General features: G+C 34.3%; 1 protein-coding gene and 2 long non-coding RNA genes across 3 annotated transcripts; 1 reads left to right on the top strand and 2 right to left on the bottom strand.

The window, feature by feature from the left end:
- Positions 1-228: 228 nt before the first annotated feature.
- On the bottom strand, positions 229-10718 carry LOC18431863 (metal transporter Nramp7.2). Its single transcript, XM_020665749.2, has 13 exons — positions 10258-10718; positions 10087-10165; positions 9932-9972; positions 9746-9824; positions 8725-8829; positions 8432-8541; positions 6113-6294; positions 5757-5826; positions 5271-5444; positions 4863-4967; positions 4624-4755; positions 3475-3570; positions 229-745 (listed from the first exon to the last, which is right to left on the bottom strand). The coding sequence occupies exons 1-13, from the start codon at positions 10387-10389 to the stop codon at positions 416-418; spliced, it is 1635 nt and encodes a 544-aa protein (XP_020521408.1). The 5' UTR covers positions 10390-10718; the 3' UTR covers positions 229-415.
- Positions 10719-38662: 27944 nt separating this feature from the next.
- On the top strand, positions 38663-41417 carry LOC148779917 (uncharacterized). The gene is made up of 2 exons (XR_016044851.1): positions 38663-39089; positions 40831-41417. It is a non-coding gene; the product is annotated as an uncharacterized LOC148779917 (long non-coding RNA).
- Positions 41418-41887: 470 nt separating this feature from the next.
- On the bottom strand, positions 41888-44654 carry LOC148779916 (uncharacterized). The gene is made up of 2 exons (XR_016044850.1): positions 42439-44654; positions 41888-42310 (listed from the first exon to the last, which is right to left on the bottom strand). It is a non-coding gene; the product is annotated as an uncharacterized LOC148779916 (long non-coding RNA).
- Positions 44655-60948: the final 16294 nt, after the last annotated feature.

Raw genomic sequence — 60948 nt, 5'->3', positions numbered from 1 at the left:
TAAAATCCATGGTAAGCAGTAATCATGGCCATTTAACCAAAAAAAAAAAAAGGTAGTAGCCATGGACAATTGTCCTAAAAAATTATTTTTCTTTTTGATGATTTAAATATGGGTTCTATATAAGGAGGTCACCTATCTTGCCCCTCTTCCTAATCGCTCTTAATTTCACCCACCCACACACACATATGGCAAAATACCTAAAAGTTTGATATCTACATAGGTTAAAACTTGAACAATGGCTATGGAAATAAACTTTCACTATTTCCCAATCAAATACTCAAAAACTAAAATTTACATTTCTTGTGCTCATGTGATTGCATCATTCATAGAAGCATTACTACTATTATCTCTTCCTCTTTCCCCCGGTTAGGGCACTTGATTCACGAAATAAAAGACATATTAGAAGAGGTACATGTTACTCAGGCAATGGGATATCTGCAAGGTCCTCTCTATAGGGGATATCTTTCTTTTCTTCTTCTTTGTTGCCTTCTTCGCCTTTCTCCAAATGGGTTTCGTCTAGGGTTTCTTGGGCTTCTACAAAAGTGACCACCCTGTCCTTTCTTAGGGTTAGGTAGATCACTGCTATAATATAGGCAGCCATTAGAGGAAAAACTATGATCCCTATTAAAACTGATGCAAACTTGGGCAACTGGTTGTGGATTAACCAGCCAACAAAGCCAGTGCTTAAGTAATAAATATTAATTCCAATTATGCCAAACCCTAGTACCCATGTCACGATTATGATCTGCAAAATAAAATTTCGACAATTGTGAGTAAGGAAGTAATGCAAAGACAAGTATTCCACTCTGTTTTCAATTGTAAATTGTAAATAATTTACAATATTTTAGTATCAGTGTTGTCATTAAGATTATTACTTGGAATTTTTAATCATTCCATTGTTACCTAGCATAAATTCTAAGGACCCCTTTCTTACAAACGGCAAGTGTTGGACTGTTCAAAAGGAAATGTCTTATCGACCAATATTAATATCGCTTCATGCCAAAGGATCTTGTGTTCGTGTGGGAACAACCTGTTCATTTGATCTCTCAATTAAAACTTAATGAAACCTCATCAATTTACCTAGTGGCCCAAAAAAAAAACACATGGAGTTTCTATAATGCCTACGCTTTATGCAAACAAAATTGAGTCTCACCTTGAATCCTCGTCTGAAAAGCCCTTTGGTGATCGAAAATCTCTATGATAGCTCTAAAATCAATTTCCAACTCTGATTAGAAAAGGAAAATTGTTTCATGCAGGCTGGACCGCATAACTACATATGCGGTCCAAAAAGTGTAAAGCATCCATCTTAAAGATGGATGTAGAGATGTGATCCATCTAAAAACAACGGAAACTAACGGTACAAATGTTTTCTTATTAGAAATATTATTTCTAGTTTTTAAAATTTACTTATTTTTTCATATTCATGATCTCCATGTTAGAGATTACATGTCCTTAAAAATTAAGTCAAAAAATCCATCTCAAAAATAAATTTATTAATAGGCCTGCATTTCTGCATATGCTGTATAGAAACCGAGTCCTCATGAAATTTGAATTTCTTAGATAGTACAGATCTTGCGGATCCCTTAACACTTATTTAAAGGTAGCTGTATAGATAATGTGCTACAATATATACTATTTTTCGGGCTCGAAATCTTCTTTTTTTTTTTTTTTACAATCGTTATAGTCAAGGCCAGATTTGAAGGATTTTCAATTCCAAAACTGCAATTTTAAGTGAATTTTCAGTTAAGGCTTTATTTATTTTGATAGGGGCAGCCCTATCAAACAATTTTCCCAAAAAATTTCCCAAACAGCTCCTTCACCTGAGAGAGTAAGAATTCAGCATGCTCCCACTAACTCATTCTGAGCTCCTTATTATGCATAGTCCACCAATAAGCAAATTCATCTCTCCTCCGTCCCATTATTGACCATCTCTCTCTCACCACATTTATCTGAAATACGTCCGAAACTAAAAACTGCGTATCACATGTGTGCCTTGCGTGTTGAGTATGACTCAATGAACCCCCAATACAAAAAGGTTGTCTAAGAAGACAAAAATTTGAGCACAACTCTCCAACTCTAGCAGGCGAGATAGCGATTGAAGCTGAACGCAATATTTGTCAAATATATACAATGACTCCGTCCTTTGGTGGCAACGGGTCGGGTCACAGCTCCAAATCCTGATTAGACGCAAATTCACTGAACCCAAACTCGAATCTGGACCCTACCCAAAATTTAAAATATTTGTGCATTTAACTACATTTAAATACATTTCATATGGTGGGACCCAAAACATATTACCAGATCGGGACCTGGACGCGAATAGTGTTCGGGATTAAGATTTGAACCCATACCCAGATTTGACCCGCCGGTTCAAATTTTTGAACCCATACCTGGACCTCGATTAGGTCTACCCCTCAGGTCCCGAGTCGGGTCCGGATCCATTGCCACCCCAAGACTCCTGTGAACCTTATGTCTATTTCAACAACGGTGCCTCTTACCTCCTCATCTATGCATTTCTATATAAAGAACACATTAATTTCGTTGTCTTCTATTTGTCATCGTCCTTTATTGCACGGATAATATATAATATCTCGCCAATCGTACAAACACTTTGTCCTCTATTGCACGGATAATATATAATATCTCGCCAATCGTACAAACACGAAGAAGACATTAGAAAACACTTCGTGCTCATTAGATTAGTTCAATCACTCTCAATTATCCTTGCTTTAAATCTTGATATTATCAGATTAACTTGTTTGGTGAGGGAGGGGGAAGAGTCGTTAGAGAGGATTGTTGATTGTTTCCACAGGGTCTTAAACAGAGCTGGTCAATGTGGCACGGCCAACCAATCAAGGCATAAAACAATTAGGGCCTAAGTCACAAAATATGGCAGGGGCAAGGCCAGGTCGTTCTTAGGCCACCGCAAGGGTTGCTCGATAATGTATTTTACATTATCTTTTTTTTTTTTTTTTTTTTTTTCTTTTCTTTGAAACTATTACGCACGGCACTGTACAGCCTAGCATGGCTCTAACCGGACTAGAGCCGAGCCTTGGGCATGGCTCCTTCAATGACCTAGGGGCCATAGCCTGTTGCGGGCCGTAGTTCTATTTTTATGAATGCGTGCGTTTCATTTTCATATTAATAATTTAGTTTAACTCAAAACCTTTTTTATCGTTAGTTTACTTTGTCTTCGCATTTGTTTTTCTTGGTCTAAATTTACTCATTTATTATTTTTTTATGTGATTTTTTTCCTACTTATTGAGAAATAGTTGACATTGGCATGTTTTATGTCAACATATTTAGTGGTTCTGTCAAATATCAACATCCAAAATCCTGTTATCCTGTTCTTGGATATCTTAATCCAAGTCCAACTCTTCATTTTTTTTTAAATTGTATGAGCTCATTTTAATTTAATTATATTATATATCATTAGGTTTCCATCTCTGCTGGAGTAGAAGAGAGTAAACTCACATAGATGGAATTCTTGTAGGGACCCATTTTTGTTCGGCCGCTGCTGAACTTGAGAAGTGGGATGAGGGCAAATGGCAGCTCAAAAGAGAGTATCATCTGTAGATTCCAAAAAAATATATGAAGAGAGTCAACTCTCTCTCTCTGGGTATCATCTGTAAATTCCAAAAAAATATATGAAGAAAGTCAACTCTCTCTCTCTCTCTGGGGTCAGTAGTGGATAACAACAAATGGCACTGGAAAAAAGAGTTAAACACTTTTATATAAGGTGTCCATCTTATATTAATATTGAAAAACCCACCAACTAAACATTTTGCCCTCAATACGTATGGATATGAAAGAAAATAAATTTCAAGTCTTAAAAATAATATATTTTGTAACATTATTTGAACTGCTTATTTTCAAAAAAATTATCGTATTTATAGATGTGCTTGATATGCACTGTTTTTTAAACTTTGAATTTTAATAATTAGGGGTGAACATAAATTTTTAGGCCATTCCAGCACCGGAGCTGCATCTTCAAATAAGATTCGGAGATGCACTCTGCTTGTTTCAGGTTAACACGTTATACTGACCACATCCTCAAAAAATGGAACAATATTTGACAAGAAGGCCAAGGTGCAACAAATCACTATGGCTGGCACAGACTCGCCCTAGCCCTATTCCAGCCCTGGTCACCATTAGGCCGGCCCTGACCAAGCTCTAGCCTTAGCAGGGCCAGACCAAGCTAGGCAGAGCTAGATAAAAAGAAAAATAAATTAAAAAGAATAGCAATGAAAAAGAGGGCCAAACCGGGCCTAATCAGTCCAGTTACGTAGCGTGGCCCCTACTCTTTTAAGGCTAGGACGGGTTGACCTCGAAATGTGGAAATGAAGAAAAAACAGAATTTAAGTTTAAAAAAACTGACTATCTTGTAAAAATTATTTGGACCATCTATTTTCAATATTTTCAAGTGTTATAGATATCTTCGGACAAAATTTAGACGTACATCCTACTTCTACATATAAGGAGGGAAACTTATTCAAACCTCACCCTTTTTTCCAATATTGTAGAGTCTATTTTTCCTTTTTGTCTTTTTTGAGTGCGTTATGATTAAGTGCGACAGGGTTCTAATAGAAGAAAAAAACATAACAAAACATCTATTTAACTCACCGAAGCAATTATAATGAGCCTGCCGGCACCTGAGGATCCTCCAATAATGGCAACCACTAAACTTGGGGTAATGGCAATACACCTTGTCATCAGATTTCTCATCCATTTCTTCATTCGAAGTTCCAAGAACCCCTACAACAATAATAAGTCTGATATGTAATATATTTTTCAAAAAAATAATATATATCTTGCAAAAAACATGTAACCTGCATCTCAATTCTTCATTTTAGTGTAAATACCTGCATGATATACTGACCAGCGTAGGTTCCTGTAATCGTAGAGCTCTGCCCTGAGGCTAATAAAGCTATTGCATACACTGTGGAACTGGAACTACCTAGAACATTCTGTAAGATATGGGGAAAAAATATCACAATTAGAGTTTTGAAAATCAGAAGCGACCGAGTAGGAATGGGTTTGAATTTCGAGGTGACTACATCCAAGTTAGATCATTCTTGGAACATAACAGAAAAAATTTCAAAAAACTGTGGGAATCTGGGGACTTCAGGTTTCTCAAATTGGAATCACACCCCACCAGTATGAGTAAGCACAATGATGTTTTAAACTTTGGTTAGTACTATATTATGGCAACACATAAACATAGGGTGAGAAATTCTCTTTTATACCAAAACATTTTGGGTGAATGATACCTTGAGCAAGAAGGATGCACTGCTCAGATCAAGGTTGTCACATCTAGATTTGTCCTCAAGGGAGATGTTAGACATTGAGCACACGGTACCAGAAACCGACACCACCGCAACATTGATCAGAAAAGCTACGAAAAGTGCAAACCCACTCTCAATCAAGAAGTATCTGCATGCACTCTGCAACACCCCATTCACAAATCTAATTCAAGTTGAAGCATAAATCAATCTAAAGGAGAGAAGAGAGAGAGAGAATCCATTGAACTCAAAACCCAGATGGAAAAAAGACTAAAAGGGCTATGAAAATAATAACGATAAGTGAGACAAAAACAAGTAACAAATCAAAGAGAAAAATAGAAAGTCAAGTGGATTGGGCTTGGGCTTGAATGATTAGCAATTGACATTAGCAATACTACTTCTCAAGTTCGATTCCTATCACTAAACTAAAAAAAACAGAAAAAGAAAGAGAGAGAGAGAGATGCTTATACTAACATTTATCCCATGAACGGACTGGGGGACCTTCCTTGATAAGACAAGCGCCGAGTGCAGAAACAAATTATGCCTGTGAAATATTTCAAATTAAAAAAAATATAAAATCTTAGTTTAAATATAAAACAATTAAAACAGATGCACAAAATTGCCTCCATCATTTTTTAGTATTTGTTTATATTTCATTTTAAATTTTTAAAATTTAAGCTAAACAATTAAAACAGATGCGCAAAATTTTAGCTTAAATTAATTAATAAAAAAATTAAAATTCAAATAGTAACTACTACTCATTTTAGGTGACAGTTTATTGTTAGCTTTTTTTCTATCTATGTAATAAACAGAGCGTGAGAGAGGATTACGGCATAACAAGAGCCCCAATGAGCGCGATGGCAGCACCGGTCGCACCACTACCACTAAGCTTAGGAATGAACATTCCCTTCAATACTTCTGATGCCTTGGGCTGTGCATACGCCATCTCCCCAAAGTAGCAAGCAGCCATTAAAAAAACCAAAGATGCTATCAAAAGCTCCAGCTTTCGAACCTGTTGTACAAATTTTACCCCAATAAAACCATCACAAAATGAATGGCAAACTTTTAGTTTTTTCTCATTTTCTTCTGCCTTTCAAGAAGTATATTTGTAACACTCAAAAGCACTTGGTATAGGTGGTTATGAGGCTGATCACTGCTTAATTAACCTCTTAGTGGGTGATATGCAGGCATGACTTGGTTGGTCCCACTATTGTTGTGTAATCGTTATCCAAGAATTAGATGGACAGTGATAAACCTCATACCCAGATTTGTCATTTGGTCATGGGGATTATGGCATTCTCAGCCGTATTATAATTTAAGACTATATATTAATTAAGGCGAAACAAACCCTTTCTAAAACTCTATCTCATGTGCCGATTTATGACTTCAACCAAATCGCATATCACTCTAGACGTGTTTATGCTTTATATATACGGGTGACAACTTTTAATGGACACAATGTCACAACTTAGCTATAGAGCATGCGATCTTGATCTAATTGTTCCAATGTATTTTTTTATTTTTTATTTTTATTTTATAAATCATTGAAATATGGGGTGTGCACACACCTAACAAGGGTGCACATGATAAAAATAGTCATAAAATACTGTTGATAAGGAAACATGACCAAACTTCCCTAGAACTTGTAGAGGCTTTTTGGTTCTTTAGAATTTGTAGGGGCTTTATTTATTTTTATAAAAAATGTTTTGTTTTTCATTTTTGAAAGGTGTGTCCCAATAAGGTGAGATCATGTCCCAAATTTAATTCCAAAATTTTGTTAAAAAAAATAAATAAATAAAAAATAATAATCAAACAGTACACTAAGGTTGGGACAAGTATTCATACATGCTTTACATGTTTACAACCATTAATGCATATCTGATGAATTTCTAAGAAATAAGAGCAAGCTTTCTATCCTTCCCCTACAGCATAAAATTGATATGCTTCTCCTTATTCAACCGTTCATTATGAATGGAGGGCTAAGATTGCCTCAATCACAATGTCACGTCTCTACACTATTTTATTTTTATTTTATTTTTTTCTATAAACTATTTTGACACCAAATTTTGGATGTCCAATCCTCCAGTAAACTTGCACTAGTGAAAAATATTAAAAAAATATATTTTCAATAAAATAAAATAACCAAAATATCCTTGAAAGTTTCAAGGGGTATTTTCATCATTATATTTTATAGAAAATTCATTTTTAATATTTTTATAAGTGGGCCCTGATGAGAAGATGGCACGTACCAAATTTCATAATCATGCAATTTTTATAAAAAAAACTAAAAATAAAATACTTTGAGACGTCGGATCTAAAATCAAACGGTAAGTGACTCTCTTGATCAAAATTAGACGGCTGGATGGTAGGAAAAACATAGATCTTCTATGTTGTAGGGAAAATATAGAAACCTTTTCCAAGAAATAATAGAAACAATAATAGAGCTTCAAAGACAAAATTGAAAATAGTCTATTTTTATAGTTCAGAGTCCCTTATATCTTGAAATTCATGATCGTGAAGATGAAATTTCTCAACCTATGAACTCTTAACTCCAAAATCCATCATTAAATGGATTTTTTAATTTAACCATGGATTTTTTAATTTAACCAGGTGCATTAGCTGTCGCACCAAAACCCATCCTAAATTATGTGACCCTTCCCCAAATGGAAGGAGGATTCATCGCAACCGTTCAATATCAATTGTGATGGTTGTGGTTACATGTAGCATGTTGTATGCGTGGAATAGTTCAAAAGGATGTATATCAACTTTCAACGCATCACCATCAAACCATCAAATTAGAAGTTAGACGCTAAGACTCACTACAACATGTTATGCCGAATTAGTCACCATCACCATCTAGCCATTAATGGGACATCTAAATGAATTAACTTTTCTAAAGTCTATACAATTAGAACATGAGACCTACTATTATGTGGGTAGGATTTCAAAAAATCACTATTAAATTTGACATAAATCTCTAAAAAAGTCAAATTTTATACGCATGTCATAACTTTTGTAGAGATCTAAACGAAATTTAATAATTATCCTTTTGAGATCCCACACACATAGGTGTGGGAGGGTACGATAGGATCTAAATATTCTCTTTTCTCTTAATTTAATCGAATATCTCTCTCTTTGCCTGTACTTACCCCATATCTTTGCAGGCCGAGTAGGAGGAGGGTACTGAGACCAGTAATGAGAACTCCAACCCATAATGGAATATGAAAAAGGATATTGAGAGCAAAAGCCGTGCCAATAACTGGTTAGAGAGAGAAAAGTCAAGCAAACAATAACCGGTTAGAGAGAGAAAAGACAAGTAAACAATAACCAGTTAGAGAGAGAGAGGCAAATAAATTGTAGTGTAGAAAAGGTGGAAATAGTATGTATAATAAGAAATAAGAAATATTAATGAAGATGTCCTTTTGTTGTTGTTGGAATTTACCTTCGGGGATATCAGCTGCAATCACAGCCACTTCGGCTAGTATCCAAAGGCAGTAATTCACAAATTTTGGGTACTCTTGCTTGCAGTGCTCTGCCAAATGCTTTCCTGCACAGAGATTCGGAAATCACTTATATTCACTCTCTGTCTCTCTCTAGAAATCACATAAATTAACCCTCTCTCTCTCGTTTGGTTGTGCATCTTCGCTTATGAATTTTTTTTGTTATTTTTTTCTCTTGGGTTATTTCACGTGTGTATAGGGTATTCGTTCTTTGATATTTTTGGGATAAAGGATGAAAAACTATGATAGCACCTTTTTTTTTTTTTTTTTCCACAGATTCCTTGGCTGTGTTCAAAAAATCAAAAATGCCGGTTTTCCAAGCGCAAGGTTGGAGTAAGTGATAAATCGGCCGTTTCAACCGGCCTAACCACCAGGTCCCAGCCCATCAAAAAATATTAGAAGCATAAAAAAATAAAAAAAATCTAAAACATATAAAAAATATATTTAAAATATGACTCTTAAACAAAACATATCTTAAATATGATTACAAGTAGAAAAAAACAGTCGGATTTGTATTTATGAGTATTTTAATATTTTTTAAAAAATAAAAAATTGTAAAAAGAAGTATTTTTGACTAAAGCACTCTAATATGTCTCAAATGATTAAAAAATTCAAATGTATATTACAAACAAACTTTTTATTTTTAAAAAATTTTATATTTTTTTAAAATATCCAACCGGACCCACCAAAACCCGGATTCCAGATTGAACTGCCTGTTTTGAGTTGGACTGGCTGATTTTGATAACACTGTGCCTTGGTTTCATCTGTCATATTTGTAGTTTTTTTCTCTCGTCTTCTCCTCTTTCCACCATTTTGGGTTTGTCATAACTTGACATTTCTTTTTATTTTTTTCCTCTTTTGAAATTTTCTTCCCCTAATCATCTTTCAGCTCTCTTTTTCTTTCAAGGCTTTCTTCATTTTTGGAACGTCATTTTCCACTCTTTCTGCTCTCTCTCTCTCTACCTGTAGTGACTCCCAGGTTTGCTGCAAATGACTGAATTATGAGAGCAAAGATGAGACCAATAAGCACCACCCATAGCAGCTGTTACACGCACCATCATACATTATTTTTCAGCATCAAAACCCAAAGAAAAAACAAACAAACCCCAATCAACACGAAATGAAATAGAATCTTATCTCTCATCCTACCTCGTACTGGTAACTTGCTCCTGCTTGAAGATCCGTCTCCACTGTAACAACAAATTGATTTAGTCCCACATAGAGAGAGAAAGTAATCTAACCACAAAATCAAGAAAATTATGATTTAGAGAGAGAGAGAGCAAAGCAAGAGGAAGAGCAATTACAGTTGCCGGGATCAAGATAGGCCAGTGAGACAAGAAAACCAGGCCCAATGTATGCCAAAAACTTTCTCCATCCTGGTTCCTAGAGAGAGAGAGGTGCCAAATAATAGAACAGAAGTTAGAGAGAAAAAGGCGAAATAGGGTTTCAGAGGAGAGAGGAAGTTGAATGCATACCTTTTGCTCTGGTGCGAGGCGGTGCCTATCAGGGGAGCTGGGTTCCTTTATTTCAAGAGAGACTATGCGATTACTTCCCCTCAATGAAGGCTCCTTGCACACAGCAGCACCACTTCCATTCACACCTGCCATCTCTTTCTCTCTCTAAACTGCACTCTCTCTCTCTCTCTCTCTGAGCTTTACGATGTGCTTCCTTTTTGGGATACTTATATAGGCGCCAAGAATGGACAAATATCATGTAAACAAACGCGTATAAAAGTGTATTTACAGGATTATTATATTTCAGGAGGGAGAGCAAGTAAACGGGATTAAGGGTCTCAGGTCCATGCCCTTTTATTTTCTCTTTTTTTATCTCGACCTCTCTCTCTCTCTCTCTCTAGAATCCCCAGGCATAGCCAGTATCTAGATAGACACGGCAAAGCAACGGGATGCATAGCCGGTAAGCAACGGGATAAGTTCACTTGGCAGGTGATATTTTCTTGGAAAAATATATGATAAAAATACTGACAAAATTACGTAAATGTCCCTTTTGGTTTATGTTATAATCAAAATACCTATTATTTTTCAATTCTCTCTACCTCTTTGATGTCATAGTTATCCCAAAAAATCAAAGGGAACAACTAGTTTGACCCCTTAAATTTAGAAAAAATCTTACTAATTATAAGATTAGAAGATTAGAAGATATCTTATAGCCGATTCTCTCTCTACCTCTTTGACATTATGGTTATCGGATACATAGAAATATATTGTCTATGAAATATATTACGGGTGTAATACATTATTGTGTAATACATTACCTGCAAATGGATTGTGATTATTTGGGTAGTGTTTAGATGCAACTTGGGAAATAAATTGTTATTTTTATGGCTATGTCCAGAAGAAATGCATTACCATCCAAATATGAAAAGTATGGCTATGTTAATATGGATATGTTTGGCTAACTTGATTAGACTTTAATTTGAACATAATAAGTCATTAGAATAATATGATTGGAATAACATAATATTATTATGATAAGCCTTTTTTTATTTATTTTTTATAGAAGTCTTTCAAATGTCTCTCTATATATAATTTCAAATAAGCAATAAATTTATGATACCAAAATCAATATTTTTATGATACAAATTAAAAAATAGAAAGAAGTTTGATTAGTAAACTAAAAGGTTTGGTAATTACAGTAGAAAATTTTGAAGCATTAGAGGAGACTAAAGATGTATCTTATTTCAATTGATTTTTTACTAATCGCTTATAAGGATTATGTTGTGTGAATTTTTTTATTATGAGTGTGTTGTGTAATTTATCATCGATTACCAATTATTATTTTTATTATTTTTGTTTTTATATTAGAGCTGATGGCGGGCTACAACCCAAATTAGAGATAGATGTACATAGAAAGTTTTTTATTATGATTGCAGCAGAAAATTGTCACTCATCAAGTTCTATCACTGTTTAAATCAAATTACATTTCTCCCTACTTTCACTTACCAATTATTAAAAAATTTTGTTTTTGTATGAGAATGAGATGAGAACTACAACCCAAATTGGGGATACAGGGATGTAGAACTACAACCCAAATTGGGTATAGAGGGATGTAAAAACTTTTTTATTATGATTGCACTAGAAAATTGTCCTCCTACCACTGCTCAAATCAATTTAGATTCCCCTTTTCATATTCTTTACTTTCACTTTTCACTTACTCCATATTTTTCCTATTACAGTGTACCCAACAACTTAAATGTCATATTTACTTATAATCTATTGTCCTACCCAAACTACCCCTAAGGGATTATCAGATTAGAAGATTAGGAGAAATCTTGTGACGTATTCTCTCTCTACCTCAGCATTTTCTCTCTCTTGTGGCGTATTCTCTCTACCTCTATGGAGTGATAGTTATATGATAAAATAAGGGTAACAACTAGTTTGAGCCCCTATATCGAAGGAGAATGGAATGACCCAGTCCATGATGCCCTACCTTCAAGAAGAGGTCTCTCGTCAATTCAAGCTCTTCGAACCATGGGAATATCCGGATCAGGCCAAATTCGAGTCATGGGAATAAGGGGAGAGAGAGTTTTTCAAAAAAAAAACTATTTTTACCCATGTAATGGAGAGAAAGAGGTAGAGAAAAAATAAACAGACCCATAAGGAGAGAAAAAAATTTAGGTTTTAAAAAATCAAATTTGGCATGATTTCAGTTTTTGAAGAATCGAAAATAGGTAGTTTCGTCTTTTTTTAAAATTATTCTGAAATCCAAAATGGACGTATCAATAATAACGGAAAGTATTCAGTATTTTAGTAATAACAAAAACTAAAATAGATATTTATGTAATTTTTCCTAAAAATATTTATATTTGGTGTATGGTAGTCAGAATTAATTTTGAATATTAGATGTGACATTGGGTGTGCATTTATTTCATAGATCAAGTTCAAAGTTTTTTCAAATTTTATGACATACGTAAGCTATCAAAATTCACATAGGCTAGTTGTAAGTAATTGAGAGCTCCTTGTGTCAAAGCTAAGTGATCTCAGTGCATACAATCTCGTTTGCTATTAGCATTGTCAAAATAATGTGCGTCTTGTCAAAATCAGCTCGCCTGCTAGTTGAATTAATTTAATTAGATTTTAAAAATAGTAAATATATATAAATAAATATTTAAAATATATAATATATTAGAAAATTACTCATCTTACTTTATAAGTTAATCAACTATGTATTCTTGACCAAACCAACCATAACACCGATCACCGATACAAAATGAAACTACATATTCGTCTCATCGTGATGCCATACACCCTTCTCTCTAGACCGAGAGACTTTTTATCGTTCTCTCTCTCTCTCAGAATATCTAATGGTGTATATTTAATGATTAAGGCCGATGTAAACATCCGTCATATGGCGAAGAAGGAAAACGACGTCCACCGCAACCAAAATAACACACTTCTCTCCCTAAAACTAACTAAAGGACCAAAAGTGTCCTGTCTTCGCCCAGGTAGTCAAACCAGCCATTTGGTCTTTCTTTTTGAAAGAAAATTTTCGTACCCTTTCCAAAGTTATTCCCATATCCCAAGTAAGCCCAAAACATGCACATTCCCAGTTTTGATCTCCCATCTCAAAAATTTATTGAAAGAGGTTGCTTCGATATCGAAAAACTAACAAATTGATCATCCCGACCTCAATAAATGTGAAACTAATAGATTTCAAGTCTAAAAAATAATGTATCTTGTAAGATATTATATGGGTTGTCAATTTTTAATATTTTCAAGTGTTTTTAGATTTACGCTATCTATACTATTTCTTAAACTTTAAATTTTATATTACAAATGAAAATAAAATTGTCAAGCTGTCACAAAAAAAAAATTTATTTAAAGATCATGTTTCGACACTATTTCGAGTTACACCTTTGTTTGTTTAGGGTCTCAACCCTATAAAAACCACACATGCATGTAATGTGTATACGTGATTGCTTGCCCTTTTCTCTGGGTTCCAACTTTCATAAAACCATTTTTGCCTGCCGCTCTCTCCCTTCATTTCTCTCTCGTGAGTAAAAAGATGCTTGGTTAGAAGATACACTAGCAATTTGAATAATAGTAGGTTAATCTTTGAGAAAATATGGCATACGATTGTTTATGTTTGATACAACAAGACCTCAACCACCTTTCGCCGTTAAATGTGAAATAAGAGCAACGAAAGTTACAGTAGTGACTAAGGTCAAAACTCTTAACAAAATAAAAATATACAAACAGACCAATCATTTTTGGTATAAGAAAGTCACATTTATTCTTATCTATCAAATTTAAATTTGAGTGCCAGTAAAAATATATTGACTATACTCAAAATTCAAAAAAAAACTTTTCAAACTTTATAACATACTTCAATATATCTAATTTAATATCTAATAGTTAAAAATAATGGTGACCTCCTTTTAATAAAGATAAATAATCACATAATATACAATCTGGCCAAAAAAAAAAAAAAAACTCTCAAGAATTTCACATGTGATGAATAGAGACAATTACAATCCCAAAAACTCCATTATTATCAATGTGTATGTTTTAAGAGAGAATCCGTGAGACAGGACTAATTTATCGTTTAGGAAAATGGTATGGGCAATTACAGCCATCAATTGAGTCGACACGTCCAAGCACGCCACTTGATCAAGCACGGCGAGCTACAGGAGTTTCGCGAGTTTAGAGAATATCGTTATTAAAAGGGTGCGGTTAGTATAAAGCTTAGGTTCTAAACGATCAAATTAATCCCATCTTCAAATAGTATTCAGAAATGTGGTTTCAATACTATAAATTTTTGTAATATCTTTAAAATATATTTTTATTTTTATTTAAAAAGTTTAAAGCTTCAAAAATAGTACAGATAGATGCCGATCTATAAAAATTTTGAAAATTGACGGTCCAAAAATATGTCAACAAAAACACTATTTTCAAAATTTGTAATTTTTTTTTTTTTCATGTCCGTGCATCTTGATGTCGAGATGATCAATTTAAGGATAATTAGGCATCAAAACGACTTTTTTTAGTGAACCTTTTAGGTCGCTCTAATTTGATTGTTTAGAGCCTCGGCTCTATATAAAGTTTTTCTTAAAAAAAGGGACAGTATGACCAAAATTCAAAAGTAGCACGTCATCATCGTGGCTCCATTTTAAGCGGGGTGCTGAGAGCGAGACGCAAAGTTCCACGTGGCAAAAGGGCAAAGCTCCAAAGATGCAGAGGCACGCGTCGACATCTTTTTCCAGCCCTTTTTTTTTTCTTTATTCCTCTTGATTTTTAAACTACGGCCTTGTCCACTTACCAAATTTAAATCCTAATTTTTTTTCTTGGTTTTTATAATAACTGATTTTTTTGTGTTTGGTTATATGAGAATGGAGGAATCGGGCTTGAGTAGAGATAGTAGAGGTATATATATATATATATAAAATGAGTATAGAAGATGGGATGCATCAATCTCTCTAACCCGTAGTCATCATCATCGTCAAAACTTTTTTTCAAGTACACCTTTAGCTAAAAGAGCGTGTTATCAAGATTTCTTTCGTTTGGAAATTCTTATGATCTATTGTTGGTTAGTTTTGAAAAGATTAACTATTTGAATTTTCAAAACTTGGATTTGATAATAAGAATTTGGAGAACCTCAAGTGAATCTTTAGAAATTGCTTTCTCAAATAAATTTTGTTATATTTTTTTGTAATTTTTGAGGTTGAAGGGGTTACATCCTAAAAATTTAAGATCCAAAAATTATTCACAAGAATTTACCCTAGAAAATGGTTTGAAAGGACTACTTCCCTATTTAAAGTATGTAAAGCCTCGGCATATAACTTATAAAAAAAATTGTAATTCTAGCATTAGAAAAGCTTTAAATTGGTCATCTCAGCTTAAACATTATATTTTTAAAAAAAATATTTTGAGCTCTAAATATAGTACATATTGTAACAAAAATATCTAGACCATCCATTTAGCGCTAAAAACAAGTGTTTATATATTCACAAGATCTATGCATTTTCTTTAAGTTTCAAATCTTACTGTCAGTGTTAGAAGTTGATTTTAAAGCTATCAGGAGATTTCCGTTGTCGAAAGTGTTTTATGGAAGAGGATTTGAGATGCGGCTTTATTTTGCTTTCATAAAGCGTATGCCTTATAGATACTTCATCCTTTTACCCTAGCAAGTGGAGTAAATTGACTGTATTCCTCCGACATCATCGTATAATTATGAGAACGACAAGATTTTAATACAACAGTTGCAAAAATATTCCGTGTTCCCGTGGTGGAATACTATCTATTTACTCCATCGGGAAAGACCTAATCTAGGCATAACTTTTAAATAGGACCAGAGCAAATTGTAGCATTGCCCATTTACATTTCAGGGATCACCTCAGAACACACTGAATGAGTACTTTCAGAAGGAAAAAATTTTGTTCGAATCTCCAAAACACACCTTCGAAAAAAATGGACAGTTTCTATTCGATCTTGAGGCATTGTTTTTTTCAAGATGTTTTAATCCTCATCGTCAACTACTTTATTTAAGTTTTTCACCATGAGTGGTTACTCCAACTAGGCTTCTGACCCTCGGAGTAAGCATACATTTTGCCCCCTCAAGAGCAAGCAATCTTTTCCCTTCCAAGTCTCTATCATATGCATAATACATGCTGTTTCTATAGTCCAGTCATTGTAATACATGTTTAAGTATTGTGTCCGGCATGGATCATTCTTTTGCGTATGACGTGTATCATGACACCAGGATCACAGTGTTTTCAGGGGAAGGCTCTTCTGTTTCCACACTAATTCATGCCCCTCTAGTGACTTTTAGAGAGAGAAACAAAAGATTGGCATTCTAAATGCTTTGTTAATTACATTTAAAGTATGATACAATTTAAAATGTAGCAACACATGGCCTAATTTACTTTGTTTTGATATGAAAAATTGACATATCAATTGGAAGAGTCTAATTTGTAGTCTATCTCCAAACTATAATTAGAAAGACCACTTTATTCCAAAAGATTATTCAATGGGCCTCACTTTTCCAAACCAATGGTCCATGGTTAACGGCCACTTTCTTAATTGCATCCGACTCCTAGGCAGCTGGAGGTTTCTAAAAATTGGTGATGTGGATTGGGAATTGACGATGTGAATAGAATTTAGTACGAGGGTGATTTGGGTAAGTAACCCACTAAATCCTCTTAATTTTGTTTATTTTTTAAGCCAATCCAGATCAGAGATCAATAATCCTACCAATCCAAATAAGTACATAGAGCCTTATGAAAAATAATAAAGCCGCGTCTTAGATTTCATCTCAATTTTTTGTGATTCAAGTGTTGGAAACCTTTACATTAGTCATCTCAGCTTGAACATTACGATTATGAAAAAAAATTAGGATTTCAAGCTCAAAAAATAGCATATATTGTAACAAATATCTAGACCGTCTATTTTGCCCTAAAAATAAGTATTCATAAATATACAAGATCTGTGAAAATTTTTAAGTTTCAAAGTTTATTATCGGTGTTGGAAATTGCTTTTAGAGCCATTAAGGATATTCTGTTGCAGAAAGTGCTTTTCGGACGAGGATTTGAGATGAAGCTTTATTTTGTTTTCATAAAGCCTAGGGTATATAGAAACTTCATCCAAAGAAAAATAATCTCTCAACGCATCTAACCAATTAATTTACTTTTGAATTCAACTAATCAATGTGGCCGCAAGAGAATTTGGGCCATGTTGGGTCACACTATAAAGTTTGTAGATAGTAATATTGAGTAATATAATTATAGCGTGGAACTACGAGTGTATCATTTGAGCTATCAACCATCCATTCTCAACAATGGACGACGGAGATGAAACTTTCCTCCCATTGTTCCATCATTTGCATTGAAAAGGATGCATGTAGCATAAAAACAGTACTACTGCTTCTACTATGTTATAAAATGGGAAAGGGGATGGGAATTAAGATACGTAACAGGCTAGAGAGAGCGATGCACCATTTTCCTATGGGAATTAAGATACGTAACAATGCCTTTCTTCAAAACCGGGTGCAGTTTTAAAGTCACGCACTTTTTCAGACATGTGAATTTTCCTTTTATAAAAACTAATTTTTCAGTGAGAAAAAGTTATTTATGAAGCCTGAAAGAGAAGAAACTTGAAAAGGTTCAAAGTGGAAAAAAAATCTTATGCTTCCATTTCTAATTAAGGGAATGAGATTAGATGGGTAGAGGCTCTCTTTTTAAAAAGATCACCATTATTTTCTAAGTATGCACTGGAGAAACTAGTAAAGTTTGTCTCCTCACAACATAGTACGAAACAAAACATCGAATGCCTCAACTCACAATCCAAAGCCTTTTCACGAATCCAAACTACTCTTCTGAGAAAAGGGACTCCAGCAATATTCCAATTTAGTGTTTTTGTGGTGGGAATAGGTGGTTAACCAATTCTTTCTTTTATGTGATGCGCTACTAGTTTCTTACTTCTTATTGCTTACATGCATTACTCATATTCCAGTACATAATATAGAAAGAGACTCCACCTATATTCCAATTTATTGTTTTTATGGTGGAATAAGTGTTGTCTATCTATTATATATTAATCGATAGCAATACACCTCTTATTATCTTGCCATATATCTTTTTTTCCATTCAATTCTTATCCCTCTCTCTCCCACATTTCTACATACGCTCTTTTTATTTCTCTTAATTTACTCTTTTCATCTCTCCTACGTTTCTCTGACCAATTTTTATCTCTCTCTCTCCCACATTTCTACACACGCACTCATTTATTTCTTTTAATTTACTCTTTCTATCTCTCTTATATCTCTCCATTATCTCTCTCGGCATCCTAGATGCATGCCTGGCCGCAAGAGAATTTGGGCCATGTTGGGTCACACTATGAAGTTTGTAAATAGTAATATTGAGTAATATAATTATACCATGGAACTACGAATGTATCATTTGAGCTATCAACCATCCATTCTCAATAATGGACAACGGAGATGAAACTTTTCCCCCATTGTTCCATCATTTGCATGGCTAAGGATACATGTAGCATAAAAACCGTACTACTGCTTCTACCATGTTATAAAATGGGAAGAGGACAGGAATTAAGATACGTAACAGTCTAGAGAGAACGATGCACCATTTTCCTATGGGAATTAAGATACGTAACAATGCCTTTCAGAATCGGGAGCAGTTTTAGAGTCATGCACTTATCCATACGTGTAAATTTTCCTTTAATAAGAACTAACTTTTCAATGAAAAAAAGATATCTATGAAGCCTGAAAGAGACGAAAATTAAAAAGGTTCAGGATGGAAAAAACACCTCCTGCTTCCATAGGTTACGATTTCTAATTAAGGTAATGAGATTGGATGGGTAGAGGATTTGTTTTTCCAAAGATCGCCATTATTTTCTAAGTATGCACTGGAGAAACCAGTAGAGTTTGTCTCCTCGCAACATGGTACGAAACAAAACGTCGAATGTCTCAACTCACAATCCAAAGCCTTTTCACGAATCTTAACTACTCTTCCGAGAAAAGGGACTTCAGCGATATTCCAATTTAGTGTTTTTGTGGTGGGAATAAGTGGTTAACCATATCTTTATTTTATGTGACGTACTACTGGTTTATTTTTCTTACTGTTTACATGCATTACTCATATTCCAATACATAATATGTTGAAAAAAAATTAGAAAGGGGATGGGAATTAAGATATGTAACAACCTAGAGAGACTAATTCACCATTTTCATTTGGGAATTAAGATATGTAACATTGTCTTTCTTCAAATCGTTACAAATCCTAGTAAGAGCCACGTCGTTGATCGAGCAGCATTAGTGTCACGCATTATTTTCATTCGTGTCAATTTTCTTACTATAAAAACTATTTTTTTTGTGAAGAAAATATATTTTTGAAGCGTAAACGAGAGGAAACTAGATAAGCTTCATGGTGGAAAACATCAGACCTCCTGCCTCCATAGCTTAAGATTTCTAAATAAGGGAATGAGATTAGACGGTCAAGGTTTCGTTTTTATAAAGATCACCATTATTGAAGCATGCATTGGAGAAGCGAGTAAAGTTTGTCTCCTTGTAACATGGTACCAAACAAAACGTCTAATGTTTCAACTCGCTATCCAAAGCCCTTTCACGAATATTTGCTACTCTTCATAGAAAGTGACTCCACCTTGTTGGGTTTATGTGGCCTTTAAAGGCCTTATGAGTGTGTAATGAAAAACATTTATTATAGTAGAACATGAATTCAGTGGGAGTGTGGTCCCTCTAGGACCATACTGAGCAAATGATATTTACTGATACCAGACTGTGCTTGATGATCTAGGCCAGTCGGTTGGAAAACCCAAGGTACCTAGGCATAAAAAATAAATCGAGAAGGGTTTTTAAGTTAGCCCTTGATGAGGTCGGAGCTTATGCCTAGATGAATGAGCCGAGGGACTATGTGACCCTTGTGTGTGATGGTAGGCCTAAAGAGACAGGGGTCAAAACCTCATCCATGATCCATCACACGGCATGCATATAGATAGATCGTTCAGGAAAGCCAAATATCCACCTTTGGGTAAAGTATATGCATGTGCGAGAGATACCCCTATGCGTCATAAAGCTGTGGTCGCATCAAGTGGCGGTGACATTGACTTGTCTCTAGGGGAGGACGTATAATCCACAGACTGAGATTGCGACTCCTTGGCTCATCAACCAGACTTTGGTGACCCACTAATGAGCTCCTGCTTGGACTGTGGGTCATGGGAAATACTAAGTCGGTTCAATAAAGCAAGTATGGTCTGTAGTCCACAGTTGAAGGTGGAGAACCTCGTGATCGTTGATAGAATTCATAAACTATATGGATCCACTTCCCATCATAATAATTTAATTGTGTTTATTTTATTATAGAAATTATTTTAGATTTATTATTTGAATTTTGTTGAATCTTTCAATATTTTATTTATGATTTTTGGAATTATAAAAATGAAGTCATTGATTTTACAAATTATATAAAATTCAAATAATGTTTAAGCAAATTTTAAAATATTTATAAAAATTTTATAGGGGCCCAAAGTGCACATGGGCCCACCATGTGGCAAATGGGTGGGGACCCACATTGCCACATATGGGTGGCACGCACCACCCATTGATTCCTTTGTTGTTACTTTGATATCAAGTTTTGTAATTTTTGGAAAGTCCATCTTATAAGCATATGGTCAAATATTGTTTGGGAAATATTGACCATATCTTATCTTGATTATTGAAGGAATATCTTGACTTGATATTATTGAAATGTTCTTATGGAAAATAGATTATGCAATTTTATGGAATGCATGATACTTTAATAGATTTAACTTATTTAAATATATTGATGGAAAAAATGATTTAAAGAAAGGGGCATAATAGTTCATGCACCTTCCATAATGTTGATGGCCCATCTATGGAATGGATGGCTCAGATCTCTCGCCCCACAAGTCACCTTGATCAAGGTCCATGTTCAATCTCAAGAAAGAGGCAAACTATAGAAAACCCTAAAGAAACCCTAGACATAAATTTCACTATAAATAGGGGTGCTCTTCGCCCATCTCCACACACCTCTCTCTCTCCTCCCTAGGGGCCATGCCCCTCTCTCTCCTCTCAGGCTTTCTCTCTCTATCCCTCTCTCTCTCTCTTAAAACCCATAGGGGGCACGCCCCAACCCTAGGTTTCCTTCTCTTTTTCTCTTGACCCAAAGATACTAAGGGTTGGGAAAATTAGGGTTTGAGCCTAATTATTTTGGAGTTAGGGTTTTGTAGAGATTTAAGGGTACTTAACTAGTTTGGCCGAAATTAGCTTTTTAGGTTCGAGATTGAAACTAGACCGTTGATCTCGCGTCATTGGATGTGGTGACTCGGTGTGGGGTGTAATAAGCCCGGTTGAAGTAATCTCCGGCATCCTCTTTTACTTACTTGCTGTTTTATTTTATATTCTCAATGGTAGTATTAGGTTGTATAAATGGCATCAAGTGGTTGAGTTTTATTTTATTGTTGTGCTGTTATTTTAGAAATATTTATTGATGTTAATAAGACCATCTGTAAGTTTTGTTTGCCAAAATAAAAAGGGATGATTATTATCATTAAAGATAAAAAAAATATATATAAAAAATTATATGCCTTGGCAAAATATCACATAGGTCTTTCTTTCATTGGTATCAGAGCTGGTTTTACTTTATTGCCATTAGGAGTCTTTTCTTGTTTTTCTTTGCTTGAGAATATAAAGGTATGACTGCTCGTACTTTCATCTCAAAGATTCTGAAAGCTGAAAGTTTGATGGGACCAACTTTGCTTCATGGAAAAAATCAAATTTGTGCTCTATGAGGAAAACTTGCATGAGGTACTCTTTGAGGACCGACTTCATCGTCCAACTGACGACTCATCTCAAGAAATTAAAGATGAGTATGCCAATTGAAAGGGAAGGAATCAAAGATACAAACACATTCTTTTGTTTGCCATGACTGATTCATATGCTTCTGAGTATGAGTCAATCTCTACTGCAAGTGAGATTTATGATAAACTTGTGAGAGGGTATGTTGAACCCTCTCTTATGAAGCAAACCATGACTATAAAGAGGTATAATGAGTTAAAGATAGCAGAAGGTATCAAGTTTGCAGATCATGTGCACGTCTTTCGCGCACTAGTCAGAGAGCTAGAAGACACAGGCATGCAACCCAATGAATCTATGCAAGTGATTCATCTTATGAATCACTTCTAAATTCATGGGAGACCTTCATATCTTCTATCTCAGCCAGAAGAAAAGCACCAAAACTGGAGGAGCTCATCACTACAATCAAAGCAAAAGAGGAGAGGAAAAGTTCAAGACAACTACTAACAACAACTTCAAGGTAAGCTGTGCATATGGTAAAATCTCCACCTTCTTTTAAATTTAAGAAAGGAAAAGGATGAAATAATTTTGGAAAGAAAATAAATTTCAAAATGAGAAATTTTAAAAATAAGGGAACAAGGAGAGAGACTTGAACTTGCTTTATTTGCAAGAAGGTGCACCACATAGCCAATAGTTGTCAGTTCAACAAATCTTGAGGGACCAACAAGGAATTGGCATGTGTGGTTTTTGAGTCTATGCTGGTTGATCCGAAGGGAGCTTCTTAGTGTCTTGACTCAGGGGCCACGGCCCATGTCACAAACACCAAGGATGGTCTTCGTTCTTTCACTCCCATGGGGCCAGGACAGTAACATATTTTCTTGGGAGGAAACCTGAAGACTGATGTACTTGGAATTGGAGATTTGAGCTGAAATTGAAGAGTGAGAGCACATTGATCCTAAAGCAAGTACTTTATGCTCCTGATATGAGAAAGTGTTTGGTTTCGGTTCCTACGATGTCTATGGCAGGATTCATAACCACTTTCATTGGGCAGAAAATGGTAGTCAAAAAGGGAAAAGATATGATCATGACTAGACGACTTATAGACGGGCTATTTACTATTGAAATAAAAGAGAACGTTACTTATGTCTCGTCCCCTAACGAATTAGATGTTACCCTATGGCATATGAGGTTAGGAAACATTAATATCAAACAAATTGAAAGATTAAAAAAGGATGAGATTTTTCAAAATTATTAGGGAGATTTATCGAAAGTGTGCGAGTCATGTGTGCAAAGAAAACTAATAAGAACAAATACCAAAAAGAGCTACTAGTGCATTGAAAATCATTCATAGTGACATATGTGGACCTATGAATGTGACCACCAAAAGTGGAAAAAGATATTTTATCGATTTTATAAATGACCACTCGCGATATGGCCATGTGTACCTTATTCATGCAAAATCAGAAGCCCTAAAAAAATCAAAGAATATAAGGTCGAGGTAAAAAATCAAACCAACTTAAAAATCAAAGTTCTTAGAACCAATAGAGGGGAAGAATATTCATCTGATCTTTTCAAAGAACTTTGCGTTGAAAATGGAATTATCCATCAATACACCATGCCTTATACTCCCGAACAAAATGGTGTAGCTGAGAGACGGAATAGGACTTTAGTTGAAATGGTAAGGAGTATGATGGGGCATGCAATTCTTTCCTTAGACTTTTGAGGAGAAGCCTTATTGACAGCATGCTACATCCTTAATCGGACTCCCACAAAAGCTGCCCCACTTACTCCTCACAAAATTTTCACAGGTCATACTCCCTCCCTTGAATACTTGAGAGTTTGGGGTTGCTCAGCCCATGTCCTTATCCCACATCAAAATAGAATCAAATTGCAACCCAAAATGTCAAATCTATTTTCATTGGTTACCCAGATCATGGTAAAGGGTATCGATTCTACAACCTTGAAACAGGTGCGATTATTGAAAGTCATGATGCTCACTTCTTCGAGAAAGAGTTCCTTGAAGTAAGGGTAGGTAGAAAACAAGCTGACTTTTATGAGGAGGCTCAAAACAAGTATGTAGTTCAAGATCCTGAACCTGAAACTTTTAAATCAACCCAACCTGATCCTGAACTCCCTATAGAAAGTGAACATTTACCTAAACCAAGACGAAATAACCGAGTCAGTAGACCACCTCTTTACCTAGAACATTTTGTCTACCTTAGAGAACACTTTGACAAGGTTGGGAAAGATCCAGATTCATAACCTAGAACTCACCATGAATCCTTGACCTGTCTTGAAAGGGAATACTGGGTAGAAGCCATGAAAGATGAGTATGCTTCCATTGATCAAAACCATGTATGGGAATTAGTACCTCTACCTCATAAACGTATGGCCATTGGTTGTATGTGGATTTTCAAGAAAAAGTTGAACTCTAAAAAGAAAATAGAAAAATACAAAGCTAGGTCGGTTGCAAAGGGTTTCACCCATAAAGAAGGGATAGATTATGAGGAAACTTTTGCCCCTATTGTCAAATTTTCATCCATCCGAATCCTTACAACTATAGCAGCCCATTTTGACTTTGAGGTTCATCAATTGGATATCAAAACAACCTTTCTAAATGGGGATTTAGAAGAAGAAATTTACATGACCCAACCTGAGGGATTTGAGGAGAAAGGGAAAGAGAACCTAGTATGCAAACTTAATAAATCCCTTTATGGCCTGAAACAAGCATTGCGATAGTGGTACATAAAATTCCAAGATACCCTTGCTCTTGTAGGGTTCTCTATAAATAATGAGGATTATTATATATATCAAAAGGTCAGTGAGAGTGATGTGATCTTTATATCGTTATATGTGAATGATATGCTAATTGTTAGTAGCTCAATTGCCCTAGATGAAAAAGTTCCTTGCACAACACTTCAATATGAAGGATCTTGGAGAAGCTTCATATGTGTTGGGCATCAAGATAATAAAAAACAGGAGAGAGAAGACTATCCAACTTTTTCAAGCCACCTACTGTAAGAGGATACTGGAAAAGTTTGATATGAGTACGTGTAAGCCCATGTCAACCCCAATTAACAAAAAAACGAAGCTTAGTAATAAAATGTATCCTACCGAAGACATGGATATAAGAACCATGGAGAGAGTGCCATACAGGAGCGCAGTTATTTCCTTTATGTACGTCATAACGGGCACAAGGCCTGACTTGTCCTTCGTCATGAGTCTGGTGAGCCGTTTCCAAAGCAGACCAGGAGAGGAGCATTGGAAAGCAATAAAAAGAATTCTCAGATATTTAAAAGGGATCATGAACTATGCGTTCACATATAAGGGGGGAACTGAAATAGCAATAGAAGAATATTCAGAAACAAGTTATCTCGTGGATCCAGATGATGTGAAGTCTAAATCTGGGTATGTGCTTATGCTCGGAGGGGATGCGATTTCATGAAAGTCAAAGAAACAAGATATTGTGGCTTTGTCCACCATGAAATTCGAGTAAGTGGCATGTTATCTAGCAGCCAAGGAGGCTATGTGGATTAAGAAGTTTCTTAATCAACTTAATTTTCATCATATACGTTGTAAGGCAATACGAATTTTTTGCGACAACATGGCGGCTGTTTATGTCTTTAAGGAGCCTCGATTTCACAAGAATTCCAAGCATATCAAGCCATACTTCTATCACCTGAGAAATGAGGTGAGATTGAAAGAGATCGAGATCAGCTACATATCTACAGATTTGATGATTCCAGACCCTCTGACTAAGGGAGTTGTCCCTAATGTTTTTGTAAGACATGTGAGAGAGATAGAGATGAGAGAAAGTGAGGTAGAGAGAATGTAAGGCCTTCAAAGACCAAGAGGGAGATGTTAGATTTATGTGGCCTTTAAAGGCCTTATGAGTGTGTAATGAAAAATATTTATTATAGTAGAACATGAACTCAGTGGGAGTTGTCCCTTGAGGATCATACTGAGCAAATGATGTTTGCTGACCGGACTGTGCTTGACAATCTAAGTCAGTCGGTTGGAAAACCCAAGGTACTTGGGCATAAAAAATAAACCGAGAAGGGTTTTTAGGTTAGCAATCGATGAGGTCGGAGCTTATGCCTAGATGAGTGAGTCGAGGGACTGTGCGACCCTTGAGTGTGATAGTAGGCCTATAGAGACGGGGGACAAAATCTCATCCATGATCCATCACACGGTATGCATATAGATAGATCGTTCGGGAAAGCCAGATATCCACCTTTGGGTGAATTGTATACATCTGCGAGAGATACCCCTATGCGCCATAGAGTTGTGGTCGCATCAGGTCGTAGTGACGTTGACTTGTCTTTAAGGGAAGACCTGTAATCTACAGACTGAGATTGTGACTCTTTGGCTCATCGACTAGACTTTTGTGACCCGCTAATGAGCCTCTGCTTGGACTGTGGGTCATGAGAAACACTGGGTCAGTTTGATAAAGCAAGTATGGTCTGTAGTCCACAGTTGAAGATGGAGTAGCCCGTGATCGTTAATAGAATTCCTTAACTATATAAATCCACTTCCCATCATATTAATTTAATTGTGTTCATTTTAATATAAAAATTATTTTGGATTTAATATTTGAATTTTTATGAATCTTTCAATATTTTATTTATGATTTTTGGAATTACAAAAAAGAAGTCATTGATTTTACAAATTATATAAAATTCAACTAATGTTTAAATAAAATTTTAAAATATTTATAAAATTTTCATGGGGGCCTATAGTGCACATGGGCCCACCATGTGGCAAATGGGTGGGTGCCCACACATGCCACATATGGGTGGCACGCACCGCCCATTGCTTCCTTTGTTATTACTTTGATATCAAGTTTTGTAATTTTTGGAAAGTCCATCTTATAAGCATATGGTCAAATATTGTTTGGGAAATATTGACCATATCTTATCATGATTATTGAAGGAATCTCTTGACTTGATATTATTGAAATATTCTTATGGAAAATATGAAATGGATTATGTAATTTTATGGAAGGCATGATATTTTAATAGATTTAACTTTTTTAAATATATTGATGTGAAAAATAGTTTAAGGAAAGGGGGATAATGGTTCATGCACCTTCCATAATGTTAAGGTCCATATTCAATCTCAAGAAAGAGGCAAACTATGGGAAACCCTAAAGAAACCATAAACTTAAATTTCACTATACAATGGGGTGCTCTTTACCCATCTCCACACACCTCTCTCTCCCATAACCTCTCTCTCTCCTCCCTAGGGGCCATGCCTCTCTCTCCTATAAGGCTTTCTCTCTCTAACCCTCTCTCTCTCTCAAGATTCATAGGGGACACGCCCCAACCCTAGGTCTCCTTCTCTCTCTCTCTTGGCTCAAAGATACTAAGGGTTGGGAAAATTAGGGTTTGAGCCTAATTATTTTGGAGTTAAGGCTTTGTAGAGATTTAATGGTGGTTACCTAGTTTGGCAGAAATTAGCTTTCCCGGTTCGAGATTGAAGCTAAACCACTGATCAAGCGCCATTGGATGTGGTGACTCGGTGTAGGGTGTAATAAGCCCGGTTGAGGTAATCTCCGGCATCTTCTCTTTTACTTACTTGCTCTTTTATTTTATATTCTCAAGCATAGTATTAGGTTGTATAAATGGCATCAAGTGGTTGAGTTTTATTTTATTGTTGTGCTGTTTTATTTTTGAAATATTTATTGATTGTAATAAGACCATCTGTAAGTGATCATTTTGCCAAAATAAAATGGGGTGATTATTATCATTAAAGATTAAAAAAAAAAAAAAATGTATTATCTGGCAAAATATCACATAGGTCTTTCTTTCACACTTATATTCCAATTTATTGTTTTTATGGTGCAGTAAGTGTTATCTATCTATTATATATTAAGCGATAGCAATGCCCCTCTTATTATCTCGCCATATATCTTTTTTTCCATTCAATTCTTATCCCTCTCTCGCCCACATTTCTACATATGCTCTCTTTCATTTCTCTTAATTTTATCTTTTAATCTCTCCTATATTTCTCCGTTCAATTTTTATATCTCTCTCTCTCTCTCTCTCCCACATTTCTACACACACTCTCTTTTATTTCTCTTAATTTACTCTTTCTATCTCTCTTCCATCTCTCCATTATCTCTCTCGGTGTCCTACATGCATGTGTGGCTGCTAGAGAATTTGGGCTATGTTGGGTCACACTATGAAGTTTGTAAATAGTAATATTGAGTAATATAATTATACCGTGGAACTACCAGTGTATCATTTGAGCTATCAACTATCCATTCTCAACAATGGACGACGGAGATGAAACTTTCCTCGCATTGTTCCATCATTTCCATCGCTAAGAGTAGTAGCATAAACATAGTACTACTTCTTCTACCATGTTATAAAATGGGAAAGGGGATGGGAATTAAGATACATAACAACCTAGAGAGAGAGATGCACCATTTTCCTATGGGAATTAAGATACGTAACAATGGCTTTCTTCATAACCAAGAGTAGTTTTAGAGTCATGCACTTTTTTAGACGTGTGAATTCTTCTTTTGTAAAAACTAGTTTTCCAATGAAAAAAAGATATATATGAAGCCTGAAAGAGAAGAAACTTGAAAAGGTTCAGGGTGGAAAAAAAACCTCACGCTTCCATGTGTTAAGATTTTTAATTAAGGGAATGTGATTAGACGGGTAGAGGCTTTATTTTTACAAAGATCACCACTATTTTCTAAGTTTGCACTGGAGAAACCAGTAATGTGTGTCTCCTCGCAATATGGTATGAAACTAAACGTCGAATGTCTCAACTGACAATCCAATGCCTTTTCACGAATCTTAACTACTCTTCTGAGAAAAGGGACTCCAGCTATATTCCAATTTAGTATTTTTTTGTGCTAATAAGTGGTTAACCAATTCTTTGTTTTATGTGACGCACTACTGGTTTTTTACTTCTTACTATTTACATGCATTACTCATATTCCAGTACATAATATGTTGAAAAAAAATTGGAACGCAAATGGGAATTAAGATATGTAACAACCTAGAGAGACTGATGCCCCATTTTCATATGGTAATTAAGATACGTAACATTGTCTTTGTTCAAGTCGTTACAAATCATAGTAAGAGCCACATCGTTCATGGGGCAGCATTAGTGTCACACATTATTTTCATTCGTGTCAATTTTCTTATTATAAAAACTAATTTTCTTGTGAAGAAAAGATATTTTTGAAGCCTAAACGAGAAGAAGCTTGAAAAGGTTCATGGTGGAAGACATCGGAGCTCCTGCCTCCATAGGTTAAGATTTCTAAATTAGGAAATGAGATAAGACGGGTCAAGGCTTTGTTTTTATAAAGATTACCATTATTATCGAAGCATGCACTGGAGAAGCTAGTAAAGTTTGTCTCCTTGCAACATGGCACCAAACAAAACGTCTAATGTCTGAACTCACAATCCAAAGCCTTTTCACAAATGTTAGCTACTCTTCATAGAAAGTGACTCCACCTATATTCCAATTTATTGTTTTTATGGTGGAATAAGTGTTATCTATCTATTATATATTGAGCGATAGCAATACACCTCTTATTATCTTGCCATATATCTTTTTTTTCATTCAATTCTTATCCCTCTCTCTTCCACATTTCTACCTACGCTCTCTTTCATTTATCTTAACTTACTCTTTTCATCTCTCCTATGTTTTCCCGTTCAATTTTTATCTCTCTCTCCCACATTTCTACACACGCTCTCTTTAACTCCTTTAGTTGTGTGATAACAACTCATCTTCTCTCCATCTCTCCTACGTTTCTGTATTAGTTCTCTCTCTCCATTCTACCTGCGTGAAATTACATACAAATAGGTAATTCTTTTGATTATGTGATGGCACTTCATCTTCTCTCTTCCAATTAAAGCAAATTTAATTTACTCATCTTTTCTTCTCTATATTCTCATTCTCTCTTACTCCCTACATGCATCAAAGGCATAAAAATATGTAACTCTTTTTTAGCATGAATTACTCTTTTTTTTTTTTTAATCTCGTGACTCCTTATCTCCTTTCTTTCCCCAATTTAAGTAATTTTTTTCCTTTCCCCAATTTAAATAAATTCATGTATCTCTTCATGTGATTTACTCTCACTCCCTCCTACATTTATCCTCCCTTGTCACATTTATCTCTGCCATATTTCTCTTACAGTCCCACATACCTCTCCCTTATCTTTCTCCTTCCTACTTTTTCTCTCCCCCTCTCACAATTCTCCTACCCTCATTTCTCACACACACACACACATGCTGGCCACTACTCTCTCTTCACAACTCTCTCTTCTCTCCCTCTCTCATGCATGCCACAATTCTCTCTCTCTTCTCTCTCTCTCTCTTCTCTCCCTCTCTCATGTATGCCGCAATTTTCACTCTCTCTTTCTCTCTCTCTCTCAACTTGTAACTTGTGCTTCACACGCAACAAATGTCACCATGCTAATACTCTCTGAGGCAATCATATGTTTTTTCTCTATATCGGTATGTTGATTTCTATTTTCTTTTGATGTTGTATATTGTCTGGATTTCTTTTTTTTTTTCTTTTCCAAGAACTCATAGATGAAGCCTATCTACACCCCAAGGAAAAAGCAAGAAACATGAATATTGGCTACTTTGAGAGAGAACCTAAATGAGTCTCCATTTGGCTGCTCATTGGATATTAAAATTATTCGATATTACTTTTGCTTAGAAGTGTGTGCAGTATTTAATATAAGAACTAAATAGTTTTAATTGTTTATCGGTTGTAAATTTATATGTTCATGAAGTTATACACGGCAATCATATCTTTTTCCTCTACATAGGTATGTTGATTTCTATTTTATTTTAATATTGTACATTTTCTGGATTTTTTATTTTGTTCTTTTTTTCTTATCTAGGAATCCATAGATGAAGCCCACCTACACAGAAGAAGCAAAAAAAGATGCCTTTAGCAGCATTGGCTACTTTGAGAGAGAACCTAGATGAGCTTTCATTTAGCTACTAATTGGATATTAGAGTGGTTTTGGTTCAGTATTACTTTTGCTTAGAATTAATGTAAGAACTAAATCATTTTAAATGGTTATCAGTTGTACTTCTATATGTTCAAACGTGTTGCGAAAACAAAAAGGGTCCCTAATTGTATAGAGGTTGTAGGACACATATAAAAAAGGTCCCTAATTGTATAGAGGTTATAGGACACATTCCTAACTCTAAGAGTAGAGAGAATGGAAGAGTAAGAGAGGTCCCTAATTGTATAGATATTGTATGACACACTCCTAACTCTAAGGGTAGGGCGAAGGGAAGAGGAAGAAAGGGAAGAGGGAGAGAATATGCATAAGAGAGATAATGAGATATTTGAGAAGAGAGAGAGTAAGTGTAAGAAAGAATAAGAGATTTTAGGAGAGATTTTGAGAAGGAGCGAGAAAGTACGTGCAAGAGAGAGGAAGTTATGCTCATAGATGATAAAATACACTCTAATAAAATGTATTAGTTGTCATGTTTGGACTGCAAGATTTTTATGAAGATGAGTGAATGTTATATTATCATCTTTGCATTAAGCGAAATTCCATTTTTTATGAGATGCTCATTGTTTAATTGAAGCAATTTATTTTTTTGATATATGAATCATACAAGTACAATGTATTTTTAAAAAAATAATAATCTTCAGGTAATAAATATATTTAATACTACAATTGTTTAAGTAATGATTAGTGAATTATTATAAAATATATACTAATAAAATACTACAATTGTCCTACATTTTTCTCTTTGATCTCTCTTCACCAATATTCTGATGTACCTACTCTCTCTATCCTAATAAATCAACATTCGTAAAATTTCCCTCTTATTTTATCTCTCCTAAATAAATCTCCTTCCCTCTACTATTTTCTTGCTCTTCTCTCTCCTCACCAATATTCCCATGTACTTCCCCTCTCTCCCTTTCCTAATAAATCAACTTTCCACTCTCTCCCTTTCCTAATAAATCAACTTTCCTAAAAATGATTCTACCTCTATCCCCCACATTTCAAAAGTTCTCTCTCTCATAACCTCCATTTACACATATTATATTTTATTTTCTATTATATTTCAATAAAAAAAAATTCTACATAGTGAACAGTTGAATGTATGATATAAAATGTAGCTTTCTATATCATGTAAATTTCTTTCATCTATTGGAAATCATTAATGTTATTTGTTTTCAATTTTAAAGAATTTTTTTATATATTGTGTAAAAAATATTTAATTTATATTAATTTATAATATAATTGTAAATACAAAAAAAGAAAAAAAAATATGCAATTATAATTAATCATAAATACAAATTATAGAGGTGCTAACATAATTAAAATTATTTTGTAGAAATAACTACCTCAAAATCAAGTCGCATCAGTAGATAAAAAAATTATAAATTATACTATCACTATGATTAGTAATTGTAAAATAATAATAATAATAATAATAATAATGATAATAATGATAATGATGATAGTAATGATAATAATGATAATGATGATAATAATGATAATGATGATAACAGTGATAAAGATGATAATAGTGATAATGATGATACTAGTAATAATGATGATAATAGTAATAATGATGATAATAGTAATAATAATAGAAATAATAATAATACTAGTAATAATAGTAATCTTGATAATAGTAATAGTGATAATAGTAATAGTCATAATAATAATAGTGGTAATAATAATTGTGATAATAATAATAGTGATAATAATAAGAGTGATAATAATAATAGTGATAATAATAATAGTGATAATAATAATACTAATGATAATAATAATAATAATAATAATAATAATAATAATAATACTAATAATAATAATAATAATAATAATAATAATACTATTTGATTTGCTTTATTCATTTCTGTTTTTCTTCTTCTATTTCTTTCAATTTCTATCTATACTTGTTTTTATAGTTTTTCAAATTCAAAATAATAATAATTACAATCATAAAATAAGACAAAATAAATAATAACAACACTATAATTAGCTTTGATTGTAATAGATATATTTTTATTATAATTTTATTATATGTATCCATATTTTTGTATTTTCATATTCTCTAATTTTTTTAATAATTTTTACTTATAAGTGAGTAATATAGGTACTTTTGTAATAAAAAATAAAATTACTTATATTAAAAATAATATAACTGAAAATATAAAAAACCGAAAAATAATTTATATCAATACAAATTTTATAAGTTAATATAGTAAAACTTATATTGCTAACTAAAAAAAAGAAAAAGACAATTTCTTTATTGTTTTTCTTTTTTGCATCTTTAGTTTTGTTAATATATCAAAATAATACTAACTTATAAATAAATATTATATATTAATATAAGTAAAACTAATTTAGTGAATGATATACTTAAAAAGAAAAACATAATAAGGAAGTTTTTGGGCTTTGGTTTGACCCATAAATGTGCATAGTGCATTAAATTAAAATAAGAGAAAACTATTCATATTTTTGTATTCACTGTATTGTTTCTCAATTATTTTTATCTAAAACCGGCAAAGTAGGTCTATCTTCTCTGTTTATAATTATGTGAAGATGGATCTATTAGAAGCTCTCTCTCTATAATCAAAAGGCCTTTTAAAATATTATTTCAAAATAAAAATTTATTTTTATAATTAAATTAATTTCACGTACAATGCACGTGGACATCATTAATTATATTTTAAGCGATAGCAACACCCCTCTTATTATCGTGCCACGTGTCCTTTTTTATTTAATTCTTATCCCTCTCTCCCTCCTATATTTCTACACACAATCTCTGTCTTTTATTTCTCTTAATTCTCTTACTTTCCATCTCTCCTATGTTTTCCATTATCTCTCTCTCCATCCTTCTTTTCTTTTTTTTGACAAGATCATAATGACTTTATTACTCAATCAACCCAAACAGTTATATTGAAAAGAAGATAAACACAGCAATTAAAAGGATAAGGAATTAAGCACCAAAGATTATGCCAACACTCCATCCTTGGCAAGGGAGTCTGCCCTCTAATTCGCTTCCCTAAACACATGATTGAAGGTCACAACCTTATTACGATAAATATCCAAAGCTTCCAACCAAACCCTTATCAAGCTCCAATGTAGCTTACCAGATCCGGACGTCCAGTCGATAACATCGAGAGAATCCCCTTCCTCCAACCGAGGGAATTGATCACAACGATCCTTCAATCACTTTAAACCTTGAAGCATAACTAATATTTTTGCTTGGTTTGCTATAGTTGTCCCAAACGGGCCACAATAAGTGATTATCTCTACACCATGATAATCTCTAATCACACCACCAAAACCAGTACGTCTTGGGTTTCCCAAAGAGCTACCATCAAAATTCAACTTAAAACATCCAGGATTGGGTTCCATTATGGGTCTAGAAATCCATTGGTATAACAAACTCCTTATATTCAGCCGAACATCAATAATTGAAACCCCAAAACCTTCTTTTGTAGAAGAAAACCACAACCAAACATTTTAAAAAATATTATATTTCACATGATCCATTTCCCAACTGAGACCTTCAAAAATTCGCCTATTTCTCACCACCCAAACTTCCCATAGGATTGAAGCCCTAAAGATCTGCCATATCATCACCCCCTTTTTTAGGGGAATCGAGAGTTGATCTATCAAATCACCATGAAGTGCCGATAAAAGCAATTGAAAACCAATAATTTGAAAGGCCCAAGTCCACAACGATGAAGTAAACTGGCAATGAATGAACAAATGATCTTCAGTCTCCTCATCATTTTTACACAACAAGCAAATATTGATGATTATTTTCCCCCTCTTCTTCAAATTGTCAACTGTTAGCACTTTATTTTGCGAAAGAGTTCATAAAACGATTTGAATCTTATGTAGAATTCGCCATTTCCAAATGGATGTTAGCTTTGGTTATTCCCATCTTAACCTAACATGAAATAATAATTGATACACCGACTTCACCGAGAACATACCATTTGCAGTTAACTCCCATATTACCTCATCCTCATGATGCCTGGATATATAAATCGCATTAAGATCTCACAACAGATCATGAAACTAATTAAGAACAACATCCAACATCCTATTTTAGCTCAATCGAATGTCTCAGGATAATCTATCAGCAAACCACCTTATAGCCTCCTCCACCTTTAAATGTTGATTGACGGTCCTATCAAACACTTCCTTATACTTAAACCCCAAGAGTTCGAAACCCATCTACTTATGATTCCAAAAATCAATAGTGGGCCCTCTACCCACTTCCCACCTCAAATTTCTCACCACCAATTCCCTAGTAGAGTATATACATTTCCACAACTGGGATTGTCAGTTACCTCATCTTCCCTTACCAATAAAGCCACTACTATCCATGCACCAAAATTTCCTTCCACAATTGATCTCCATCTTTTATAGATCTCCACCACCATTTGGATAAAAGAGCTAAATTAACTAGTTTGATCTTACGAATCCCCAGACCCCCATCAGCTTTAGGAGTGCAGACTCTATTCCAATTCAACAAATGGTATTTTCTATTACCATCGAACGAGCTCCATAAAAAATTGGGTGTGAGCCACACAATTTTCTTAACAATAGGGGCTAGCATATAAAGCAAGGATAGCAAGTAAACATGCATATTAGATAGAGTTGATTTGATCAAAGTAACACACCCTCTAGGAAGTAAGAATTTAGACTTCCATAAATCTAGCTTAGGGATAACTCTATTCATTACTGGATCCCACACCAATCTTGATAGCTTTTTATCCGAAATAGGAATGCCTAGATAATTAAGGGAGACTACCAATTGCACATCCCATCGTCTTAAACCAAGGTACCCTCAACACCAATACCCACTAAAGTAGTTTTTAAAAAATTAACTTTAAGACCCATAGTAACCTCACAACATCGTAAGAACAAAGATATAGCTTGTACCTAATCCACCTCTGCATCACAGAAGATGAGCATGTCATTAGCATATTGGAGGTGAGAGATGTGAGAGATAATAGTGCCCCCAACAGCCACGCTGAATCCATTGAACCTACCTCTCTGTTCAATTCTTTTAAGCATTGCCACCAAAGTGAACAAAAATGGTAACAATGGATCTCATTGCCTCAATCCTCTGGATGCCTTAAAAAACCCCTTTGGGCTTCCATTCACTCGAACTAAAAGATGAGCCGAGGATAAACAGCCTCTAATCCACCTTCTCCATCTGACCCAAACTTCATTATTAGCATAATTTCATGAAATACATTTCACTCAACCTTACCATAAGCCTTCTCTAAATCTAATTTCATCACCACACCTGGTTCTGCACACAGAACTCTAGAATGAAAACATTCCTTAGCAATTAAAACACCATCCGTGATAACTCTTCAATTAATAAAAGTTGACTGGGGGCCCGAGACCACAACAGACAAAACCTTCTTAAAAATGTATTGAGAAGTTTATATTTTTCTTATTTTGATGTATGAATGGTGCGAATGGATCGTGGGATGTTATGTTGCGGCATCAATCCCCTTAACCACCAATTCCCCAACCCCATTCCCCTCTCTTTCCATCCTACATGCATACAAATACATAAAAATTGGTAACTAGTTTGGTTGTGTGATGACACTTCATCTTCTTTCCATCTCTCCTACGATTCTATATTAGCTCTCTCTCTCTCTCTACATCCTACATGCATCATCTCTTTCTCTTCAATGTTTCGATATTAGCTCTCTCTCTCTCTCTCTCTCTCTCTCTCTCTCCTCTACATAAATATGTTGATTTCTATTTTCTTTTAATATTGTATATTGTCTGGATTTCTATTTTTTCTTCTTTCTTTCTTTTGGTTTTTCTTTTCCAAGAAACCATAGATGAAGCACATCTACATGACATGGAAGAAGCAAGAAAGACGCATATAGCAACTTGGCTACTTTGAGAGAGAACTTAAATGAGTCTTCATTTGGTTGCTCATCGGATATTAGAGGTTTTTAGTATTACTTTTGCTAAGAAGTGTGTGTACTATTTAATATAAGAACTAAATAATTTAATTGTTTATCAGTATACTTCTATATGTGCAACGAAGTTATGCAAAACAATCATATTTTTTCCTTTACATAGGTATGTTTTTCTTTTGATATTGTATATTATCTGGATTCCTGTTTTTTTTTTTTTTTTGTTTTTCTTTTCTAGGAACCTATAGATGAAGTCCAGCTATACGTCATGGAAGAAGCAAAAAAGATGTATCTAGCAGCCTTGGCTACTTTGAGAGATAACCTAGATTAGCCTTCATTTGGCTGCTCATTAGATATTAGAGTTGTTCGGTATAACTTTTGCTTAGAAGTGAGTGTAGTGTTTAATGTATGAACTACATACTTTTAATTGGTTATCCGTTCTACTTCTATATGTGCAACAAAGTTATGCTCATAGATGATAAAATACAGCCTAATAAAATACATTAGTTCATGCTTGGACCCATACAAAATTTCATGAAGATGAGTGAATGTTGCATCATCATCTTTGTATTAAGCGAATTTTCATTTTTTATGTGATACTCATTGTTTAGTTGTAGCAATTTATTTTTATTATATATGAATCATACAAGTATAGTATATTTTTAAGAAAATAATAATCTCCTAGTAATAAATATATTTAATACTACAATTGCAACTATTTAGTTATAAAAACTATAGTAACAAAAATAAATTAGTTTTATTACAATTTTCAATAATAATTATTGAATTATTATAAAATATATATTAATATAACACTATAGATGTCCCAAGTTTTTCTCTCTATTCTCTCTGTTCACCAATATTCTCATGTACCTACTCTCTCTCTCTCTCTTTCTCTCTCTCCTAGTAAATCAACTTTTCTAAAATTTATCTTTTATTTTCTATCTCCTAATAAATATAACCCCCTTACGATTTTCTCTTTTTTCTCACTCCTCTTCAATATTCTCACGTACATCCACTCTCCCTCTTTCCAAATAAATCAATTTTCTTAAAATTTATCTACGTCACTCCTCCACGTTTCAAAATGTCTCTCTTTCATAACTTCTATTTTTACATATTATACTTTGCTTTCTTTCATATTTCAATAAAAACTTATTTCTACTTAGTGAGCGGTTGAATGTATGATATCTGCCAATGGATCAACGGACTTATGAAGATTGAAGAGCTTTCGACACTTACAAATCAAAAGTGGCTCTATCTCCCAAGGGTTTCATGCAACAGTTGTATCATAGTATAATGCAACCACACTTCTAGAAACCATGTATTTGGCATTTGTATGATCCCATATTTTGCACACACATTCTCTTCATCCTCGTAATCAATCTTATGGAAAAAAATTCAATTTGCACCCTAGATATGGTCAAAATTAGTACCCTCCAACAGTAAATCTCGACCGTCCATTTGGTGAATATCAAGATCTAGGCCTTGACAAATACAAAATCACGTTTTTCTTTTTTGGCATTGTTAATCCAATGATGATAACACTATATAAAAGTTTTTGAATTAATGCATAACATTTAATGATAAAATTAAAAAAAGGCATCTCAAATTATGAATACAAATTCAGAACCTTGACAACTCCGCATCTCCTCAAATCTCCCTCGTTCCCGTTTTAACTCCAAATCTCCTCAAATCTCTCCATCTCCTCCCTTATTCCTGCTTTAACTCCAAATCTCTCCATCTCCCTCATTCCCGCTTCTCTCTGTGACCGTTAGAGCCTACCACTCCTGCTTCTATCTGCTTTCTCTCTCTGCGGCCATTAGAGCCGCTCTGTCTATGATCATCGAAGGCTCTTTTTGGTTGAGTCCGCCTCTCTCTTTCTCTCTCTCTCTCTCTCATTTCCTATTTTTTTCACTTGTGGGGAGTAGCAAGATGCAAGCTCAATGATTTTTGCAAATGGCTCTTCTTGTTTGAAGATGCAAAAAATCAGTCAATCGATCAATGGATCTATGAAGCTTGAAGAGCTTTCCATACTTACAAATAAAAAAGGGCTCCATCCCACCCTTTATCTCAATCCCAATTAAAGGTGAAACCCTCTCCCCATCTCAATCCCAACCAAAGTTGAAACCCTCTCTCCATCTCCATCCCAAACAGGATGGCCCTAACAATCAAAAGAAAACCAATCCCCATTTCAAATCAGGCATTGGATTTTTTAGACTGTAGATTTATTGAGTCTTTTTGAGTTTTAAAAAATATCCAGTTTTTTAAAAAAATAAATTGTATTCTCTAAAATTAAAATTACATGTGCTAATTTATGATTACTTGTTATTTGAGCTTCTTAGGTTTTTTGTTTCTTTGATTAGATAATTTTTCCATTTGCTGGAGAGAGAGAAATATATATATATATATACAAAAGCAATGATTTGATGCAACCATTGTATAGTAATATGATGTAACAACTTTAAAAAATCATTTTATGGCCATTTGTTTGATCCAAATTTTGAAATATACACTCTTTTCATTCTAATGAACAATCACAAAAAAAGAAAAATTTGAAAACACAACGTAGAAAATATTTTTTTAGCCCAATTAACATAGGCCATTCATTTTGGTGAGATGCTTAGATTTAGACCTTAGAATGATTTTTTTCATTTCTAATTTTTTTGGATGGTTTTATTATCATTAGATGAACAATTTTAAAAAATAAAAAAAATGATTTTGAGTTTATAAAGGCTAATATCTTGAAATTCACAAAATAAATGGTCTAGATTTATTTTTGGAGGGGACTCATTTTAACGATAACTAGGATTCAAATTCAACTTTTGCTTTTTGGGAGATGAGTATTAAGATGAAGAGAGAGTGTGTGCAAAATTTGAGGTCTTACAAATACCACAAACATGGCTTTCTAGAAGTGTTGTTGCATTATACTATGATACAACCGTTGCATTGGATCATTGCTCTCTCGATATATATAGTTACGTTCAATGAAATGGGCATATATTTCCTTGTTTTTTCGTAGATCCAGTAAGTTAGCAGCTTCTTTCATAGTTTCTTAGTACATTCATAAATGGATAGATTCTTTCTTAAAGAATACTGACGTGTAGTTGCATTGAAATAATCTATATTTTTCCAATCAAATGCATGAACAGTATTAAATATCACTAAGTCTCTAAAGTCCTCACAATATAGTATTGATTTGTTAGTTTTTTGGGCTTTTTTGTTCTTCATTTGGATCATATTGCTATTAAATTCCAGAATATCAAAATAATTGATGAACATAATGATGCATAAATTTTCATTTTTACTTTTCTGATTTTATGAAAGTCTTTAATTGAATGCATTGTCATGGTCTTTTACATTTCCATGATCTTTAAGCCTAAAATTAATGTCTAATTTAATCTTTAAGCCTAATGCCATTGTCTTTTACATTGTCAGCATAAAGTTTTCTGCATTGCCATTTTTGCAATAGAAAAATCACCAATAATTCACATTTTGATCATGATTTCTGGATCTTTGTTGTTGTAAACTGTAACTAAATTATGTGTTCATGTCTAGAAAATGTTTGGATTGAATTCGGATTAAATCACATGATTAATTCACACATAAAATAAATGAATTTTACTGTTGTTTTTGTATTCAAATAAAATAGCAACTTTTTCATTGATTTCGATCAAAAGCAGCCATCATAAGCTGTAGGGAAAGAGATCATAAGGGTTTGTCCTTAATTTCTACTCACTTCTTTTTTGCTTTATGTTAAGTTTTGCATACTTAAACTAACAATGTTTCCTCGCTATGGAATTCGATACTTGAATGGTTTCTTGAAACAGGGAAAGGTTCTAAGTTGTTGATGAGAGATGATTTTCGGTGTATGTGTTTTTCTTGATTTTAGTGTTTTCAAGTTATGCCAATCTCAACGAAGGTCTTCAGTGGCCAGTTAATTTGTCTCCCTAACAACCAATTCATCAACAATTGGCGTTAATTGAGTTGTTAAGTGCAGATTATTGAGAAAACAAATTTTCATGAAGTCAAGATCATTGCAATAATGCCTTCAATGATGCTTTTGAAAAATTGGTAGAAGAAGTAATTTCAGCAGATGGCTTCACTGATTTTATGTTCTCAAGTATAAAATCCAAATGGATTTTGCATGAAGTTGCGGGCTTGATAAAAAAGGGGAAATCTTGCTTGAGATTTGGATCTTTTTGGTGCATTTGGTTATTGGGTTCAGAACAAAACTAATTGAAATTTAATGTTGGAAAGAAGCTTTGCATGATTTATAGTAGCATTAGAATATTGATGTTGGGATGTGATTAATGCCCAAATACTGGCTGCACATGAAACCTCATGGTGAATACTAGACAACTGTTAAATGTAATATTACAATTTGTTACATAATGGAATTGAATTCTCTTTCTTCTATCTCCTCCCTTGTTTTTGAGACAACAAACCAAAACTTTCTTCTTATTATCCATGAGAGAGGGACAATGTGAGAGAGAGAGAGAGAGAGAGAGAGAGAGAAAAAAAGTGTGTTTTGAACTATGACTGTTGCAAGGAGCTTTGGAATTGTAACTGTTGCCATGAGTGTAGAGAATGGTTGTCACTTTGCTAACAGGTTTGGAATTGTGACTGTTACTTCGCAACGAGGTTTGGATTTGTGTAGAGAATTAATGAAGATCAATCACATAATATCAAGAGATACGATGAAGAATGGTCTTGAATAAGTAAAAGATATATGTTTCACTTGAGGTATTGAGGCTCTATGATTCACTGTAAATGTTTCTTGAGAACTTAATTGCTCTTTGTTTGTTATTTTGTGGACTAATAGTATTATTCTGCATAAAACAAGCTCCATCCCTCTCTCACTCTCACATGAAACAAATCAATTCATAGCAAAATCCTTTTCACAGTATTCAGCCCAAAAGCCAACCAACCATGAATATTATTCCAAACAATATCATCTCCTTCAACAAATATTACTCAAATAATCATTGTAACTCTTGGCAATACAACCATCTTGGAATCAATGGATTGCATCAATCACATAAATCAGAAAATCAAATGATTGCCATCAACGCCACAAATACATGAAGTAAAAAGAAACATGTATGGGCTGATGCCATCTAATTTTGATGCTAAAGGAAAATACTAAAAAACGAAAAAGAAACCACTAACAAACACTATGGCCGCACCATTGAATTCTAGTAGGCTCTTCTTGTGATTAACACCATTGAATTTTAGTAGGTTCTTCTTGTGATCATCTCTAATCAGTAGAGGTGCTTGTATACCTATCCCCAATTTCTTTTTCTTCCTCTAAAAAAGCGAGGCATTATGAAAATTAACCATCAACGAAAACTTGTATGGAGAAAAGTAGTAACCAGCTCATGATCCACAAATACAACTAGAACAGCAATGTCATGACCATGAAACCAAGTTCATACCGAGTATTATTTGCTCCACCTCTCTTCTTAGCTATCACCTTGACAGCTTCTATAAAAAGCCTCCTTGATATTCTCTGCCACCCATTAAAAAAAACTTAGAAATTAATTTCTACACAAAAAACATAGTTGGGAATTTGAAATTTTGGTTGTAACTAGACAACAATATGAAACAAAGTGTGAATAACAAATGGTGCAGCTAAAGACACAATTTTCATATTTCCAATGAGAACTTATTCAACAGATTGTGGAATGAAAATGTTGGAAAATGAAATCTAAAAATTCATCATACTTATCTCAATCAAAGAGGAATGGAAATAATCAAGTGACATGATGACAGAGTTCATGGTTAAATCTTGCAGTGAAAAACTCAATATTTTTTTTTTTTTTAACATTATCAAGAAATTATTTTTTATTATTATCTTAAAAATTAGACATTAAGCTTAAAGATCATGGATATCTAAAAGACCATGCCAATGCATTTTTTGTTCAATTAAAAAATTTTATAAAATCAGAAAAAACTAAAATTGAAAATATGCATCATTATGTTCATCAATTATTTTAATATTCCTAGAATTTTACAGTAACACGATCCAAATTAAGAACCTATATTATGAGCACTTTAGAGACCTATTGATATTTAATACAGGTCATGCATTTGATTGGAAAAATATAGATCATTTCAAGGGAACTCAATTGATTTTCTTTAAAAAAATAAATATTTTTTAAAATTGAAAAACGCAAAAAATCTACAATCCAAAAAATCCAATGCCTGATTTGAATTGAGGATTGTTTCCTTTAGATTTTTAGGGCCACCCTGATTGGGATTGAGATGGAGAGATCGTTTCAGCTGCAATTGAGATTGAGATGGAGGGAGGGATAGAGCCACTTTTGAATTGTAAGTGTCGAAAGCTCTTCAATCTTCATAAGTCCGTTGATCCATTGGCAGATTTTTTTCATCTTCAAACAATAATAGCCATTTGCAGAAATCAATGGGCTTGCATCTTGCTCCTCCCCATAAGTGAAAAAAGAAAAAAGAAAAAAAAAAAAAAAAAAAAAAGAAATAAAGAGAGGCGGACTCAGCTAGGCCTTTGGTGGTCATAAAGAGAGCGGCTCTAATGGTTGCAGCAAGATCGAGCCCTCGTAGAGAGAAGGCAGATAGAAGTGGGAATGGTCGGCTCTAATCGTCGCAGAGAAAAGCGGGAATGAGGGAGATGGAGAGATTTGGAGTTAAAGCGGGAACGAGGGAGATTTGAGAGTTTTGAAGGTTTTGAATTTGAATTCAAAATTTGAGATGCCTTTTTCCAATGGTTGATATTAAACTCAAATTTTATCATTTCCTTTTGGAAATTTAAAATGATCATTTCAAATTTCAAATTCAAATCTTCTAAGAGGGCTGTATGTCCCTCTATTTCTCCCTCGATTTCCCGCGAATTCCCTGGCTCTGTGCCTCTCTCTCTTCCGCTCCCCCTCTCTCCCCTCTCTCTCCCATTCTCTTATCTGCAAAGACCTGAAGAGGAGAAGAACTCCCCACCACGAGCTCAAGGTTAGGGCACAGGGATCCAATGGTTGAAAATAAGGGATGGCTTAAAATAAGGGTTGCACATTTCATGATTTTCCATACCCTACGAACTTCAAGCTCAAGGTCAAATAATTAAAATATTTGATTTAAGGTTTATTTCTCTAAAGTTTTTGGGTACTTTGTAGATTGTCTCTTTAGAATTATTCCTCTCTCCAAATTTGAGATTTCTTTCTGCCTGCTTTTTTTTTTTTTTTTTACGTAGTTTTAGTTCTGTAAATTTGAGGCTTCAGGTAGATCCTTTAATTAGTTTTAGTTCTGTAAATTTGAGGCTTCAGGTAGATCCTTTAATTTTTTTGCTCTGAAATTTCCTCTCTCTCTCTCTCAATTTACAGATTCTCTCTAAGAACAAAACCTTCAAGATAATTATTCTAGTGATTGTTCAATTAAACTTTATATTTTTGCAAGACTAGGTTAGTTTGGCCTGATCACATGCCATCGATTTTAAGAGAGAAGAGTCTTCATTGTTTCATAAGCTTGCTCTCTCCCACCAAAACAAGAAAAAAAATAGAAAAATAGAAGAACTACACCAAACATGCAATTATATGATTTGGGTTTTTGTTCCTAAACAAACCCCTAAACCTACGGTAACGATTTTGGATTGTTAGATTTTTAATAAATAAAAAATGCAAACCAATGATTTCGGTTTTGGAGTTTTTGAGCTACAGAACCCCAACACCTATAAATCAATGGTTAACCGGTGACTTATTAGTGGGTTTCGAGTTTCCTTTTTAGCTCATAAAACCTTTATGTGATAGAAAAATAAAGTGGAAACGAGTGTGGTTTAAAAGACTGGATCTAATCTAGATAGATCGCAAATGATAAATGAGGTGAAAAACATATCAAATAAATTGAATTGAGAATTTATTCAATTAAATAACAAAGAAACTAAAAAAAATTCTTTTTCAATATTTTTCCATATGGAAAGAATGGGTTGCCTTGGACTCGATCCCAGAACTAGTCGGATAGAGTAGATAATCTCTGTCTTTGAATAAGAGAAAATGATCTCTCCCTAAACCGTGCTTGTATTTTTCATTGCATACGGCTTTCCTTATGTATATATCTAAAACTCAATTTCCTAGAAAAAAATCTAAGAAACTTGAATCCTAAGTTGATTCAACTACTACTCCATTCCATGAGCAAAGCATTTCAATATTTCAATGAATGAGACTTGTTTATATATATATAATATAGATAGATAGAATATATAGATACATACAATGACAAGTTATGAAGACTTTTTATTTACATTTTACATGGTCCCACGATCAATCATGAATGATTGACCAGACTATGAATACGGATAATATCCAAATACCAAATTCATCCACTATGGAAACGGGTTTTTGGAAAAATCAAGGAAAGAATCTCTTGTTCCTCCGTAAGGAATTCTTCCAATAATTACGGACCTAATCTTTTCAAACTTGCACGTGCCGTGCTTTTATATTTACGAGCCAAAGTTCTGGCACACGAAAGTCGAAGTATGTATTTATTCGACACAAACTGTGTTTTTTGGAAGATCCACTGTGATAATAAAAAAGATTTCTGCATATATGCCCAAATTGATCGAGAATACTAGAATCTGTCGAATCAGCCCAAACTAACTTACTAATAGGATGCTCTGATACGTTACGTAATTTTACATTAGCCAAGGATCTAATCAGTAAAAGAGTTGGGACTATTGTATCGAATCTCTTGATAACAGCATCTATCATAAATGAATTCTCTAGCATTTCACTCCTTACCATCGAGGGATTTAATCGTAGACCTGAAAGATAGCCTGGGAAATAGAAAGAATGGTTGGAAATTTGTTTATATGGATTCTGCCTGGTTGAGACCATAAGTAAAAATGGAATTTTACCAAAAATTGACGAGGTGAGATTTCCATTTCTTCAACAGACCCCTTGAAGCCATAATTGATTTTCCTTTATATCTAACATAATGCATGAAAAGGTCCTTGAACAACCATAAAATCTTTTGAGAATGATTAGGAATGGATACTGCAAAATTTTATATTTTTCCATAGCATTCAATTCATAACATAAACATAAAGAAGATCATGAGCCATTACCTCATTTCAAGAGAACAATAATATAAAGTATATCGATTAATCAAGTTCAAGCATAGAATGTTTATTAAGGGTAAAGGTACTAGTAGTTAATCTCTTAAATCATACAATTAAGAAAGTTCATTTTATTAGCCTCTCTTTTCGAAGTGATGAGAAGTATCCAGATTTCTCATAGTTCTATTTGAAGTTGAAGCTAATCCATTAGTTCGACAACAAACTTGTTAATGAGGGGAAAGGTACTAGTAGTTAATCTCTTAAATCATACAATTAAGAAAGTTCATTTTATTAGCCTCTCTTTTCGAAGTGATGAGAAGTATCCAGATTTCTCATAGTTCTATTTGAAGTTGAAGCTAATCCATTAGTTCGACAACAAATTTGTTAATGACTTTGAATAATTCCATTTTATTGGTATAGGTTGGGTTAGATTCTTGCTAGATTCTATCATCCTAATGCCTTTGGTATAGCTCTTTGTCTTTAGAGCCATAAAGAATAGAGAATGGATAGAAATCATTCGGCTAACTAAATAGTAATAGTTTGTGTAGTGGGATTGGAATGATTGACATATCAGATTTTCTATTTTAATGATTTTCTTTGCTAATAATTAAATGAGTAATTGTAACTCTAATGATTATATCATCTGACCAATTGTAACTCCTTGGTTTGAGTTTGAAATACGTCGGAAACAAAAGAATGAGCAATAAGACAAAGATAAGAAAAGGAAAAGCAATAATAATAAAATAAGATAGATAAGAATAGAATAAACTATAAGTAGTAGCCTTTCTTCTTCTTTTTTCGGAAAGTCAAGGTTAAAAAAATAAAAATAAAGAAAAAGAAAAGAGCAAGTTGATAAGAATAAAAAAAGTTTGATTTTTCCATGGAACATACATATCAATATGCATGGATCATACCCTTCCTTATGCTTCCAATTCCTATTTTGATAGGATTGGGACTCCTGCTTGTTCTCCCGGCAACAAAAACTCTTGGCCGGATATTGGATTTTCCCGGTGTTTTTTTGTTAAGTATAGTTATGGCTTTTCCTGCTAATTTGTTTATTCGGCAAATAAATGGTAATTTGATCTATCAATATCTATGGTCCTAGACCATCAATAGTGATTCTTCCGTAGAGTTAAGCTATTTGATCGATTCAATTACTTCTATTATGTCAATATTAATTGCTACTATTGGAATGATGGTTCTTATCTATAGTGAGAATTATATGTCTCATGATAAGGGATATTTAAGAGTTTTTGCTTGTATGAGTTTTTTCAATACTTGGATGTTGGGATTAGTTATTAGTCCCAATTTGACACAAATCTCTATTTTCTGAAAATGCATGTCAAAATGCGTTTGTAACTAATCGACTAATCCCAATTAACATAAAGTATTGGTCGGATATGGGATTTTCTCGGTGTTTTCTTGTTAAGTATGGTTATCGTTTTTTCTGCTAATTTGTCTATTCAGCAAATAAATGGTAATTCGATCTATCAATATCTATGGTTCTGAACCATCAATAGTGATTCTTCCTTAGAGTTCGACTATTTGATCGATTCACTTACTTCTATTATGTCAATATTAATTGCTACTGTTGGAATGATGGTTCTTATCTATAGTGAGAATTATATCACATGATAAGGGATATTTAAGAGTTTTTGCTTAAATGAGTGTCTCAGGATATTTAAGAATTTTTGCTTATATGAGTTTTTTCAATATTTGAATATTGGGATTAGTTATTAGTCCCAATTTGGTACAAATCTCTATTTTCTGCCATCAATAGTGATTCTTTTTTAGAGTTCAACTATTTGATCGATTCACTTACTTCTATTAAGTCAATATTAATTGCTACTGTTGGAATGATGGTTCTTATCTATAGTGAGAATTGTACGTCTCATGATAAGGGATACTTAAAGAGTTTTTGCTTATATGAGTTTTTTCAATACTTGAATGTTGGGATTAGTTATTAGTCCCAATTTATATGTCTCATGATAAGGGATATTTAAGAGTTTTTGCTTATATGAGTTTTTTCAATACTTGAATGTTGGGATTAGTTATTAGTCCCAATTTTATACAAATCTCTATTTTCTGGAAATGCATGTCAAAAAGCGTTTGTAACTAATCGACTAATCCCAATTTGATAGACCAAGTGGATTAGTTATAAGTCCATAAAGCACAAAACTTCTCTATTGTGGGGGCATTTATAGAGGCAAATGTCACTTTCGTTTTTTTTATGTCGGACTAAACGTTCGATTCACATTTTTTTTAGGCGTGTTTGATAACACGAAGTTAGAAGAGGAAGAAGGAATTTTACCTATTACTGTTCATGCTATGTGTTTGATAAAAAGTGGAAGATAAAATGAGAACTTCCCCTTACTGTTGAAGTTCCCACCTTTTAGGCTTGAGTAAAGTTTCATGGTAAACCATGGGACTTGAAAATGGAACTGCTTATTCTGTCCATAATATATATATATATATGTATGTATATATGTATATATATATATGTATGTATGTATATATATCTATATGTATGTATATATCTATATGTATGTATGTATATATATATATATATATATATATATATATATATATATATATATATATATTATAATATTATTTTATGTATATTATACAATAAAAAAATAAAGATTAATAAAATAATTCACTATATAATATATCTTATATAATACAAATATATATCAATAAAATAAATATAAAATACACTATATTATATTTTACATTATGTTATATATGATATATTTATATATTTTATTGTATAATATATAATATATTTTTTTGTATAATAAATAATATATTTTCTTATATATTATATTTATTTATATAATACATATTTATATTATTATATAATAAAAATATATATTAATAGAATAACCATAGAATACAATGTACAATATATTAAATTATTTTATATAAATATATATTATATAATAAAATAAATAAAAAATACATTTTTATGTTTATATATATATATATATATATTACATTTATGTAATATAATATATTTTATTATATAATATATATTATAAATTATATAATAAAAAAAATACACTCTATTATATATTATACTATGTTTATATATATATATATATATATATATATATATATATATATATATATATATATATATATATTATAAGTATTTCTTAATACAACAGGTATTTTTTGTTATTTTCTTATTTTTCTGATAAAAAAAAAAGTAATACAGCAAGTATTTCTTGTCAAATAAATAAATAAAAGGTAATACAACAAGTATTTATCGTCAAAGAACATAAAAAGTATTTCTTAATACAACAAGTATTTCTTGTTATTTTCTTATTTTTCTCGTCAAAAGAAATAAAAAGTAATACAACAAGTATTTCTTGTCAAAAAAAATTAAAACTTAATACAATAAGGATCGTATTTTTCTTGTCAAAAAAAATAAAAGGTAATACAACAAGTATTTTTTGCCATAAATTAGATATGTAAAGGTAATACCATATAGGTTTGCAGAATGTTAGCTATTTCTCTCTCTCCTCAAATAATGCCTATTGTTAGATTATTATTTTTTTCTTAGGAATAAATGGTCTAATTATAATTTTTATTTTTTTATAATATGGTGTTCTTTAACATAAATTTAGGAATATTAATTTAAAGAAGGGTTCATATAATGAGGCCATTAGAAATATCTCTCCCTCCACTAACAATCTCTTCCACTAAATTTATTCTAGAAACCTAAAAAATTATATTTTTGAAAAATTAAAGTGTTATTTTGAAAATTGGTACGCATTCTAATAACTTCTACATGATAACCAAATCTTTTATTTTATTTATTTATTTATTTATTTATTTATTTATTTATTTACAGTATAAATTATGTAATGTACTATTTTTTCTTACAGTTGTCAATAATACATTTTAAATTAGCTGATATGATAAGGTACTTTGGAGTTGTTATTATTTGTATAATAAAATAATTATAAAATGTAAACCAATAATTTGAATTTCAGTATATAATATTATAGTTTGTTAGATTGTAAATGATTTTGGATTATAGTTAGTTACGTTGTAATAATTTGGATTTTTTTTAGCAGATTAGGGTTTTCTGCCAATTCGAGATTTTGGTGGCCATGTTTTCATTGATTTAATCCATTCTTTATTGTAGTCTATGTACGATTATATGCTTCATCCATGATATTTCTATGATTTTCATGTATGATATAAAATTTAATGGTTAACATTAGTTCATACAAGGAAAGAATATCTCAATATTCGCATATTGAAAAAAATGAAAGTTTATAATGTAGTACAAATCCTCATCCCGAAAACACTTTTGATAACATAAATATTCATGCATCTCCAAAATCCATTTCCAAAATCTAAGTCTCTAAAATCAATCGGGCAAGCTTTCCATGCTTCTTCTACGATATAAAACTTATATACTTCTCCTCATCCAACCATCAATTTTGAATGGAGGGCTAAGATTGCCTCAATCACAATGTCATGTTTTTATATCATTTTATTTTCAATTTTTTTTATATAAACTATTTTGACACCAAATTTTGAGCCTCCAATCCTCTATTAAATTCGCACTTGTAAAAAAAAAATATAAAAAACATATTCTCAATAAAATAAAATAACCAAATTACCCCTAAAAAATTCAAAGGGTATTTTTGTCAATATATTTTATCACAAATATTTTAAATATTTTTTGTAGGTGCACCCCAATGAGAATATGGCACGTATCAAATTTGATATTCATACAATTTGTATAAAAAAAATTAAAAATAAAATACTCTGAGACATTGGATCTAAGATAAAATGATGAGTGAGTCACTTGATCAAAATTGAACCACTGGATGGTAGGGGAAGCATAGATCTTCTATGTTGTAAGGAAAGTATAGAAACCTTTCCCAAATCAATTTGTAACACTGACAACAATATTTTTTTAAAACAAGTAACAGCAACTTTTCATTGATAGGATGAAAAATTACAAGGAAGTAAAAAAAAAAAAAAAAAAACAAAAGGAAAAAGAAAATGAACACAGCAGAACATTACACCACTACACCCCTGGCAATAGCATCAGCACTTCCATTCCATTCTCTGTACATGGATAAAGGATACCTCCTTACTGCGGAGGCATCTATCAATACGATCCCGAAGATGAATCCTTTGCCACAAGGTGGAAGAAGTATTCCTTGATGACATTAAGGGGATTCATTGATTTTGTTGGTACCATACAAAAGAGCTCAAAACTCCGCTTCATTGGCAGTGCAAGGGTGCAATTTCCCATAACCATATAGTACTTCCCATACAATCTCATAGGAGACCCCATAATTGTCCACCCTCCCCTCTTCCTGCACACTACCATCAAAATTAAGTTTCACCCAACTAATTGGTGGTGGGAGAATATCTGTCACAAATTTCTTTCTCTTCAAAGCCGACAATAAAATTTGAAATGGACGAAATGGACAGTGTAGATAATTTGTTACAATATACACTATATTTAAAGCAAATATAGTCCTTGAAATCCTAATTTTTTTCACAACCATAATGTTCAAGATGATTGATGTAGAGGTTTTCCAATGCTTGAATTGCAATTTTCAATGAGTTAGGAGGTGAGGCTTTAGTTATTTTAATAGGGCCGCAGCCCTATCAAACCATTTTCCCTCTCTCATCTCTCTTTGGAAAAAAAAAATTTGTACAGTTGACACTTTAAAATGGAGAAAAAAAAGTTTATATAAGGTTGATGAATTAAAGTGTGCTTCTAAAATCCTTTGGAAAAGATTGTTTTACTATTGAAACAAACATCTAATTAATCATCTTGACATCAAGATGTATAGTTCCGGAGAAAAGAAGAGATTTCAAGTCCTAAATGTTAGCATATGGATATGTATCGTGTATTGATATACATCATTATGGATACATATCTTTGCAGATAGTTTGAGATTCTAACCTGGTATCAGTGCTATAGATCTCAACCTCATATCTAAGGTTGTTGTAGCCTCTTTGTTCCGCATCGCATCGAGACCTCAAATTCGTTCCAGAAATTTCATGTGGTTTCCTCCGCAACCCCAGATCCGAGCTCTATCACCACCTAGTTATTTCTGCCATTTTAATTCATAGCCCTCGTCAAGGACTTTAAATCTGTAAACCGTTTGGTTCACTGCTCCAGGATCGTGAAACCTCAACCCGTGCAAAAAGAATAATTGTGTTTGCTTTTGCCTCCAAAATCTGTAAGCCCTTTTTTTATGTTCTTTTTGCTTCAGCCCCTATGCATGTTTTGCCTCTGGATCTTGATCTCAGGGATCTGTTTGAAATCTTATATTGGTCTATGAGCTACTGAATCTGCTGACTCTTCCAAGTGTCATTCTGTTTTTCTCAGATGTCTCAATTGTTTTTCTTCTCTGGTGAAGATCTGGAATTTTTTCTATTCCTGAGACTGTAAGTTCATGAGGCTTGTTGATCCGTCACTACTTTCTGTGCTTGTTGTTCAAGTAATATGTACTTGTTGTTGTTGTTCAAGCAATCTGTGTTTATTGTTCAAGCAATATGTGCTTGTTGTTCAAGCAATCTAAGCATGGAGACCACTGCTTCTATCGGTCACACCATGCACCTAAAGATCCAACTCGTTCATTTTATGCAACTTATTGTTCAAACTCAAGCTGCTTTGTGTCAAAACAGCTTGAGTTTGAGAGGAATTGTTAGCATATGGATATGTATCATGTGTTGATAAATATCATTATGGATATGCATCTGTATGGGTATATATCTTGATAAGATTAGGTGTCTAGGTAGTAATTATCAATAATTGTTGGTATCTATCCAGAACTGCTATTAGCCGTATATTTATACGAGTCTTGTGTATTCTTTAATCAATCAATATACGAAGAGTTATTTGCAGATATTTTGATATTTTAATACTATAAATAGTACATCTTGCAACATATTATCTCGACTGTCTATTTTCAAAAAAATTGTGTTTTTAGATCTATTTGATTTGAACTAATTTTTGGAGTTTAAGATTATAATTAGAGATAAAAAATAGATTATCACATCATCTCAGTAATTTTCAATACCAAAATTAATAACCATGAGGTGCACCTTAATTTAATTATTTAAGATATGCAAACTCTACCCTTTTATGAATGTTACCAATCACTTCTCTCACTATTTCCCCAAAAGACATTATTTTTCCTCTTATTTGGAAAATTTGTTTATAGGTATCTTATTACATCTCTCCACTAGAATTATAAATCCTCTCTCTCTCTCTTTGAATCTCTCTCTTTCTATCTGTTTCTCTCTCAAGTTTCTTTTATTGTTTTGTTAAAATAGATATGGAAGGTGTCAGATCCGTAGAAGATTCAATTTTTTTTTTTGAACAGTTATTCAAGGTAAAGTTTTAATCCGGGAAAATTTACAGAAAAGAGGTAAAATATTAGGGAATGCATGCTTATTTTCTGGAGCAAATGAGGAAAACTAGGGGTGGCAATGGACCCAGAGCCGACCTGGGACGCAATGTCTTGGTCCGACCCAAGTCTAAGTATGGGTCCAAAAATTGAACTTGGTGGATTGGGTCCGGGTCCAAAAATTGGATCCTACTAGTTGGGTCTGGATCAAAATATTGGATCCGAGCACCATTCGAGTTCAGGTCCAAGTCCATATGGACCCGACCCAGATGGGAAAACTGGAACCCCTTTTTTTATAGTGTGAGTTTACCTATTTGGGGATCGGCATTTAGATTGATGGGGATTCAATTAACATTGCTTATTGGGCACATGGAGATGATGGGACTAACAAAATGTTGGAAAAATTTTAGAGGGGCCGTCTTTTGAGAAATTTGGAAGGAGAGAACGCATGGCATTAAATATGGAAGGGGTTAAAAATAAAATTGTAGATACTTTATGGAGTTGGTTTTCCATTACCAAGGAAGAGGCAGGTGTTTCTAAGATTGATATTCTTTTAAATCTTAAGGAGATCGTTAGAAACTCTTATATGAGACTAAAACCAGCAAACTTGAGTCGAAAGTCAAGAATTTGAGGTTCTATTCTAGGCCAGATGTTCCAGAATCCATGATGGGGAGACCTTTATCAAAGTTAATATGATCTTTATTAGAGTCACTATGTCTTCTTATCCAAGTATAAACTTAAAGGGAAGGAAGCAAGCTAACACAATAGTTATGGCCTTTAGGTCTTATCACTGAGAATACATATGTTAAGGTGCATATACATGGCCAAACAAGCCACTCCTTGAAGTCTCCTTATTCATTACATTGAACTTCAAGAATAAAGCAACACTTCCTAACTACTTTCAAGAATAAAGCAACATTTCCTTACTACTAACTTTTTTATGCCTAAAATCATCCAAATGCTTGTTGAAGTTAGTGAACATTAGCCTTTGCTTCTCAAATGAATATAAATCACACAAATGCCCCCCTAGGAATAAGATGGTTACCTTGGGTACTTTTTTATGAAATACAATTATATCCTTGGAAGAATTTGGAAATTCCACCTTGTATCAGAGGAGTCCAATATTTACATCTCTTTCTTGTAAACCAAGTGCCTCTTCACTCCACCAAGACCTGGGAGAGATTGGTGAGTTACCCAATATCAATTTCTAAAGGGAAGTGAGATCATCTTTTAGGAAATGAACCCAAATAATCACTCCAAGTCTAGCTATCCCCAAATCACTCTGAACCCCTAAGCTCTATTTTGACCGTGTTTTAAAACCCAGTGATTCCTTATGTGAATGGGAATCGGCAGGAATTGAACTGGTTTTGAGATGGTATTGATCCTGGTCTGGTTCCTTTAATATCTTCTTTCTTTTCTTTTCTTTTTTTAAGAGCTTATCTAATATCTTTTAAGTCTCCCGAAATCCTTATCCCATAAATTTTTGTTTTTATTTTTATTTTTTAAAAATATTTTTTAGATCACTAATCCAGGCCAATCTAAATCACCAATTCAGCAATCCCATATGAATATGAGGGGTGAATGATCCACCCTACTTATTCGGTTTTGGAAACACTAATTTCTGTTAAGATTCTAGAGAGCAAACATGAGAATGGAAAATGGAGAGAGAAGAAGATAGATAACACAAGATAATGGAGAGAGAAGAAGAGAGAAGAGAGATAACACAAGATTTATGTGGTTCAGGCTAAAGCCTTATGTCCACGGATCTAAAGCCCAATAGTCAGTATTGGGATAAAGATTTAACAAATATGCCTTGATGACAATCACAATGAATCTTGGAGATAAAAGTAAATCGTAAGAGGCTTTATCACCAATAACCCACTTTCTTATCTTCAAGACTCCCCTCAAGTGGGTGCGGGGAGTAAAATCTTCAAGACTCCCGCAAGTTGGTGCATGGCACGGAGTGAAGCCGTAAAATTGAAAATTGAAATTGGAAGGTTTTTTTTGCTCGGCTCTTTCGAGTTGCGCGCCACTGAGGCCGGAGGTGCTCAAGATGTTTTTGTTTGCGCGGCCCCAGGTGCGAGGTGCACAAGATGTTTTCTATTGCGCCACTGGGGCCGGAGGTGCACAAGATGTTGTCTTTTGCGCGGCACTGGGGCCGGAGGTGCGCAAGACGTTTTTCTTTTGCGCGGCACTAAGGCCGGAGGTGCGCAAGATGTTTTCTTTTGCGTGGCACTGGGGCCGGAGTTGCGCAAGATGTTTTCTTTTGCGCGGCACTAGGGCCGGAGGTGCGGAAGATATTTTCTTTTGCGTGGCATTGGGGCCAGAGGTGCGCAAGATGTTTTCTTTTGCACAACACTGGGGCCGGAGGTGCGCAAGTGCGCAATATGTTTCCTTTTGCGCGGCACTGGGGCCGAAGGTTTTCTAGAGCGGAGGTTGTTTTTTTTATGCGGCACTGCGGCCAGGTTTTCTTGCACGTATTGGGGCCGGAAGTTTTCTTTTGCCAAGCACAGCACTGGGGCAGAAGGTGCGCAAGTGCGCAAGATGTTTTCTTTTGTACGGCATTGGGGCCGGAGGTTTTCTTTTGTACAGCACGGCACTTGGGCCGGAGGTTTTCTTTTGCACAGCACGGCACTTGGGCGGGGGGTTTTCTTTTGCAATGAGGTTTTCTTTTCTTTTGCGCAGCACTGGGGCCGAAGGTTTTCTTGCTCGGAGATTTTTTTTTTTGCGTGGCACTGCGGCCAGGTTTTCTTGCAGGCATTGGGGCCAGAGGTTTTCTTTTGCACAACACAACATTGGGGCCAGAGGTTTTTTTGCCGTGAGGTTTTCTTTTGCACAGCATGGCACTTGGGCCGGAGGTTTTCTTTTCTTTTGAACAACACGGAACTTGGGCCGAAAGTTTTCGTTTGCACAACACGGCATTGGGGCTAGAGGTTTTTCTTGCATAGTACGGCACTTCGGCCGAAGAGGTTTTCTTGTGCTGAGGTGCGCAAGATGTTTTCTTTTGCGTGGCACTGGGGCCGAAGTTGCGCAAGATGTTTTCTTTTGCGCGGGACTAGTGCCGGAGGTGCGGAAGATATTTTCTTTTGCGTGGCATTGGTGCCAGAGGTGCGCAAGATGTTTTCTTTTGCACAACACTAGGGCCGGAGGTGCGCAATATGTTTCCTTTTGCGCGGCACTGGGGCCACAGGTTTTCTAGAGCGGAGGTTGTTTTTTTTATGCGGCACTGCGGCCAGGTTTTCTTGCACGTATTGGGCCGGAGGTTTTCTTTTGCCAAGCACAGCACTTGGGCAGGAGGTGCGCAAGTGCGCAAGATGTTTTCTTTTGTACGGCATTGGGGCCGGAGGTTTCTTTTGTACAGCACGGCACTTGGGCAGGAGGTTTTCTTTTGCACAACACAGCTCTTGGGCGGGGGGTTTTCTTTTGCAATGAGGTTTTCTTTTCTTTTGCGCAACACTGGGGCCGAAGGTTTTCTTGCTTGGAGATTTTTTTTTTTGCGTGGCACTGCGGCCAGGTTTTCTTGCAGGCATTGGGGCCAGAGGTTTTCTTTTACACAGCAGGGCATTGGGGCCAGAGGTTTTTTTGCCGTGAGGTTTTCTTTTGCACAGCATGGCACTTGGGCCGGAGGTTTTCTTTTCTTTTGAACAACACCGAACTTGGGCCGGAAGTTTTCGTTTGCACAACACGGCATTGGGGCTAGAGGTTTTTCTTGCATAGTACGGCACTTCGGCCGAAGAGGTTTTCTTGTGCTGAGGTTTTTTTTTTTTTTTTGCGTGGCACGGTGGCCAGGTTTTCTTGCAGGCATTGGGGCCGGAGGTTTTTTTGCTGTGAGGTTTTCTTTTGCACAGCATGGCACTTGGGCCGGAGGTTTTCTTTTATTGCCGGAGGTTTTCGTTTGCACAACACGGCACTTGGGCAGGAGGTTTTCTTTTGCACAGCCAGGCACTTGGGCAGGAGGTTTTCTTTTGCACAGCCAGGCACTTGGGCGGAGGTTTTTTTTGCACAGCCCGGCACTTGGGCCGAAGGTTTTCGTTTGCACAGCCTGAGACTTGGGCAGGAAGTTTCGTTTGCACATCACGGCACTTGAGCCGGAGGTTTTCTTTTGCACATCACAGCACTTGGGCTGAAGGTTTTCTCTTACACAGCCTGGCACTTGGGCCGGAGGTTTTCTTTTGCACAACATGGCACATTGCCGGAGGTTTTCTATTGCATGACACGGCATAGTGCCGAAGGTTTTCTTTTACGCAACACGACATAATGCAGGAGGTTTTCTTTTGAGTGACACGACACAGTACCGGAGGTTTTCTTTTGCGCGACACGGCACTTGGGGCAACTAAGAATTAAACAAAGACGCGATTATCTACGGAGACATGCGATAAAAAAAACAAAGTCGCGATTATCTATTGAGACATGAGATAAAACTTGAACACACGATTACGATTCTCCAAGCACGTCTCCCACAATAACCGCCATCCATAGATGCTGCTGCCGCTACACGTGTAAAAATTCCAAAATTTTGTAGCCGAGTCGATCTTGAGCCTAACCGATTTAGTGGACTTTTGGCACGCAGCCGGGAACGACAAAGGGGCCATTGCCGGTGATCAATTGCCGCACAAACCAATAGGCATGTGCATGTGTTACACTTCACACCAACGGCGCTCACCACCTTCCCGGCCAGAAGAATAAGATCACGGGTGGTTTTCCAGCGGTTGGCTTTAGGCCGAGTCAAAACTTGAGCTTCTCCTGGCGAGGAGAAGCTCTGTAGGGGTTTTCGATGGTCATAGAGGGCAACAGGCTGTTGATTATGTGCAAAAATCTGCCATGGTTAATATTGGAAGAAACAGAGTTCCCAAAGGAGAGAAGGCACTCACATCTGTCTTTTTGTTTTTTTTTTTTTGGCAAACTGACAATGCTTTCGCTGAAGCTTGTGCTCTTGATAGCGCTCTCGCTTTTAGTACATTCGCACTGGTTGTGCTTGTTCTTGGAAGGTCCCTTCTTGTCGCCAATGTCATTGACTGTCGTGTAGTCCTCTCACGCGACACCGTGGCAAGGCCATCGAGCAGTGGCGTGACCACAAGCCGGGGTGCTCCCACGAGTGTCGCTGCATCGAGGCAGCTTTGTCTCGGATGGATACATAGAAAATAGAGATAGAAGATAAGAGAAAACACAAGATAATGGAGAAAGAAGAAGAGAGATAACACAAGATTTACATAGTTCAGGTCGAAGCCTTACGTCTACGAATCCAAAGCTCAATAGCTACATCGAAGAAGAGAGACAACACAAGATTTACATGGTTCAGGTCGAAGCCTTACTTCCACGGATCCATCCAAAGCCCAATAGCTACATCGAATAAGAGAGGTAACACAAGATTTACATGGTTCAGGTCGAAGCTTTACATCTACGGATCCAAAGCCCAATAGCTACATCTTCACTATTTGGATAAAGATTACACAAATATGTGACAATCACAATTAATCTTGGAGATAAAAGTAAATAGTCTACATATAGAAAGACAATCACAATGAAAATAAATCGTAAGAGGCTTTATCATCAAGAACCAACTTGACCAAGCAATTTGACTTGGTCTCTTCTTAATTGCTTGGTCTCTTTTTATCTTGAAAACTCCCCTCAAGTGGGTGCGGGGAGTGAATCTTCTTATCTTCAAGAATTTCCACAATAGAAGAGCTCCCATAATGGTGCAAATGGAAGTGATCAAATAATCTATCCATCGCATATTGAGCATGTTAAGATGACATTCAAGATTGAACACTTCGAGGACTCTAGACCTATTCTTTTAAGATTTTGATCTTGGGGCCAAGAAGATGAATTTGCATATTTTTGGATCTTCAATTACCTAAATATTGACGAATTAGAGGGCCCTACTTACTATTTCTAAATTCTAATGAAAGATGTATAAGTACTTGAGAAAATATCCTAGTTTTACTTCTAAGAGGAGCATAGAACATATACCCAAGTCAAAGTGTTCGAGTCACATCCGAACCCAAAAGCGTGAACCTCTTTAAACTACCAAAGTTGATTACACCTTGTTTGTTTGGGTTCTCAGGATATTTAACTGTGGTGCGCATTATGAGTGTCTACCCAAAATAAAAAGATTTTTATAAATTGCAAAACACCTCACTACACACAACCCTTTTTTTTTTTGGTTTTTTGTTTTGGGGAAAGAAAATTTTTGGGGGGTTAGTTCACCGCTAGAACTCGAGATATAGCAATGTGAGTTATCTGCTGCTAACCACTCGAGCCCAAGCCAAACTCCCGCACATAAGCCATATTTTTTTATTTAATGTCAAAATACCCAAAGAAAAGAACATGATTTGGATTTGGAATAGTTGCCAATTAGTAAGATGTTAAATAGTTCATCTCTTATGGATTTTTTTGATGAATTTCCTTTCTTTCTTTTTTCTTCTTTTTTTTTCTTTTTTTTTTTCTGGGTGTTGACTTCCCACTATCCATCAATGATTTCAAAACTACTGAGTTTTGAGATATGTAGACTAAGCCAAAAATTTTATACACGGTGATTTGATGGGCTATTTATGTTCATCTATGTTCTATATTATACTTAGTTTATCCACATTAAAGGATCTTCATCTTTGCATTGATGTAATGCTTTTCACAATATGTTGACTGTTTTCATGTACTGATTTGGTTTTTCAAACATGTAAAAGTTTCTGAGTATGTCCTCTTTAGTTGGAGGAATTCGCTTTAGAATGAGAACCTTGTTGATCTGTAAAACTAGGGAGGAGCACCCAATAACGATGATGTTCAGCTTCTTTGTGTTCCTATCCCCAAATATGAGAATGCTTTGATAGATGGGTATTGTAAAGAGATCATTCGTCTAATGACATGAAGAAGTAGGGCATATAAGTTAGGATGTGGTTTGCATAAGGTTGCAATCTTAAACAATTAATTTAAGTTGCACCTCTAAATTTTATCATAAATGTAATTTTCGTGCAAAAATTCATTAGGATGGCTTGAGAATCTATTTTCATCTCTAATTATAAAATTTTAAACTCTAGAAATGGTTCAAATCAAGTAGATCTATAAACACATAAAAATGTTGAAAATTTATAAAAATATTGAAAATATACCGTTCTAATAATGTGTTACAAGATATACTATTTTTTTGACTCAAAATCTTTTTTTCTTTGAGATGATCAATTAGAAGGTCTTCCTACATCAAAACAACATTTTGTGATGGATTATTAAGGTGCATCTTAAGTATACATTTTAAGGTTGCAACATTATATAAACTTTTTCCTATAAGTTGATGAATTGAGCTTTGAAAAGAGGATAAGATCGAGGATGATCAATTAGAAGGTCTTCCAGCATAAAAAACGAGCTTTTGTGATGGATTTTTGAGGTGATCTTAATTCTACATTTTAAGGTTGCAACCTTATATAAACTTCTCCCTGTAAGTTGATGAATTGGGATTTGAAAAGAGGATAAGATTG

The sequence above is a fragment of the Amborella trichopoda genome, chromosome 11 (assembly GCF_054954075.1).
Source record: "Amborella trichopoda isolate Santa Cruz 75 chromosome 11, AtrichopodaSantaCruz75HAP2 v2.0, whole genome shotgun sequence".
In the NCBI taxonomy this organism is placed as follows: Eukaryota; Viridiplantae; Streptophyta; class Magnoliopsida; order Amborellales; family Amborellaceae; genus Amborella; species Amborella trichopoda.
This window is presented reverse-complemented; position numbering and strand designations above follow the sequence as displayed.

Coding starts and splice junctions, on each gene's coding strand:
- LOC18431863 (XM_020665749.2), bottom strand. CDS start 10,389: ATGGCAGGTGTGAATGGAAGTGGTGCTGCTGTGTGCAAGGAGCCTTCA. Junction 8,542..8,724: donor TGCAGCTGATATCCCCGAAG/GTAAATTCCAAC, acceptor CTCTCTAACCAG/TTATTGGCACGGCTTTTGCT. Junction 5,827..6,112: donor ATTGGGGCTCTTGTTATGCC/GTAATCCTCTCT, acceptor AATATTTCACAG/GCATAATTTGTTTCTGCACT.